Source organism: Pseudonaja textilis, chromosome 3 (genome assembly GCF_049901715.1).
Source record: "Pseudonaja textilis isolate UNSWEBS1 chromosome 3, rPseTex1.2, whole genome shotgun sequence".
Classification (NCBI taxonomy): domain Eukaryota; kingdom Metazoa; phylum Chordata; class Lepidosauria; order Squamata; family Elapidae; genus Pseudonaja; species Pseudonaja textilis.
In genome coordinates, this window is record NC_141992.1 from 174,979,628 (window position 1) to 175,051,125 (window position 71,498).

The window sequence follows — 71,498 nt, forward strand, 5'->3', positions numbered from 1 at the left end:
ACAACTGAAGCTCAGTTTTATTCCAAGCACATTCACATCTCCTTCGGTACATTCTCCTTTGAAACAAATGTGAATTTAAATATGCATATTTAATATTGTATCCTTTGACACAGGCACACACATATTGGTACATGTAAATGCAAGTGTAAAACTGGGTTTGTTAATTCTCAAGCACCTGAACCACTGTAGCATACAGTGAGCAAATACAAACCAGAGGCTAATTTCCTTCCATTTACTAGAAGAAAGCAGCATGAGAAGTGAAGCATCTTAGACTTCTGCAGTTTATTAAACCCAGTTACCCACCTAAGTCATCAAGCACTATCTCCATTGTAAATATCAACATGAAATTTATTTAGATAAAAGTCTCCTGCTGAACTCAGAAACATATCTATTTGATTTTGCTCATAGTATTATTGAGGTGGCTTGCCATTACCTTTCTATTTCAGAGTCTCAGCCCATATGGAGAAATCCAATCTAAACTGCAACAACCATATCCAAACTGCTCACAAACTAAATCTGATGGTGGATCACCACCTGTAGAATCTTCAAGCTTTTAGGAATGTTTTAATTATTTTTCTTTTGTAAGTTGCCTAGAGTCACTGAGAGTGACTACCAAATTCTCAAAATTAGTATTCTCAACCTTGGGAACTTTAGGCATGTAGACTTCAACTCCCAGAATTCCCCAGTCAGCCATGCTTGACATTGAAGTCTACATGCCTTAAAAGTTTGAAGTTTACATGCCTTAAAAGTTAAAAGAATTGAAGTCTACATGCCTTAAAAGTTCCCAAGGTTGAGAAAGACTGCTCTAAATAAAATAAAATACACCATGGGTTATTGACTATAGGTATTCTTTACAATTGCCCAACAGTAAGCCTTAAATCATAGCTAACAAAGCTGAGTGGTAATCAGCCAACCTCACAACATGGTATAAACCATGTTTATACTTATGCCTGTTATCTAATACTTGCTTGACAAATAAATAAAGAAAAATAAAGAAAAAAAATATCCCGACAGATCAGGTCTCTGTACTCATACTCAACACTTTTCCAATCTACCTCGGGATCACCGTGCGCAAAAAGCGCAAGTTACGCTCTTTGCCGAACGAGAAGGAAGGAGGCCCATGACGAAACACATCGTTCGGTGCTCCTATTCTGATTGGTCAGAATCGAGCAACGGAGGCGGACCAAAAGCTACCGCGGCTGTCTATTCCCCTATCGGAGGCTCGGAAGGTTCGCAGGGGTGCGGGCGGGGGGGAGGAGGAGGGATGGTGTCGTCCATTTTAGTTGATTGTAGGCAGGGCACCCGCAGGTGGTGGCCCTCATCTGCGAGAGGATCGAGGTGCAGAAAAGGTGAGGGGGGAAGTGACTTTTCTCAACTGTTTTGTATGGGTGAGTAGGCGAACTAGATGCATAACAAGGCAGTTGCTTTCACATAAACAAAGAGAACCAGGAGCAATCACGGTCTTCAGGTGGGGCAGGCCGTGGCTCTGAAAAGACGGGGCATTTCGTGTATTTCAGTGCATGTTTTTCACACTTGGCCAGGTTAGGTCCAGGTGTTTGGACTTCAACTCCCAGAATTCCCATGCCTGGCTTTTTCTTTTGATGCAACCGTGAACAAGATCCAATTAAACACATAAGAGTAAATTTAAGCATTTCAGCACTCCGGAAGACGGAATTGATACGCTGTGTTCAAATGATAGAAAAATTCAATAACATAAATTATACAGAGATATATAAAAGTGATTGTAACATACATAACATAAATATTAAAGCGAGTGCAGATATGACCTTTTCCTATTTAGTCTAGGCTATTCCTAAAACAGATTCCCTTTTTGATTCAATTGTTACTTGGAAATGCCCCCTTTTCCTCAAAATTCCACTTAAGGAGGAGAATATTGGTAGTTCTCTCTCTTCTGCACCTTGGCACATCTTATTTTCTTCTGAAATTCTGCTTCCAGGCTCACAAAATAGCCTTATTTTTGGTTGGGTCAAATCTGGGTTTTGCTTAAGAGAAAATATATATTGGGTATTCTATAGCTGAAGTGTCTGGCAAAGAAAACTGGCAAAGTATTTGAAATAAAATCAATCCCATTTTACACAAAACTGAAAGGAATAGAGCGTAATATTGCAAATATATTTGGAGAATGAGAAAATGGAATATCTGATTTTGGAAAAATGATGGATCCAGATTTTAAGAAATGTAAAATACACTTCTAATCATTTAGGGAAGGTCAGTTTAATAAGGCATCAGGTTAGAAATTAGAACTCTGAATTCTAATCTCACCTTAGCTATGAAGCCAACAGAGTAACCTTGGACCATACAATCTCAGTCCTTGGAAGAACATAATGGCAAGCCATTTCTGAAAACCTTATTATAAAAATTGCAGGGGCTAATTCGGGCAGTTGCCAGAGTGAACACTGATTCAGCACTCAAACATAAATCTAGGAATGAAGTTAATTCATTATAATTAGTGATTATTGGACTCCTTAAATAATGTTTTTAACAATTGGATATCAGATGCACTGTGTTAATGTTACAGCTTTCTTATGATTTGGTCATGTCCGTGGCCTTTTTTTGGCTTCAAATAATTATATATGTTAACATAACTTGGTGAAACTATAGCAGTTTGTGTATGTGCATGTATGGATTCAAGAGATGTTCTCTGTCAATTTTTAAAAATATCTTTAGTAAAATGAAAATATGGGACAATATGGGCTAGATTTATAATATATGATTAAGCTTGTTTAATATTAATATTACATGGATATTTTTTTTCTTTCAGTTCACTTTAATCACTGTTATGAATTTGTTTTTTGATTGGGTACTGTCTATTCTATTTTTTTCTTGTGTTAATTTTTAACTTTCACCCCCCTCCCCCCCCAAAAAAAAATGGGAAAAAAAGGTTGCCAAAGGAAGCTGCAGTCTTATGAAAGCTGAGCCATGGTTCTATTCATTATGAAAATTCTGACTTGTAAATTTGATGAAAAGTTTCTCTAGATAGGAGATCCCAGTTTGTTATATTTGGACTGTGAAATCAAGTCTAGATGAAAAGACCTGCAATTAAACTTTTAGATCTCATAAAGCAATTGTGTTCTGATATGATCCATGTTGCTTCTAAATCAGGGTGCTGACCCAAAGGATTGTTCAAAGGAATTCAAGAAAGGAAGATGAGCGTAGAAGCTGTTGATCGGGAGGCAGCCACATCGAGCCGACCATGCACCCCCCCACAGACTTCCTGGTTTGAGTTCCTGCTTGAAGAGTCTCTGCTGGAGAAACACCTGAAAAAGGCTTCTCCTGGTAAATAATGCTGTTGTTCAAAGCTAAAACTTTTATTTTCATAAATTATTGCAGAGGATAGAGGAATGTGGTAACATTTTCTATTTTCTAGGATTTTTACTACATTTTGTAGGATTCTTTTATCCAATAATGAAGTAAAAGCAGTAGTAGGTATTTGCTGATTCTTACTTGCACTGCACTTAAATCTTCTTCAAGGTCCACATCACATAATGTATTTGGGTTTTTTATGTGTGCATAAAAATATAGTTGTTTGAATATGACAGTGATATAGCTCTAACAGTAAAACCAGTGGCATCAATGATTTCACTAAGTTTTCTTTTAGACAAAAATTATATCTATATATGTTTCTTTAAAAGTTGCTTGTTTTCTTTTCATTTATTTGCTTCTCCATAGGTGGTATTTTAATATACAATGCATATTTTAATCTTTTTTCTTTTCTTGACAGATCCTTTGCCAGTCCAGCTAATTGTTCAGTTTTTGGAACAGGCTTCCAAACCTTTAGTCAATGAACAGAATCAAGTTCAGCCTCCCCCTGATAATAAGAGAAACCGCATTTTAAAATTACTTGCTCTAAAAGTTGCAGCACATTTGAAATGGAATTTGGATGTATTGGAGAAAAGGTATGTCATAGTAAAAAGTATTAATTTTTATATTGTCTAAATAAGTAGTATTTTGAAGTTTCCATTTTAAAGACACATGAACTGAAAATTCAGTCTCAAGACATATTAATCATTGGTAATCATGATGAATAATCAGGAAACTAAGTTATGATTTAGTTTATACCCCCATAGGAGAACACCTGGGATAGTTATTTGCTATTCTGTTTTCCAGCTTGTAGGTTAGATGCACAATAAAAAATAGCACAAAGACTGCATTGGAACCTTAATGGTTTTTGTTTTGGTGATGTTCTGTAACAAAATTAAGAGCTGATCATGAATCTTCATTTTTTTTTTGTCTTTTAGTTTATCTGTACCTGTATTGAACATGCTATTAAATGAATTGTTGTGCATCAGTAAGGTTCCTCCTGGAACTAAACACATAGATATGGACCTTGCCTCTTTACCTCCAACCACGGCCATGGCTATATTGCTCTACAACAGATGGTAAGATTTTACTTTTCTTGAATACTCTTTACTAGAATTAAAGTGTTAAGGTCAAATAAATCCTGTTCTGCTTATGAGGTTTATAAGTGGTACGTGCACACTAGATGGCTTTTTTTCCTTTTTGATTAGCTGTCACACAAATAAATCAGTAATTCCATTTGCGTATCATTTTTAGCCTGGGAAAAGAATAAGCTGTGGAAAGAATAAGCTAGTTGGTTTCCAATGTCTCTTCCTTTGAAATTGTTTAGAGCTCTCGATTACAGATCCTGATTCATAAAAATGACAATTTAAAAATTCGATAAACTAAAGTGAAGCTCTGTTTTATTTCTCTATGTTCTCAACCAGAAGATTGGAGAATGAGTGAAGTCAATATTTCCAGTGTGCTACATGCAAATCAGCCTTTTGCTGTCATATTTGTACCAGCTTTAATTTTTGAAATAAGCCCCGATAAATAATGCTAATGTCAGAATAATTCACTATTTTGTGCTAAGTTTTGCTTTTTTTAAATAGGGCTATCAGAACCATAGTCAACAGTAGTTTTCCTGTCAGATTGGCAAAACCTGGTCCACCTCAGTTGAATGTGTAAGTCTGTCCATCTGTTTCAGCCTAAACTAAAATCAGGATCCAATTTTCAACTCGGCATGTGAACAAAATATGTATTAAACTTGTTTGATACTCATATCCTTTGAGTTGGCTATCAGATCAATTGAAGTCTTACAGCATATGTTTAAAATATGTATTACAAGATTTTTAGAGGAAAGAGGACACAATCCCTGACTACAATATATTTATATAAAATAATTCTGATTCTCTTAGAACAAATACAAAATTATTGAAAAAGCTTAACCCTTAAATGATTCAGTTTTCAATCTTGAAATGTGGTTTATTACAAAAAATGTAAGGAAGACCTTTTTGTTGCTTATTTATTTATGTATCCATTTGTGGGTTTGAGTCAGTGTTGACCCTTGGTGACTGCCTGGAAAGTCCCTGCAGTTCTCTTGGAAAGATTCTGGAAGTGGTTTGCTTTGCCTCTTCCTAGGACTTGAAAGAGAGTGATCCCAAATCACCTGGCTGCCTTTGTGCCTAAGGTGGGATTACATCTTCTGGTTTCTATCCTGATGCCTTAACAACCACACCAAACTGTAGCTGTTGCATGCTAAACATATAAGGTATACTGGAAATCTAAATAGTGCAATAACTTGATATTGCATTCAATAATAACTTTACGATTGCTTTTGGCTTTTTTGTTTAGTATGAATCAGTTCCAACAAGAAAAGGAAGTCACAGATAACATTTTGAAAGTGGTAAGGGCTTTTTATTAAGTTATCCATGATTAAAAGTTAGTTGATTCAATTACTCAAGAAAAGTGCTAAAGTTAGGACCTTTCTCATATAAAAATGGCATTTGATATCTTTACTGTGATAATTGGAGCATCTTAACTTCTAACTCCAGCTCCATTGGATATGTTGAATTTGTGAAGTTTGTGTGAGAAAATTCTTTCAGGAGGGAATATTTTATATTCTTAGCCTTTTGACTTAAATCATACAATAGGGAAGACTCACATAATAAGTCAGAATAAGGATGTTTTGCAAGGAACTAGATCACAAAATGCTAGTTGCAGAACTGTGCAGTTTATTCCAGCATGTCTGTCTGATTAGTATCGGTAGAGGGGAGAAAATCTATTTTATACACACTCTCCCAAGGGCAAAATAGTGAAAACAACAGGGTACAATCATATGTATCATTCAAATTGCTGTGCAGAAACCTGAATCAAATTAGTGGTGGTAGAAATAATTGCTTACCTTGTGAATTTCAGAGAGATAAAATTATATTTTCTTGCTCATAACACCAAGTTGATCTGTTTATCTTTAAACCATCTTTCATAATGGAAAGATAAATTCTCTTTTAAAAATAATTCATAAATACATCTGTTGCAAGATTAGTAACAGGTGTTCTTCTCTTTGGTAGGACATTGTGGGTGTTGCAGGACAATACTTGATACATAGGAACTGCTTTATAAATATCCGTAAACCAAAATCATTACAAAAAGTAAATCATTATATTTTTCTTTTCATGCAATTACAGGGCGATGATGAGCTTTCTCATTCTGAGCTCAGAGAATATTAAATGGTTATTATTTGGAGATAACTGAGTATGTGAGATATTTGACCTGAGGGATGATTGACATTTGTTAGTGTAAAATTCGATGTAGCTTGAATTAGAGAAGTGCAGCATTTATCTTAAGTAATCAAACAGGTGTTAATAACTAAGCATTTACGTTACTTTGTGTTGTTGCAGCTAAAAGAACAGGCTGCTGATTCCATTCTGGTTTTGGAAGGAGCACTCAAATTAAACAAGGACCTTTACATTCACACTATAAGGACGTTAGATCTGCTAGCTATGGAACCTGGTATGGTTAATGGAGAGACAGAGAGTTCTACAGCCGGATTAAATATTAGCACTGAGGAAATGCAATGCCAGGTAGGTTGATCTTAATGACAGTTTGTGTAACAATGATTTTAAGTTAATGACAGCCTTGGAAAAAGTGAATTATGAGCTGTTCTCGAATTATGCCTATCACTACCCCCACGATCATGTGATTACAAATTAATTTTTATTCATAAATAAAGAGGGCACTTGGCAGCCAGTTTGTATTTACATCCAGTCACCTGAGTAAGATTTGTAACCTTTCCAGCCAGCTTCCAACAATCAAAGTCAGTTGGGGAAGCCAGATTTGTTTAATTTATACTTGATTCGTTTAATAACTGCATGATTCATTTAATGAGCACATGATTCATTTAACAGCCATAGTAAAAATGGTTGTAAAAATGACTCATTTAACAAGCACATTATTTCGCAGTCAAAATTCCAATTGTAACGGTTGTAAAAGTTGTGGACTACCTTTAATTGTGGATTCATAAATGAAATTCATTTTAAAACAATTAATGACCCCATCAGCCATTGTTGACATTCTACATTTGAAGATAGTGTAGCTTTCAAATGTTTTGAAAATGTGAAGAATAGTCACTTTTACAATTGTTGTATTGTTTCAAGACTGATTTATTTGCAAATGTTTGGAAAGAAAGCACATTTTTAACATAGTACATAGAGCAAAGATTTTGTCTCTGCGCATTAAATCATTGCTTTAGAATTTCTTCTGAGGATTCCAACAGGGATTAAAATTTTCTTCTATATTTTTTTGGGGTCTGTTTCAGGTATGCTATGATTTAGGGGCCATCTACTTCCAGCAGGGTTCCACAAACTTTGATTTATATAGGAATGCCAGAGATAAATTTTTTAGAACCAAGGAATTGATTTCAAAGGTGAGTTAACAAGTTTTAAAATAAAGTAGGAAATGAATTTTGTTTTTACTGAAAATGGAAATCCATCTAGAAGCTTCATTGCAAATTTCAAGAAAGTGCCTATAGTTTCACAAGACTGGCTGATCCTCAGATTATTAGAACATTTGTTCAACCTAGTAATCTTGCCATTGTGATTTTGTTTCTTTTTTAAATAGTAGGATATTGTAAGTTGTTATGCACAACAAAGTTATACTATGTTGCAAACCGACCTGATATTTTTTAGAAGAAGAATGGTAAATAAGTACTGATAACAACAACAAAATTGTATAGATTCTTGGAAAATCATCACACCTCTTTCCATAGGAATTTGAGAAACAAGTCTGTATGAAAGGTGTTTGCCTTGAAGCATAAAACATTGGAAGTGTTTGCTACATTTTTACAACTTTGATAACATTGTATTTTCTAGATTGGCTCATCACTTCATTGCATGATAGATGAAAAGAGGCTAGCTGGTTACTGTCAAGCTTGTTGTGTCCTTGCCCCTTCTGACAGTAGTTCACAACCGTCGACTCCCTACAGTCAAATTCATAGCTGCTTAAGATCTGGCAATTATCAGGTAAACTGCCTACAAACAGGCCTTGCTCTTATAGCTGGTTATTCATTTCTCCAAGTCATTCCAAAGTATTATTGAAGGGTTGAGCATAGCTTCTGTTGATTGGTTAACATTAGTTTTTTTTTTTTACCATTGTTACCGATTCAATTTCTGGTCCATCTTGCAAGGAATTTAGAATAGTGGGCCATCCTCACAGGGGTGGGTTTCTACCGGTTCTGTCCAGCTCTGCAGAACCAGTACCTTTGAAGAGCAGCAGACATAGAACCAGTTCTATGTCTGTTGATGTTTTTGCCCACCCGCCCACCTGGACTCTTACCTGACTTTTATTTCCTGCTTTTTCAACTTCAGCTGTAGTACGAGGCACAGCTGCAGTTAAAAAAGCAGGAAAAAAAGTACGTTTTCAAAGGCTACTTCTCTGCACTCAGCATGCTGATGACGATTTACAGGCATGTACACAGCGTGCAGGGAAGCATATCATAAATCACCGAACCTTGTAAATCACTGAACTGGTAGTTAACCCTGTCGGATCCCACCCCTGCATCCTCACAATAAATCTGTGGTGTTTATTAGGCAAAACAACATTGACAGCTCAACACCACCCAGTGAATTGGTGGTATAATTGGTGGTTTGTTTCCACATGAAGCCTCACTCTATGCTGCTTTGCAGTGCTGAAGTTTGAAGCACATACCTTTTGAATTAAAACATGCAAGTAGTGCCTATGTTTGTGTTCTAGGAACTGGTGAAGATTTTCCTTGAAGATAACCGCATGCCCACTTTACCGATTCAGTTCAGACAGTCGGTGTTACGGCAGCTCTCCCAGAAGGCTCAACAAGGGTGAGGCATAAATTGAAGGAGAGAACCACTCTGACCCACATCTATTAATTATTTGTCAAGCCTAGCAGAGTAGATAGATTGCTGAGCAACCTTTGCCTTTGAGTTGTCTGTTGTACGAGCCCAGAGAAAGAAAAATAAGGATAGAAAGGATAGAAAGTTAGGGAGAAGTACAGTTGGGTGGTGTTCGTGTGAACTAGTTTTAATTTTTAAATTTCCGTTTCTTTCCTTTTTTGTTTTTCCTTATCTTAATTTCTTTAGCTTGTTTTTCTTACCCTTTTCTATGGTTTGTGTAATGTTACTTATCCTATGGTATGAAAGGTATTGCATATGTATGTTGCATATGTATAATTAGTTGTTATGCTAGGATATAAAAACAGTACGTGTAAGTTTTCGTGTGCCAATTTGCCTTGGTTTATTTTTTATTTTACACAGAGATGAAGTTCTTGATGAAATCTATTTCAAGGTTTGTGCATGCAACAATGTTTGTGATGTGATGCAGGGTCGGCCAGTTGGCGTCCAGTTTACTCAGATGTTTCTTAGACCTACCAAAGAAAAAATAGACTTTCTCCTAGAGGTAAAAATATACCCAATTTTAGATTTAACTATACACACATACATGCACTTGTATTTCATTATTCGTGTTTAATGTTCCTTTAAAAATCTGAAGACAAGTCTGCTATTTCTTTTAAAGGCATTTTGTAAGGCAGATTTTTGTACATCTCTAACTTGGCATGTTGCCAGTTTATGAGCTAACTCATTTTAAGGTTTTGTTAAGTGGCTTTTTCTATATGCTGCATCTGATTTTGGTTAATTATTAATGAGGATTATCACCGTAATAGATGCGGATGTCTCAAGCAAATTATACTAGTAAACAAACAAAATTCCATCAGATGAAATATGACTGCATAATGTGAAATGAGACCTTTCACTGATTCTTCATATGCAATAAGCATTTTTAAAAATCCTTTCCTATTCTAGGGTCTATATATGTGGCTTTTCTAATTTGTAACTAAAACTAGGTAGAGAAAATGCTTCTTTCATTCAGAAGATAACTATGTAATGTTATTGTTGTAAACAAGGTTTCAAAGAATATACCATGCCAAAAAATGCATACTCTGTTTTTCTAAAGAGTTTACTGGATTTTTCTTGAGATTTAATTGTTCAATATTTAAACTTCTTAGGTGTGTTCAAAATCAATACATGTAGAAAATGCACCAGAATCTTCAAAAAGAAAAATGGCTTATTTTCTAAAGTAAGTGTGCGATAAGAATTTATACTGTGTTAAAAATTGGACAGTAATTTTGTCTTTTACCTTTTTTTGGATGATAAGGTATAGTGAAACAATTCTGGAAGCTGCTGAAGAGAGAACCATATAAGAGAAAATTAGGGTGTTTTGTTTTTGAGAGGGAGAAATATACTTACCTGCAAGCTATTAGTAGCTTATTAAAACTACTTTTCCTACAATCATGCAGCTTTCATTAGCATAATCTGAGGAAGTGATGTGGTTAAATTGGAAGTGTAATTCATTGTAAGACATCTCTGTTAAGAATTCATTGATATATGAATTTCCTAAGTATTACTAACCCAGCAATCTGAAGAAAAAAGTTGTCACTTTTCTTTCCACAAACATTTGCTCTTAATTCTGTGCAGGAATCTGTGTCTGGGTTTGGAAGATCTCCAATTTGTCTTCATGATTTCCTCCCATGAGCTCTTCATAGCTCTATTGAAAGATGATGAACGAAAACTGCTCATTGACCAGATGAGGAAGAAGTCGCTTCGAGTCAATTTAGGCACTAAACTGATAACATCATTTTATGATATTCCAGGTAATTTCTCTCACTTCCCTTAAATTTTTCACAACCTTTTTTTAAGCAGAATAAAATAATATGGTAAGAATATTTCTACTGTAGTCAGCTAATGCAGCTTGTTGAATTGACGTGTTTTCTTAAGTGACACACACATATTTCTGTTGGCTATGGTTAATGTATATGTCTGTACTTCAGAACAATGGAGTTTATAGCTCAGTATGGGATATCAACAAGTCTACAGATTATTTAACTTCTTTTACTGATTAGTAGCAATTCTCTCGTGAGCAGGCACCTGAGAGAAACACCTACATTTATAACGATTGCAACAGTGAGATGCTGCTCGTTTTCTCTGCTATTATCAGGAGGATCAGTATATAAATCAGTGCAATGTTTTGGACTTGGAATGGAGTCATGTAACTTTTTCAAGCTTGCCCCAGCTAAATCCCTAGGAAAGAATGACCTCAACTACATTTGGTTGAAGCAATGGGTTCTTTTACTAGGATTAGTGGTTGCAAATAAAGGAAGGCTAGAATTAAGGTTTCCTGTACAAAGACTACAAAATTTTCCCCTTTGTGGTCCTTCCCCCTTGTGACCAGATCGTTATTGTCCAATAGCATGCCAGTGCGATGTTTTGGGAACCACTCTGATGGGCGTATCCTGCAATGGCTTCTCATTCTTTCCAATGCCAGGTGTCCTTGAGGCAGCTGGATTAATCCAGTTTAACATGTCTGGTTCCTGTCAGTGCCACTCTCTCCCCCGCGTACGTGTATCTCCTGTCTTCTTGTCCTCCTGTACATCTCCTCCTCCTCTTATTTGAAGCACCTCCGAGGCTCCAAGCCCAAAGCAGTTGAGGAGAAGCCCCTGCCTCCCATGATGGTGGTGATAGTGGAGGAAACACTATGAGATAAAGAGGATGCTAGACTTGAGATACTTTAAGGGGAAATTACAATATTTAGTGCAGTGGAAAGGGTATCCCTCAGCTGATGCAGAATGGGCACAATGTCAGTGCAGATAAACTAGTAAGAAGGTTTTATGCAAAATACCCTCAGCGACTCTTTGATTGCTGATGGTGTTTTGCATGGAACCTTCTTACTAGTTTGCCTGCACTGACATTGTGGGCACCTGCCCCCCCGCCCCCCCCGTTACTGCTTTGAACCCCATCCCACCGTTTATGACAGGATGCCAGCAAGATTAGCAGAGAGTAGCAAAGATGGAAGCTCTGATAAACTTGTGCTTTTGCTTAGTTTTCCTCATTATAACTGGATGATGTGTCTTTAGACGGGTCAAATGGAAAAGGCACAGGGAGAGACCAGGGTCCTCTTAAGATAAGAAAGACAACAAGGTTGCTCCAGGTTCTGACAAATTTCTCTAAGACCATTAACAAACCATTAATCCTGTTTTGAGAATCACGATACAACAGTGTAATAAGCATGCTTATATACCCTTACGTACAATTCTGTATATACTCTGAAAAGTCCCATTATCAATTTAATTTAGTTTAGTTACTCAAAAGTGATGTCTTTAGAACACGTGCACACAAAATGCACTCTCTGCCTTCCTCCTGCCTTTTCAGACAGTAAATATTATATTTTATTTAATTGCATAATTACACTAATTTCAGCTGAAATTAATGAAAAGATTAAGCTATCTCATTTCTTAACTTTTGAACAGATTGTGTCCATTCTTACAGTTAATGGTCACTTAGGTATAAATTTCTCAGCAATAAATATATGGTGGGTTTTTTTTCAGCTTTAGCGAGTGTGAATATTGGCCAGTTGGAGCATCAGCTTATTTTATCACTGGATCCTTGGAGAATCCGCCAGATTTTAATTGAGTTACATGGTATGACATCTGAACGCCATTTCTGGACAGTTTCCAATAAGGTAATTTCCTTTATTTAAAGATGAAGAATGTAATGATACATAGTTATAATTATGTAAAAATATAATATATGTATATTTTTTCTAGTGGGAAGTTCCAAAAGTTTATGGCAATGTTATCCTAGGAATTAAAGATAATTTGACTAGTGATTTAGTCTACATCTTGATGGCAAAAGGACTACATTGCAGTACAATTAAGGTGAGAAAGATTGCTTATTGGTATTCTGAAAGGCCACAAAGAAAAATTGCCTTGTTATTGAAATGTCATAATAGTATTTTGACTTATGATTAAGGTATGTAAAAAATCTTATCTTATTACATGGATATACTGACTATGGGGTCTGTATAGTGTGAAAGGTTAAATATATTTTAAAGATTACTTGTTTATTTCTCTTATTTTTCTCATGCCTCATTTCTTAGTTCTGTAGTTGTTGGTTTCAATTTTTAAAATATATCAGCACATGCTAAGAAAGACATATGACTTGTCAGATACCTCTTGAATGCAAGAGAAATTTAGAACTAAATTTCATTGAACTGTAACAAGTAGGTGTATTGTACAAAACTTAGCATGTAAAATGTGACAAGTACCTGTCTTCTGTTATAATATCTCAGCATTACTAATTGTTTGTAAATGTGACAACAACAAAAACCTGTTGCTTTTTGTTACAGGATTTTGTCCATGCCAAGAAACTTTTTGCTGCCTGTCTTGAACTTGTGACTGAGTTTTCTCCAAAGTTGCGCCAAGTGATGCTGAATGAAATGCTACTTCTGGACATTTATACCCATGAAGCAGGAGTTGGACTTTCTGGAGAACGTCCTCCCTCTGACTTGATCAGCAGAGTTCGGGGGTACTTAGAAATGAGGGTGCCTGGTAAGAACCTTCAGGTTAAGTACATAAAGGGAAGAATTTATTTGTTTATATCCCACCTTTATTATTATTATTATTATTTTTATAAATAACTCAAGGCAGCAAGCACAACTTCTATTCCTCACAATAACAACCACCCTGTAAAATGGGTTGGGCTGAGAATGAGTGACTGGCCCAACTGGCTTTCATGGCTAAGACGGGACTAGAGCTCACAGTCTCCTTCTATCAAGCCTGGTGTCTTAACCACTAAACCAAACTGGCTCTATTAAGAGTTATCAATCCTTACAATTTACAATTGTATAATTATCAGTTATAGTTATAGTTCTTCAATTGCATTTTTGTCTGCTGGCCAGTTGTAATGCTACATTAATGCTGATTGATGGTCAGCTATACATAGAATTGTATATTCAAGATTTCCCACTTATGGCTCATGAGCCGCAAACAAATAATTGGTATTACTTCTCTAACCCACATGTTCTGTCTTGGCACTTTCCTCCTCATCCCTATTTTCCACTACATAAACCATAGAGTTCTCTTAAAAGCAAGGAAGTTTTCATAAGCTTGTTAATTGCTTTCAACTTTCAAGGATATAATTTTTGTAAAGAACCATCTGATCAGTTCCTGTTTTAAAATCCATTGTAGATATTCCTCTTCGACAAGTTGTAGCAGAGGAATGTGTTGCCTTTTTGTTAAACTGGCAGGAGAGCGAGTACTTAACTATGCACGTTCCACATTCATTGGTACAGACTAATCCTTATGTGAAGGTAAGGCATAGTTTTGTATTGATTACTTAATTGAGGAATCTTGAACTTGTTTGCTGTATATGTTAAGTTCTAACTTGTTTGCTGTATATGTTAAGGTGTAGTCTACTAGCAGTATTCAGTAGTCCGATCCAAAGTGAGCAGTGGTAGTTCAGATCTAGGCTGTCATTGGTATCTTAAAAGAAGGTGCACTTTTTTCTGTGTGAATTCACAAGTATGTGACTGGAAGTAGTCATCTCATAGACGGAGGGGACTCCGTGCCAGATCAAAAGCACTCTTCTGATCCAAATATTATACATCCTTGTTTTCCCTGAGTGCTTGTTTTTTCTATCTGTACTTATTTCTACCTTACTTGGTAAAATATTTGCATTTGCAAATAACATTTCTCTGTGGCCATTCACAATTGATTTTGTGGTAGGATAGCTTGTACCATATAACATCAAGTATTGGGGACATGGTGGCTCAGCAGTTAAAGATGCTGAGCTTGTCAGCTGGCAGGCAGGGTTCAAGACCTGAGTGCCATGTGACAGAATGAGCTCCCATTACTTGCCCCAGCTCCTGCCCACCTAGCAGTTCAAAAGCATGCAAATGCAAGTAGATAAAGAGGTACCACTTTGGTGAGAAAGTAACTGCTCCATGCGCTTTGATTATAGACATGCTGACCACATGATCAGGGAACCGTCCTTGGACAATCCTGGCTCCTTCCACCAAGAAATGGAAATGAGCACTGCCTCCTAGAGTCAGACATAACAGGACAGGGGAAACCTTTACCTTTATATATATAGTAAGAATCTTGCCTGGTCCAAAATCTGAATTATTTTAGTTTTATAAGAATAATAATACAATAGTCCAAAATTAGCGAAATCAGAGAACTCTATCATTAATTCTGAATAGTTGAGATGCGTTGGGAGCTTTAGACTATTTGTTTAATATCAGAAGCTCCCTATTCAGGCGCTTAACTGCATTTGAACTTCTGAATTTCAGAAATATCTGCACTATGATGAGCATGGTGTTTCTGGACAATTATCTGGACCTATGTATTCTTTTGAAGTATCCTGCATATTTCTGGCTAATGATTTGAGTATTAACTTGGATAATACTAAGTTCCAATAGGGATAGATTGCTGGAACAAATAAGATTAATGCATTCAAAGACTTTCTTCTTTTTTGCTTAGTTAGGCCAGCTTTTGGCTGCCACAAGTCAAGATCTTCCTGGACCAAAAGAAGGCAGGTGGGCAGCTACAGACCTTTGGGAGATTGTTGTACAAATCTGCAGTGTATCCCACCAACACAAAAGAGGGAATGATGGCAGAGTGAGTTTAATAAAGCAGAGAGAATCGACATTAGGCATTATGTACAGGTAAACTGCTATAATTTTCTTACATCCCTAAATGTTGTAATCGTGATATTATTCTATATCTAATAGCAATAGCACTTAGATGTCATGCCTCTCTTGGAGTCTGACTCTGAGGGAGAGGAGGAACAGCTGACAGGGAGTGGGAGTGGGAGGGGCTCCAGAGGTTGTGGAGGAAACTGGGGAAGGGCACAGGCTGGCTGGGCATTCAGAGGAAGACCCAGGCCCATCCCCTCTTCATCCTAGGGCACGTAGGGAGGAGCGGATAAGGGAGAAACGTGAATGGCGTGGTCTACAGGGGAGGAAAGGGACCTGATCCCCTTCACAGGCTGCAGTTGTGAGGACTGGTTAAAAGGACAAACTACGCATGGCCTAGTGCTGGAAGCAAAGCATGAATTCTAGTCTGTCAGTTCTTTTCTGAGTTCTGGCAAGTCCTTCCCAGTGTATGTATTTTGAGATCTGTGGACGTCTTCAAGCCCTTATCCTGCCTTGCCTCATTAATTGCTTCAGTGTCGTTTGTTTTGTTTTCCTATTTATAATTTATATGTATTTTGAGTTTGAATGGAATTTCTTCCTTTTCACAACTGTTCGTGGGGGAGTTTTTTCTCCAGTCAACGATAATTGGACCTTGGAGGACAAGTTGAAGGAATTAAAGGGACTTCACCTATTTTTGTGACTTTGTTGCTTTTGTATCCCACCCTGGGTCATCACATTAGATTTATATACCGCTTCACAGTGCTTTACAGCCCTCTCTATAGAGTCAGCATATTGCCCCCAACAACAATCTGGGTCCTCATAGAAAGATCTTGCTTGTAGTTAAATTTTCTAAGAATATCTAATTTACTTCTAATTAAGCTTTTATTTTAAGAATAAAATAAAAGTAGCTTCCTAAAATTGTTGAGGCTAAGTTCTATGCAATATTACAAAATAAATACATGGCTTGTACCATATTTACATAATATTTAATGATCTTGTTTGTACATTGTAAACAGAATAATTCCAGCAACAGTGGAATTTTTTCACAAATAGCAAACTCAGGTGATGAGCACTAAAAAGATTCGAGCCAAAACAAGGTAGCTGATAAGACAGGTAGATAGGCATATTCTGGAGAATTTTTCTGAAGTACAAACATATGTAAAAACGATAAAGGCACGGTGAAATAAATGCTCTGCCAGGAATGGTGGTTGCTTTTGGAAGAGAAAATTTAGGTTGAAGATAAGGGCATGAACTACCATTAAGAACGTCCTCATCACAAAGTGCGGAGATACTTCAATATTTTGGTATGTTTTATGCATATTGTCAGGGCTTGCCATTTCTCCTTACTATTTGAGTATGCTTTGTTTTTGCTGCTCCTTGAGGGTCCAAATATTGATCAGATCTGTATTAAAATCTCTTACATTGTTTCACTCTTCTAGAAAAAAAAGTTATAAACCTAATCTAATAATAAGTCAGTACATTAAACAAACATTTTCTCTTTAGGGATGAGTTATTATCGTTCATCAAAAAATTGCGGGTGAGTTTGGAGTTAAAGATTATAAATGTGTGAAAGCAGGGGTGTCAAACTGGATTTCTTCAAGGGCCAGTTCACCATTGTAGTTTTCCGCGGACTGACTGGAGGAGGGGGGAAGATGGGACGGATGCCTCCTGCAGCACCCAGCCGGCCAAAACAGGGCGCGGGGAAGGCACCTCCTGCACCCCATTTTGATGTGGCCAGATGTGGCCCATGGGCCTTGAGTTTATGTTAAAGCATAAAAGCCTGTTTCTACTGAACAGGGATCCCTGCTGGGTATAGTCAGACTACACTAACTATAAGTTAGTGGTGACTACACTGATGCGACCAAAACTTTGCCTGTTTCCTATGTGTGTCACCATAACATCATGTCTATTTTTGGGGTTATATCCCATGAACACCCTATTGCTAATAAGGACGCTAAACAAAAATATTCCAATTAAGAAAGTGATTTTCATACTACACTTGTCAGAAACATTTTTTGACATATTAACAACGGGAATAAGTTGTCCTATTGCTGAGTGGCAGGACTGGGATATAAGTCTGATTTCATCAATTATATGGCCTTCTAAAGCAGGGGTCGCCAACCTTTTGGACCTCAGGGACCACCAAATTCATAATTTTAAATCCCGGGGACCATAGACCCTGGGAAAATCCCAAAGAAGGTCTGCAGGAAAATTCCCCACCCCATTTTCCTACCTATCGATCATTCTTTATTTGGGATCGCAGGATACCGTCTCCAGCTCTGTTCTCAAGGGAAGAGAGAGAGAGAGAGAGAATTTTGGCTTCATGCAAAGTAAGCAGCAGAAGTCTTTCTTTCTCTCCCCCAAATTCTGCCAGAAATGAGTCTTTGCTGGCGCAGCCTCTTGGAGTGGGATGCCTTGCAAGGTCCCAAAGACTCATTTCTGGTGGAGTTTGGGGGAGAGAAAGAAAGACTTTTGCTGTTTCCCTTGTGTGCAGACAAAAGCAGAAGAAGAAAAAAGCGGAAAGAAGCAGCCCAGTGGCCAGGTGAGGCACATGAGCTGAGTGGGGCAAGTCCCACCCCCGCCCTTTCCCCCCCTCACTACTTCGTGTTGTTTGCAATGCAAGTGGCACAAGCCTTGTGGCCATGTGGGCAGCATAGCCTTGTGTTTCTGCGCAGCCTGGATTAATTGCTTTGGGGGTGACATTTCTCTGAGGACCACCAGTGGTCCCCGGCCCACTGGTTGGCGACCACTGTTCTAAAGGACATCATTTTCATTGTTCATGAGTTAATACAAAATATTTTAAAATATGGTTACTGTAACTTGTCTTCAGATTTGAGAAATGTGAAAATTGATTTAAAACAATTTCTATAAAAAGGACCCCAGCAAATTGTACGCAGTATTGTATCCAAGATAGAGAATTATTTGGGAGCAAATTAAGGTAGTTAATACTAGACCTGTAGTCTAGTGGGGCATGAAGATAAACCACTGTAAACCTAAATCAATATAGGTAGTCCTCATTTAACAACAGTAATTGGGACTGGCAACTCATATGACTTACAGTGCAGTTTGGGTTATTGTTGTTAAGTGCATCTCGCCCTATTGTTAGGACAACATCATGTGATCACCATTTGCAACCCCCTATTTGCTGCCCCACTGACTTTGTAAGAAGCTGGCAACAAAGGTCCCAAAAGATAATCACAGGAGCTGGTTGTCTTATTCGGCACCGACATAACTTCAAATGGTCACTGAACATGTTGTTAAATGAGGGCTATCTGCATGGCAAAAATTTGCCTAGAAAATCTAAACTTCATGGGAAAAGGCTGTTATTTTATATAAGCTCATGTTTTCTCAATGTTTTAATAGGAACCTGTGGTTTTGACAACAATATTATCCTTGTTTGTCAAGCTTCATAACAATCATGTAAGTGCAGTATTCTCTTTTATCATAAATCATCCTCTGTGCTTTTTGAATTCTCTTACTTGTTTTATCTTGACTGTATGTGTGTCTATATAATATTTTTCCTTTTTTTTTTAGGAATTAATTGTGAATAATGTCACAGCAGAGTATATTTCCATTTGGCCATCATCTTTTCCTAAGTAAGGAATTTTGTTTGTCCAACTCTATTTATAAATACAACGAAATGTATTTTTGTTTCTTCAGATCTTTACAGGTTATTTCTTCACTCAGAGCCCCATGTAAAGCTCCCTTGGTCATTTCAGATTAACAGAGAAACTTTTTCTATCTCAATGGGGCTGTCATAAAGAAGTACATTTAGAGTGCAATCATTTCCATAACCAATAGAAAACAGAAAAGGAAGTTTATGTATGTAGCAGTGAAGGGGCCAATTTTTGTCTAGAACTCTGTCCTTTAAGTGTAACATTACTAAACAGGGCATGGAGGAGTACATAGAATTATTTAAATATTTTTATTAAAACAGATTTTAACCACATCATAGTTTTAAATATAATTCCTAATAATTATGTTTTCTAATTTCAGCTTTCAGTCATCAATAGATTTTGAAGCAGTAGCTGTCACTGTCAAAGAACTAGTCAGCTATGCACTCACTATAAATTCAAACAATCATTTCTGGTTGATCACTCAGGCAGATATTTATTTTGGTAAGTAGAGTTAAACCTGTTTCTGTCCATTTTTATATACCGCAGCTGTATCACTACCCGCTTCAAACCCCTCTGACCCATACATGAAGCGAACGGACACCCACCATGAAGATGTGGCCCGACCACAAATGCGAAGCCAAACAACAGGATCACAGCTCACCAGCTCAAATCCCCCAGCAACTAAGACTAACCTGAGCACAACCAAGCCCTCATCTGAACAGAACACACCCCCAGCCAATCAGAACACAGCCAAGTCCCCACCCAGTCAAGCCGCACTCCCACTGGCAGTTGAAAGAAAAAACAGCTGCAAGCTCACATTACTCCAAGAAGCACAAAGCCGAAGACACAAGCCTGAAGATGAAGAATGAAATTTAGTCGAAACGTCGCCAAAATACTTCCAATTTTACGCGGGAGAAAACCCGAATAACCAAAGATCCATATGTGTGTGTGTGTGTGTGTGTGTATGTATATACACACACACACACACACATGCTGTTATATTTATATAGGATTGGGCCAATCTAATGTCTGGGAGAGGTGATGTTCCAAAGGGAAGGTGCCACAACATTTTGGTGCAAGGACAGTATCACTTTGAGGCCAAGGCTGAAAACTTTATTTCTTTTTCTCTTGTCAGGATATTTTGCCTTAATTTGTCCATCTTAGTCAAACATTGTTGGTAGTGAGGACAGTGTAGGATTCGAACTAACTTGTAAAATCCGGCCTAATTCACAACAAATGTTAAGCTGTTGTATAATGCATCTTGGGGGTAGCATGATGAGCCATATCATTATGCATAAATTGGGTCATTGTGGATTATTTAACAAATCTGGAAGTTAAAAATCTTTAACTTTGTGTTACATGTGAATATGACCACTAGATGAAATCATTAACTTTTTTTGTCTTCTCCATCTCTAATGTAGCAACTAATCAATACTCTGCTGCACTTCACTACTATCTTCAGGCAGGAGCAGTGTGCTCAGACTTCTTCACTAAGATGGTGCCCCCTGATGTATACACTGATCAGGTGAGTGATGAGTTTAGGTAGCAGTATACAAGGAATATAGACACACACACACACAGGTCTCTGATGATCTGGGCTGCTCTACAATACAAGCTTTGTGTTAAAGTGGACCATTGATCAAAGTTCAGCATTCTAAACATGGGCACTTGAAATTCCTTATTTTATGACCTTTTTATCATCTATCCTACTGCAGTGAACTTAGAATAAAGTGCATTATTTGGAATTGCTCATTCAATGACATTTCCCCATATATATCAAAATTACAGTATGAACACTTCCCCTCCCTCCACCAGAGTTTTTCCTATCTTTATTTCACTTCCAGCCCATCCATTAGACATCCTTAAATCACCTTAGTTTTATTAGTGCTATAATAGCCATTTCACCTTGAGAGCAATCGGCCAGGTTCAGGATGCATCAGATCTGACTTGCTTTGGTGCTTGTTAGTAGCATAATCAGGTGATCGATGGGAGAACAAGAACAGCCCAGTATCCATTGGCTACTTCATGCTGGGGCAGATAGGTCCTTTCCCCTCTAGGGTTAATCTGACCTGCAGAGGTGTTCTAGGAATGTTCTGGAGGTCAGACCTTTCAATGTACACTTGAACGTACTCCAGGCTTTGATTGTTGATATTACATAATAAACCTAGCAAGTATTGATAATTAATTAGAAGGCTTAATATTTAGCAACCTGGCACTGTACAGTGTATCTTTCTGTCATCTTGAGCCTTTTAGTACCAGCAGTATATTAAGCTGTTTTATATTCAGATGTGATACAGAAGATTCTTCAATACTTTTGGCATTCCCAGAAGTTGGGTATCCACAGTAATTCTAACTAGACTAGAAGCCAAGATAATAATGGAACAATTTGTAGCAAGTAGAGTCAATGGAACATTGGTAGATGTGTTTGGTTTCGAAGAGGTTATTTTTGCTTATGCTGTCAATAGTGAAGCAGAAAACAATTGTTAAGCAATATAACTTGTATTCATTGTTTTCCATTTAGGTAGCTGAACCAGGTAAATGGATAAGTTGTAGTTTCTTTAATTTGCATATTTCTCTATAGGTGATTAAACGAATGATAAAATGCTGTTCTCTTCTCAATTGCCATACACAGGTAAGAATATATATCATCTATTAATTGGGAAAATTGTGAAGAGAGAAATACTACCAAAACAGGCCTGTACTGCATTCATCTGGAGTGCAGCATTTATTGTATGAATCATGATGCTATATATTAGCATATCATTATTCTTCCAGGTAGCAATTTTGTGCCAGTTTCTTCGAGAGGTAGATTATAAAACTGCATTTAAAGCACTTCAGGAGCAAAACAGGTAAACCAGATTTTTAGAGTTTCATTTACCAAATAAACACATATAAATGGCATAAAAATAACTGAAACCCTGTTTTTCAGCCATGATGCTATGGATTCTTATTATGACTATATATGGGATATTACTATCTTGGAATACTTGACATGTATCCTTTTATTTTAAAAAGCTGTGTGGGATTGATTTGCAACCAGAATGGCTTTAGTAATTGGCTATTAGTTAAACTGGTAATGGTAATTGAATTTATAAGTGTAGCAGGGAGATAGCACAAAATAAGGAAATCCTTTCTCTATTTAAAAAAAGCTACATTTTAAAAGATTAGGACCTTGACCTTGCTGATTTTGCCAAAGGAAGAATTAGGCTCACAGAGGTGCAAGGAAACTGTTTCTAATAAGAATTTAGATGGCTGTTTCCTGGAATTTCCTAAACGGTGTTTCAGATCTTCATCACAAGCGAGGCGAAACAGACAAGAAACAGATAGCCGTAAGTTCTTACAGTTTCTTATATTGAAAGGAATTTCTAAGATATTGCAGTAGTCTGTGTGTGAAACCATTACATTAAAAAAATCACCCTTTGCCCCCCATTGACAAAATCTGTGAATAAGAACTTACTAACCTAAGTTTTTGTTGATATTTGGACACATAGATTAAAGCTATTGGGCAGACAGAATTGAATTCTAGCAACCCAGAAGAAGTACTTCAACTTGCTGCTCAACGACGAAAAAAGAAGTTTCTTCAAGCAATGGCAAAGCTTTACTTTTAAAAACTTACTTTCCTTTGCAATGTAAGGAGAAGAAAAGTGTCCATTGCAAGATATTTCAACACTTTATTTAACATGAGCATTTTTTATAATACATATTTATAAACATACTGTGGTATTGTCCTATTTATAAAACATAAAATCCCTCATTTTTCACAAGTATACAGAATTAGATTAGCTGTATATTGCATGTGGAAAAATAGATGCAAGTTGTAATGAAGAATGGCCTACTATTCAGAATGTAGCTCTCTTTTGCATTCAAGCTGTCCTTATTGCAATCCAGTCTTTGTTTCTCTTGCATTGTAGTCAGCTAGTTTATAGAATATATAGTAGCACTTCATGAGGAAAGAGGTAGGATATGGCAGCTGTTCACTGAAGATGTTCCAGTTTAAGTGGAAAATTCTTAAACTGCTTCTTTACCTCTAAAAGTAAAGTTTTTCAGTCTTTGTATTCCCTATTCATGCTTTATTATATTAAGGCAATTTGTTACCATTCCTTAGTTACACTAATAAGTGTATGGCAGTAGGCACAGTGGCTTAGTAACCTTAGGTTAAAAAAGTTAATATAAAGGCTTTTATTTTGTGGCTGCACTGATGTGCAAGCTGAAAAGTGACTTACTTTGTTGAGTCCATAGATTCAGATTTCCTCACTCAGGTCAGAATAACGTTTTATCCTATGCAAAACCAGCATACACCAATAGAAAATTGGCGGAACAGTTCTTTTAAATTCACAAATAACTAAATTTGACCAATTCACTTGCATCTGTTAAAAAAAATTAAAAGTTTCTTAAGACAGCTTTAAGTTAAAAATCCATAGTTAATTATGAATTTAGTTAATCAGAAGAAATCCAATTTCTCTAGGTCTCGTTGGGCTTCAAATGTCAAAGATCCAGGCCAGCTGCATGTGAATGTCCTTCAGTTGCATCCTGATAGTCTTCTCAGCCACATCATGTGTGAAAACTCTGTGTTTATTCAGTCTTAACAAAGATCCCAGTCTTTGCACACAGTTTTCACTTTTCAGAGCTCTTTGGAGGAGTTATTATTCCTCCCGTAGATACCGGTGATAGCTGACTGGGTACCGCTACTTCATAGTTAATTTCATCCTATCCAATAAAAAGAACAAATTATTGTGATGAAAGGGGTGTTAGCCTCTTTGTGTCACTTCTTTGGAAAGGTGAAAAAATCACTCTGCAAGATATGTTGGGCCAAAAGGGAGTGAGTGGTCCAAAGTCACTGAGAGCTTCTGCGGCTGAGACTTTAACCTGGGTCTCATTGGATTTTGGCCAGCATTTTCAAAACACCACCACACTGGCTTTCACATATCTCAGAGTTATTATAAGCTGCCTATTGATGATCATTCCTTACAAAAATAATTTCATATCATGGTAGTCAAATTATTAAGTCATCACTTAGGCATTATTAAGTCAGCAGCTAGTTTAAAATTCATAATGCTAGCCAAATCATTGCATGCTTTGTCAGCAGCTGGACCTGAATCTGGAAGTCTCCACAGGTGATCGTATGGTCTTAACATTTTCTGCTGACAACCCTTTTGTTCATGACTAGTTCAACTACTGTTCTTTAGATTTCAGGTACTCCTCACCCCAGTGTTCTAGGCCTTGTCCAGTCCATGGTAGATGATTTTTGCCATCTTAGAACCATAGGAAAATGCATACTACTAGCAAATAACTACATTAGTTAGGAAAGATATAAAGTATTCTAATTCCAAGAAAGTATAAACACAATGGAAGACCAAACACATTTAAAGAGGGAAAATTCATTCTTACCAACATATCCAAATAATTTGTATGGGTTTGTATGTTGTGTCTATCTTCCACTGCAATTTTCTTGAAATTTTTCAATTTCACTGGTATTTTTTTTGCTACTTTGAAAAATGGTTCCATCCACTCAACGCATTCTGCAATATTAGCCCAATCCAATCCTAAAAACAAAGTGAAACGATTTATTGTAGCGACCTGAAATATTTGACATCTGTTATTTACTAATGTCTCAAAGCCTCCTGTTTATTTTTTACTTTGTTAACTTGCAAGGCTGGAAGAAGCTTTTGCATTGCTCTTACACAGAAGCATCTTAGTCACTATAAGTGCAGGTCAGTGTTGCTTCAGAGTCTTTTAGCAACCCACCAATACCTAGCCTGCCAACACATAAAATTTTTTTCTTTATTTCTTTATACTGAGAGCATATGCACCAAAGACAAATTCTTTGTGTGTCCAATCACACTTGGCCAATAAAGAATTCTATTCTAAATTATTGCATATTGATGAGCAGAGCAAGGAGACTATCCAAGAGAACAAAGAGGACCAAAGAATGGAAAATAGATAGCTATATAGCCATATTTTCCTCTCATTCTTTACATTATTTTCTCCATTGAATGTTCAAGACAAAAGAGAGAGAAAACAAAGCAACAGAAGAATAGATATTTTTTAAAAAGAGAGGCACAGAATCTCATTGTATGATTCCCCAATTCATACTAACAATATTTTAATCATGCCTAAAATAGAAATGAAAATTGGCCATGGAAATCATAGAAGAAATCTATTACTTTAATGTGTGGCTGAAAAAGAAGGAAATAGAGGATGAAAATAAGATGGATGAGGCAAGGCCCCAGAAAGCAGGAAGTCTCGGGATGAAAAAAAGTATTGAATTGAAAATTTAGATGCCATTTCTTTAGAACAGAAGTGTCAAACTCACGTCATCATGTAACATTGCAACTTTTTCCCCCTTTGCTAAGCCGGGCATGGGCATGACCAGCATATGACACATCTGGACCACGGGCTGCGAGTTTGACAGCCCTGCTCTAGATGATTATATACCTGCTCACTCTTCAATTAACTGAGAAAACACATACACAATAAGAGGGGGGGATACTATAATTCATCACTTTTATGGTCATGTCATGGATATGCCAAATTTATTAAACATTGTGCCCTTCAATGTCTTATGGCAGTTGCAGACTCACATACATTAACTTCCAAAAATGAAAAGAAAAACACAATTATTCATAGTTTACCATACCTGAAGCCTTCTTTACTACTAGTTCTGAGGTATGATAGCAGAGGGCAGCAGCTGCCAATATCCTATATTGGAAATCCAGAGAATTGACATCTAGAATACAGAGATCTAAAAGCTGTGGAATGACATACATATCATTAGAAAGAACTTTACAAATACAACAATGCATCAACTGTTGCTCAATATAAGCTCAGTATAAAATCTACAGTATCTTTCCCACAATTCTTATATTAGAAAAACTCAGGTGTACTGTTTCATTAGATCTGCATCTGATACATAGCCTATATTTGTGCTGTGGGTCTGCCTCCCAATCAAGCGTTAATTTCTCACGCAAAGCTGATGGCAATTGTCTTTTTATACATTGACGCTGAGCACCAGACAGCAGCTCATTGTCGCTGAGGACTTTCATGCTTCAAAGTCCAGTCAAGTGGCTGTTTTGCTTTCCCGCCTAGAGTAGTTTGCAATTTGATTGGAGGCTTAGATTTTCTATCCACTTATCTATTCTCTTAGTTTTTAGTAGATCTATCTAGATTTAGTTTATTGAATTAAATAAATTATGAATCTGCATTAAGTTGAAACCTACTGTATATGAGTGCTACTTCAAGGTTAAACAGATTTCAGACTATCAGGTCTTCTCTGCTCTTTGATTGAGATCCAGAGACCAAGGTATAAATGTAGAATTAAGGTATTAATATCAGTTGTTCTCCCAGCTTTACATGTCATGCATGCAAAAAAAGAAACCTACCTGTGCTATTTCAATAAATTTGTCCTGAGAATATTGAGGTAGCAGCACTTTGGGAGCATCCTTCACTGCATCCACTTGAAGATAAAGATTCAGCCAGGAGATTACTGTCACTGGGCACAACTCCCACTTAAGAGCCTACAAATATTAAAACATAATGTTTATAGGGCTGTCTATTGCAGTGGTTTAGCTTTCAAATTGTGTGATATCTGCAGCAGATATTGTCCAAGTAAATAAGCTTTCGTTATTTTAGTCTCACAAGGAGCGGAAGAGATAGCATTCTTTATTATGTCATTGATAAATAAGTTTTTATTTTCATATTTGACAGCATGCTAATTTTCAATGTGTAGTGTTAGTGGAAGGGATGACCTTTCAAATCAAAGCATTTTGCATAGATCAACTGTACAACCAGAAATTCTAGAACAACTGATATCTACATGAGACCTCCAAAGTCTCCAGATTCCCCCTGAAATTTACCACAGATTTATAATTGAATATGAGACCATGAGAAAATTATTAAATATATGGGGATTTAACTACAGTATGTTAATTAAATGTATATTCAGTTAAAGCACACAATCAATTGGTTCATTCATTTATTTGTCTGAACCTCAGAGACATTTAGGACCATGACTATTTGAGTAGAATTCTACTCAAAAGCTAAGGGCATCTCTCAGCCTGAAAAAAAATGGTAATTTCTGTCAAGTCCTACTCCGGAAATAATCCATTAAAGGCATCCCATTCTGAACAAGCCAAATAAACGGTCCTGTGATAAGAGTAATGTGAATAATCTCAAAAGCAAAAGTTGTTCCAGCTTCATATACTCCTTTAATATAGCTACCAAGCATGAACAATTCCTAGACCTAACTCTTCTTTATCTCAATAACACAGTTAAATTCTCTTCCATCAACTATTAGGCTGGAAAAAATAACTATGCTTAAAATAACTCATTTTTCTTTTAAAGAGGATGTTTCCCAGCTGATTAGTAATATCCAACTTTAAGACAAGAAGACATAGCATTCATAAAGCAGTATTTAAAAGCAGTTCAGATTAAGACGTTGGTAAATTAATTCCTAGTATATTAGTTCCAGAAAGAAGAGCTCAAATAGTTAGCATCCCAGTTTTGTTACCTTTAGTATAATTAATTCCATCCTTATAATGTCATCTTCACTGCAAGCACCATCAGTAACATAGGCAAACTCCTGCAGTTTAGGAGCATATATCTCCTTTAAAAAAGAAAAAATAGTGTTAAAACAGACTTTGCAGAACTGATTAACATAGTTTTCTAGATCCCTAGACTATAAATATATAGTTTAGTTTTATAGCTTGGAAGCTCAATTCAATTACTGATTTTTTTTAAATTTCCCATAGGAAACATAATTGTCTACATAGATACAATCTATTGTGTAAAATAGCAGTGCTCCTATGCAATACCAGCTGTGTCAGAAATCCATTGGTAATTCTCCTGTCTCTGGTTCAAAACTTTCCTAACCTTGCAAATAAAAAAAAATCAATCTACAAATAACTATCGGCTATGCTAGGATATCTATTCCTAAACTGTACCAGCTTTCCAAATCTCTAGAAATCTCCATTATTTAACTTAAATGAGTGTCCATATACTGAGTAAAATGACATGGCAACATGTTTCACATGCATTATCTTTCCAAATGAAAAAAAAGAAATTAGCAGGACATCTTAAAAGCTGACCATATGTGCTATTTTTAGTGAGTTTAGGTCAAAAATATTCCTACAGTCTATGAAAGGGGAATCATTTGGATATTTTCAGGAAGTTTTCTGAAATACTTTTTCTTTCAGAAAATACTATTTTATCTGATCTCAAACACAGATGGGAACCCCTTAATTCTACCCCAATACTAAGTATAACCAAGTAGCTATAGTAATGTATCGCATGCCTCTACTTACCTCAAGCTTGGAAGCAATGAACAGGGTTGTGATTCCTATAAGCTGAAGCATGGTTTTATTTATGTCCTTCTGAGTCAGCATGAATCTATCAAAAAAGTCTTGGGCCAAATAGAATGTTTCTCTATGAAGTGTGTATACTTCACATACCTGTAATGAAATGCAAAATGTTAAATCGTTAATTTAAAACTGGTGCTTTAACTTAAGGAAAATACACATTTTAAAAGGAAACAAATTAAATGCTTAAGATTCTTGGACACTATGCTATTCCCTCTGTGTTGTTTTACAATCTTATTTCAATACTTACCTCTAGAAGCCAATCCAGTAGGACTGATCTCATATGTGGTTGTAGATTTGAGTGTAGCGATGTGAAATGCTTGCAGTGAGAATATTTGCTTTCTTTTTTGAGAATGTTGAACCAAACATCTCCAGAACTTCCCCAACTAAAATCAAAATAATAAAATTTCAGATAAAAGAAAAAATAAACAGGCAAATTTGCTTTGGTACAAGTATTTGATTCTGAAACTAAATGCTTCTGTTTGGTGAACCCAATTTATTATTTTTAATTTCTAAAACAAAACGTATTTTTACAGTGATTCTGTTAAATGCTGCGAAATTGTCATTTATTGCATTTCCTAGTTTTTCAATATTACATTTATATTTTCAATATGAAAACAAAAAACAGAATAAACAACAGACAGTTCACTTCAGACAAAACTGTAACAGAAGTCTGTTATGTGCAAAAGAAGCAGAAAACAAAAAATAGCATGAACAAGATCAAAACACATATTCTATGCAAAGCTGTAGCTTAGCCTGGACTTTTTAGAATTTATATTCCTAAATTCTATTGTCTGCTTAAAAAATAGGATGTTTATTACACAGCAATCAACCAAAATGAATTCCAAATTTTAAAAATCAGTTAGCTGTTTTATTTACACCTGAAGCCTCAGCGCAAAAATACTCACATTAGTCATGAGCACAAAACAAATTACTTTATGACAATTTCATACTTTAGCAGAGGAGAGGTCACAAGAAGAGATGTTTTATTTGCTGTAAATGAGCTCAGAGCTCCCATTTTCCCTCTAAAAATTGGTGTGTGGTAGAAAACTGTACAACAACCATATTAAGGAAATGCATTTGTTATTTTCAAGTGTTGTTTCTGGAATGAGAGATGTTCAAGTACTACAATCAGGTAGTTTTTTCCTGGCAAATAGTCAATTGGATTCCAAATTGCACTTGTCCATTAAGATTTGAGATTTTAGCACTAGCTCTGAAAATATGTAGAGCACTTAGACTAAAACCAAAACATTTGAAATAGCTGCACTGATGGGTTCTTTATTATGTTCCATATATCACTGAAGCCAAGCTAAGTGTGGCCCTTTATATACCCTCTTTAACAATAGTAAAGCAAGGAACACATTCTGTCTCCCCAGCTCTGCATTGAACCACGTCTGCTAGCTAAAACACTGCTGCTTCCAAGCATGGTTTATCAATCTCTCTGAATTATTAGGGACACTGTCCAAAGGCAGAATGAGATTACTTCAAGCCTATTTAAGGAAACTACTGTATCTAGATAGCACATTTAATGCTTAGGTACAGTTTAACCATAGTTGTGCATGAGGCTTTCTGAAGGGATATCCAATTTTCTCCATTGATATATCAATACATAGCAATATTTTTAATTAGTTTCAGCACATCTAGCTTACCTCAGATCCGGTAAAGGTGATGGATTTATAAAGAGATTTCTAAATCTGTATTTTTTGAATCTGGAGAAGTCTGTGGTTGTACTTTCTTTGTGTGGAGTTTCTATTATTATGCAAGGAGATACACCGCCTGATATTGTGGATGGCCAACAGCTCTAAAAATAAGATAATAATACAGCTCTCAGATACCACTAGTTCTTGACAAACAGTGATGTCTTCATATCACCATTGAAAAACACATTTTTAATATACATTTATGTCATTCATGTGATGTTATCAGCACATACTCATTTTAACTAAGCAATTATATTCTAGGAACTAAAATGCAATGTTTTCTTAGTGAAAAATGGTCTTATAAATAAATTATAACATTAAAAGCATGCCTTCATACATGTTTATTAAAACTAGATTCTGCCAATACAGGAGTGAATAAAATTTTCCCCTTATATTGAATCTACATATACTTTCTGAATTACCACATTCTGAAGAACGGAATCTATATTTCAAAGCAGTATTATGCAGATCAACCATACCTTAATTTCATATTGATATCCCACATTTTCTTCATCTATCTTGGAGTCCTTTGTAAAACAAACAAAAATCATTAATACCTAAGCAGCAATTAACTAATATCCAGTTCTTCAGATTCATCAAGAGCTTCTCAAACAATTGGGACTCAGGACAAAAACAATAAGACTTTGCATGGCTTGGTTTTCAAAATATTTATCAGATTCTGATACCTATTCAACTTTTTTTCATGATTATTAAACATCTGTACATACACTTTCTTTAAAAGAAAATAGAATAATTTATTTATTTTTTACAATCAAGCAAGGTCAATTGCATATATTTAACAGGTAAAGGGGATTCTGTTGTTTGTTATCAAATATTTCCACCAGATGTACGAATACAACTACTGTTATATACTTGAGGTTTCCCTGGCAAGTGTCCCCCGAAAGTAAAATTGGGCAAATGGAAAAGGCAGGTTCAGGCCATAGTTAAGGTGTCAGATTTTATTCAAGAAGGCATGCACTCAAGGTCCCACTCAATCAAATTTCATGTGTGTGTTTGGAACAATCAATCTTCGCAAGCTACCCTGCAGGATTTTGAGGTGGAGCTTAGAACAGATCTCCATCTAAGCTAACGTGATTTCTCAGGAAAAAAATAGGTATATATGCACTAACGAATTGGGCCTTTAGTATTTGTAAATCTATGGCATATGTGTGAGATGCTAATACCACATACATACATACATACATACATACATACATACATACACAAATATGCATATGCACACACAGGGACTTAAGTCAGTTGCATCCAAAGGAGCATGATTCTTTTGTCAGAAGGATGAAAGCAGCATTGCAACATTGTGCTGCAAGCGTTGCCTCATTTTTATATATGCACATCACAGGCAATCCTGTTTTTGTCATTCTTCCCTTACCCTTGGTCTGCCCTACAGATTCCACTGTATTGAATTATTCACTAGTCTTTGCATAAGGCCACCCAGTTCATACATAAGCTTTTTTCTATATATGACTCTTAAAATTCCAACCCACCTGCATAGATTTCCTTTTTCTGTTCTGAAGTGACAATGGAACCTGCAGTTCTTCTGGAGATGTGACCTGGCATGGCAGATGCAGTTTAGCTTGCAAACGGCTACTGCAGAAGGGAAAGATATTTTATTCCATCAGAGACATAGAAGAGTGCACTGCTTTACCTGCATTGTATATTATAAAAGTGATTATTACCTTCGCCTGGACATCTTATTTGAAATTCCAGATTATTTCCCTGCAAATAACAGAAGATTAGAAGTTAATTCAAAGCCACAATTTCGCCACTAAACACTAGCTTGTAAAAATTCCGGCTTTCAGTTACTTATTCTGAAAAAGTGCTTCACTAGTTATGCCCAACTATTTGGAGAACTCGTCTCTATGTGTGCATGTGAGCTGCATACTCCACCAAGACTTGCTACAGTAACATAAAGGTCAACAAAGGACCAATGTACAAATGTGTAGCACATCCAAATACATATTTCTGAAATCTAGGTTCTGAAATTTACAACCAGAACAAAAAGTGCTCCACAGAAAGGCAGGTTCCTGTTCCTCCTGAAAAGCCTGGGCTTGGAAAAGAAAATTCATTGGGCAAATTGCCCAAGCCAATCTTGTTTCATCCTGGAAAAAATCTGCATGCGTGAATCAGGTGAATTGAATTGGGAGACTGGCACACTGTCTCAACCTAAGATAACAGATTTCTCTAAACCAGCATTTCTCAACCATAGCAGCTTGAAGATGTGTGGACTTCAGCTCCCAGAATTATTGGCTGAGGAATTCTGGGAGTTTAAGTCCACATATTTTCAAGCTGCCAAGGTTGAGAAACACTACTCTAACCCCTTAGAAGTAAAGGTTACCTTTCCATTTTTGCAAACATCTAGTCAATTTCAGGTTCCCCTACTTCTGTTTATTGCCTCACAGTAGCCATTTTGTACTATATTTAAAGATCCTCTTGAGGCACCTTCTGTTTCTTTTCTCGAAAGCAACTACAACTACAGTATTATAGCCCTGTACAGTATTTGTTACAATGAAGTGAGAACTTTATAATCCAATATTAAGCGATACAGATACAGAGGATATACTGAAAATCTTAGCAGTTTGAGAACTAGCACAACTGTACCTTCATTAGAGGCCGGTTTTGTACCTGAAACTTTTCTAGGCACAGATACACAGACCGACTACTGTAGAACTCCTAGCCTTTTATTTTATCCATTATTATGGTAGCTCCTTATGACTACAAACAGATACATTGTGGTTTCTCTTGTTGGGGAAACCAAAAACAAAATTTCAATACCCCTCCCTTCTTTCTGCTGGGCGGGAAGGGGCCTGATCCTGTCCTATAGCCTTTTTGAGCTCTTCAAATGCCCCCGTTTCTCCGCTCTTAACAACCCCGCGCCAATTTGCAGAGAGCGGGTAAGTGAAGAAGGCGGCAAGAGCAGCAACGCCTGGTTCTCCGAGCGTCCTCCCAATGTCCACCCGAGTCCCGATTGTCGCCACTCTTAACCCGCTGGCGTGGGGTGCTGAGTCCGGGGGGCGATGCAAGTAAAAGGGAGGAGAAGTGGGGTGCAATAACGCCTTGCTAAATTAACAAGGGGGAGGGGAGGTCACAAGCGGGAACCGGGGATGGGGTGGAAACACCCCTTTAAACAAGAGTCACACAAGAGACCAGGAAACCTTTCCCGCCTTCAGTTACTTCTTCGTGGAGGGAGGGGGGGGGCGCTTCATTGGTCGCACCCCGATTGTCGAAGAGAGACTTTTGACAGAAGGGCTCCAAGGGGACCCTAGGAACCCCGATTCCTCCCCACTCTTTGCATTAAGGTTTCCCTCCAAATGGAGCCAGTCCGGACACCCATGTACCTCCCCCACTCCAGGACGGCACCGATCAAGAGCCGGTCTTTGCACCCCCGGGCAAATACTTAGGGGGGGGGGCGGGATGTGTGTGTGTGGTATTTTGGAGGACAAATGAGCCCCCCCTCCCCAAACTGGCTCTCTCTCCCGCCTTCTGGTGAGAAAGCGCCTTCCACCTCCGCGCATGCCCGGCACCCCATCTGGATTTTGGGGGAGGGGGGGAGTGAAGGGTAAGTGCTGGGGCAGCCCGGGAAATGAACGGGCGGGATCCCCCACCCAACCCCAGTCCACCCTCTTGCAACGCGGGAGGGAGTCCGGGTCTCTCCCTCCAAAAATATCCGGCACTCCCAGCCAAGGCAGGCCGATCGAGCCGGGTCTTGCCTTAGGATATCCCCCCTACGCTGGAGGCTCATGGCTCCCCACTTCGGATAAGGCTAGACACCCCTCTCCACACCCAGCACCCCCCAAACCGGGATTCCCTCCGGGCTGGAAGGTTGGGGGTGGGGGGGTAGAGATATGACACCACCCAGAAGAGCAGCCTTTTTCCATCCGAGGGGCAGGCACCCCTCTCCCGCCACGACACCCTCCGAGCTGACCTCCCCGAGGTCGGATGGGCTGGGGATCCCCGTCCTTTCGCCCTCCCCGCCTCAATTCTCCCTCCAAAATGCAAGTCGGCAAGCTGGCGGGCGGGCATCCCGCCTTCTGGCTTCCTTTCCCCTGGCGAGAAGCCTCGCGCCTCGGCCCCGCTGCCAGTCGATCAGGGTATCCCACCCCCGTGGCCCCCCTAAAGACCCCCCTCAGAATCTTGGGGCGCAGTTCCACCCCCCGAAAGCATCTCCACAGCCGCTCCCCCACTCAGCGCTCCCTCGCGTGCCAGAGGAAAACCGGGGTGGGGTGGGGAACCCAGGCAGGGCAACCGCCCCCACTCCGGCGCCCCCTCGGGCATCCTTCCCCCACCCTCCCCGCCGGAGCCCCCACGCACCGCACCTCAGCTGCTTCAGCCGCGCAGAAACTGAACTGTTCTCAGCTGGCGCCGGCGCCAAGGCTCTATATGGGCCCCGTCTGCGCATGCGCCAGCGCGGCTCCCGGCTCGTCCCTCCTGTCCGCGCCTGCGGTTCCCGGGCTGCGGATTCTCCCGCCCGCCTGCTCCTCCGGGCGCTTCAACCCGCATCCAGGGCCGGGGGTTACCTCCGCGAGAGAAGGCCGATCCCCTTCAGTCCGGCAACGAGAGCCCCGCTTAGTCTGGGGCTGCTGTTCCCCCCTTTGCAGGTGGAGGGAAGGAAGACTTTGAAAGCCACTCCTCAAACCCGGGGCCACGGCGGTGGGCTTTGCCTCCTTTCCTGCACCCGTTCGGCGGGCTTCGCAGGAAGAAGCGCCAGCCGGAGGTGCTGAGCTCCGGGCTGCTTCATTCTCGCTCCACCAACCCGGCGATGGCGCAATAGCGCGGCGTTCAGTCCCTGCCGGCGGCCAAGCGCGTCCTCCCTTCCCCTTCCAGTCCCGCCAAATGTGCTTCGCTGACATCACCGCTTCGAGCGGCTCCCTGCAGGGCTGACCTCCCTCGGCTCGCCAGCGGCGGAGGCGGCGGCGGCGGCGGCGGGGTGAGGATCTGTCTCTCCCTGGAAATAGCCGGTGGGGCGCCGGGTTTGTACCCGGGGAATTAGCCCACAAGGGATAAAACGAAGCCCCTTGTCCAACGCGCTTGCCCGAGGCAAGGCCCGCGCGTCCTCTTCTCAAGGTCTTTCCTCGTTCCCACGTGCGAGATATAACGGGTTTCTCCCCGCCGGTCCCAACCCGCCTTAAGGCCATCAGACGCAGCCGCGTCCCCGGGAGCCCGCGGAACCCGACGCTCCCCGGGTTTGTTTGGCGCTCTGTCGCCGCCCCTGGGCGGAATCAAGCGGCGCGCCCCAGCCAATGAGAAGGGAGGGAATCTCGGCAACGTGGAGTTGTCAGCAGAATGTAAACACAGCCGGTTTGAAGGGTGACTGAGGAAAAGGAAGCGGCGCTCGGCCTCCAGCACGGGGACTGCAGCCATGGCTTCTCTAAACGGGAAGGGAGGGTGTTGCAGTGTTTCTTCGGAAAAAGCATTGCAAAACTTTGTACCTTTGAAGACTGTTGGATTTTCAACTCAACTCATTAAGAAGAGATAAATTCCAAAATTCAAGCCTAAGGTTCCTCTTCTGGAAGAATTCGTCCCTATCAGAAGAAAATTGTCGGGAGGTGCAAAAGGAAACCAAGGCCACTCCACTTCTTCCTTAAAGCCCAATTCCTACTCTGCACTTCTGCTCAGCCAACCCAGAGGGATTAACGGGGTTTGTTCCCAACAAAAGTTTTAGTTTAGTTTACCTTATTGTCATTGCACCTTGTACAACAAAATTAAATAACATCTTCAATGTACATTATGACCAGGGGTGGGATTCTGCCGGTTCTGTTCACTTCTGTAGAACCGGTTGCTCTGAAGAGCAGCAAACAGCAGACATAGAACCGGTTCTATGTCTGCTGCTGTTTTGGGCCACCTGCCCACCCAGGCTCTTACCTGACCTTTATTTCCTGCGTTTTCAACTGCAGCTGCTTTGCGCAACACAGCTGCGGTTGAAAAAGCAGGGAAAAAGGGCTTTTCCAAGCACTGCGCACTTGCACACAGCACTGCTCAGCTGTCCGGGCAGCTCAGCAGGTCGTAAATTGCACTTGCGTGACTCGCGCATGCATGCACGACGCAAAGCAACAGAACCGATAGTTATGGGTCGGATCCCATCCCTGACTATGACTATGACTATGAAATTAAACACAAACACACATCCTTCAATTCAATGTATAAAATGTGAATGATGTATTTATTTTCATAGTCATAATGTATACTGAAGATGGCATTTAATTTCATTGTACGAGGTGCAATGACAATAAAGTAAATTAAACTAAACTTACCTTGGGAACAAGGCCCATTAAACCTCCTGGGTGAACAGAAGTGTAGGAGTTGGGCTTTAAGGAAGAAGTGGAGTGGCCTGATAGGGAAGAATTCCTCCAGAAGAGGAATCTTAGGCTTGAATTTTGGAATTTATCTCTTATTAATGAGTTGACTTAAAAATCCAACAGTCTTAATTTTCCCACACACATACCCTGTTAGAGTGCAACTAACTAGTCAGGGGTCTGCAACCTTAAACACTCAAAGAGCCATTTGGACCCATTTCCCACAGAAAACACCTGGAGCCAATAATTTAACAACCGTTTTGACTGGGTGGGTGTGGCCAACTCCACGTCACTCACTCCCACCCAGTCACTTCCTGCTGTGGAATAGGGATTGAGTCTCCATCCCCCACCATCACCCTTACCTTCTTAGGCCAGGCGAAGAGTGACAGGGAGGGGAGGGGTCAGCCAGTGGTGGGATCAGCCAACGGACCCACAGCAGAGGGCCGAAAGAGCCACTGCAGGTTGCAGACCCCTGAACTAGTCCATTCTGTTCTCCTGGCAGATGCTCCTTGCCCTTCACCCCTTCACTGATGGTGAGCCTTGGTTCTGTCTCTGAGTACCACACTGCTCCAGAACAGTATGAGAAATTGAAGGGAGACAGAATCTCCACTGCCTCAGAGCAGCAGGGAGATGTTTGCTTTCGTGAATAGTGTATAACACGAGGAGGGGTATTCTAGGCTAATAACCATTATAAAACCTAGAATGGATGAGCCATCATATTAATCATCTCGATAAAAACGTGCGTGTGTGTGTGTGTAAAAGATTTAATCTGGATATGACTGAATTGATAGAAAATATAGTCCCTTTTTTGCATAAAGATGAAATGTTTATTGCTTATGTCAGCTGACATAGATGGTGTGAACTCTTTTTAACAGTGGTCCAATAAATCCTTTCGTCAGATAAATATTCAGCTTCAATCTAAAGATATTTGTTTGAGAGATGCCAGATTAACTCTTGGTAAATGGTAATTTTTTTCTTCTGTGCAGTTCTATTTTGCAGATGAGTATCATCTGTGTCTTTCATTTTCCTGTTATTTTTGTACTTTCTAATTGCTGGCAGTTTACTCGCACCCTTGTTCAATATTTTTTTTAGATAGTCAGCTGTCTAACATGATGGCAGCACATCTCCAGTTTCAGTACAATATAAGCATATTATAAGCACAATATAAGCAGATCTGTCAAACTAGTGGTTACATTTACATATTTTTTTAAAAGCTTCAGTTTGAATTTCATGCACATTTTCCTGCAATCTACTCCATTGCAAAAATATGCCTTCCAAAGTCATAATGAAAGCAAAATCCCAAAAGTAAAAGTGATCAAAGCCTGCAATGGCTTGACAAAAAGCACTGGCACATTTAAAGGCTAATTGGTTAACACTCGGGTGGCAAAAGAACTTCAAAGTAGAACTTACATTGCAGAACCAGTTGAAACAGTCAGAAGCTGTTGTCTCCTTGGCAAAGGACAGTGTAGCGTTGGTTGACCTATGTTGCTGGCACTCATCCTTCCAATGCCCAGGCCATTCAGCAGTAAGGACCTTCCAGGAGCTGCTTGGGTCATGCAACTTGTTACCTACAATTCAGCATCATCAGAATCGACTGGCATTTGTTCAGAATAGTGTAAGCAGAGAAATGAGAATACTACCGAAGTATACTACCGAAGGCCAGTCTCTTGGCTTGACCCAGATGCTGAAGAATTCATCTGATTGTATGATGTACATCTGCTTGGTGGTAATGGTGGAAAGTCAACTGAGCTTCTGTGAGCTAGATAAAATGTGAGGAAAGGAAAATAAAGTGCCAAAGGGAAAGGTGGTAAAATGAATACGGTGAAGATCTGAAGAATTCATTGATGGAACTGGCCAACAGATACATTCTCAAGGCAAGGTGGGGCTTGAAACTGGAAGATATCTCCTTCCACTAGAAGCAGTATAAAAAGGTTCTACAAGATTTCAAAGGTTCTTTGAAATCATCAGGAGTCAAAGGAAAATGTATCTTATGCTCAAATTTCAAATATTTTTTTTTTGGGGGGGGGGAACAGGATGACAGTAATATTTTTCTGTTTTTCATAGATAAAATGTCAATTTATGTAGATATACATTGCATTAATGCTATTAGTCAGTGAGAGCAAACACCAGATTTCTATGCAGGTACCTTTGTATTGTTTTGGAGCAGGCAGAGTCTCTAATTTTAAAAAATCTGGGAGCTTTTAAGTAAGTTCATTAATCAGTCAGTTAAGTTAGTGCCACTCTAGTACTTGTTGTCTCTCGGTTCCATCAACTGAGTCTTTTTCAACAGTTGCATTGCATTTTATATTTAACAAAGAGCTTTATCTGAAAGGTCTTCCAGGAAAGGCTGTGCTACTTGAGCCTGTTTTGTGCTACTTGAGCCTCAGTGATCAAGTGATGCTGTAACCAGGGTTTGCACTTGTATGTTATCTCAGAACATCCTTTTGGCAATAGCCCTGTATAAGTTTACATGGCATTGCCATTTTCTAGGCAGCTCTTTCAGAAAACATATCTGCCTTATTTCTGAAAGGATGGCCTGTCCTCCTGCATCTCATCTCCCAAGGCCCCCTTGTAGCAATAGGATAGCTTGCTTACAAAAAGCAGCCCAAGTGCAGAATTGCCAAAACACTGCAATGTTAAAGTCATTGGAAATTTGCCTTGATGGTGAGCATAGAAGCAAGGGAAAAGATTAAACTATTTAGGGTAAATCTTGATTAGCTAGCAGTTCTTGGCAAGCTTGTTCGACCCACAAATGGGTAAACATACCTGTATGCAAAGTTTCTCTGTATTCAAGTAGATACAAAAACAATTTTAATTAAAAATTTACAAATTTGATACACTTGAAACCAGATTCAGAAGGAATGGAAAACAAAAAGACTAAAAATCTCAAGTAGCTGAAGTAAAACTACTGGTTGACTATTGTAGTTCAGTGGTATTTGTCATCATTGATGTCTGTCTTGGACTTTTCTGGCCCTACAAAAATGGCAGAGATGAAACTTTCTCTATGCAAAGAACTGTTCTACAATTACATTTCCCTTACCTATTGCAATTTGTATCAGAATTCTCCTTAGACACAAAGACCACAGTTGGTGGGTATCTTGGGAGATCATTTGGTACCTCACACTTCTCAGTGCAGAACCACTAAAGCAGAGGTGGTGTTCAGCAGGTTCTGACCAGTTCTGGAGAACCGGTAGTGGAAATTTTGAGTAGTTTGGAGAACTGGCAAATACCATCTCTGACTGGAGATTTTACAGTATCCTTCCCCTGCCATGCCCACCAAGCTATGCCACGCCCACAGAACCAATAGTAAAAAAATTTGAATCCCACCACTGCATTAAAGGAGGATTTTTCCATTCTTGTAACTTTATTGAAATCAACAGAAAGCTAGCAAGCGTTAAGAGTTTTGAAATTTGGGCTAAATCTAGAGATTAAAAATGTTTGAAATGTAACAAGTAACTTATGCCTGCTCCATTCCCACACATATTATCCCCACAGCATTCCAGTAAATCTCAATCTCTTTCTCTCTCTCCCTCCCTCTCCCTCTCTCCCTCTCTCTTTCACACACACAAACAAAGAACTGATTAATATAGAGCAAACATTGGATTCTGAAAACTTTTATCAATTGGCCTTTTTATTGACTGTTTCTTCAGAGGACATTATGAAACAAAATACTTAAGTTATATAGTTGGGTTATTATGATTAATTTCCCTTTTTTTTCCTGGAGACCCTTGAAACCTTTTTATTTCACCTGTTAGATTGCTAGCCTACAAAGCAGTGCAGAAAATTAGATGTGAAAATATCTGTGCCTCTATCACAACTGGCAGAGTGTTAATGTGATGAATTCACAGAAGAAAGTGCCCTAGAACAGCAATGTAGACCAGCACTATGGCCCAAAGGAATCCAAACCATGACCAAATGGCACAGTGATGCTGTTGCCCAAAATATAACACACACAAGGAATAGATGGGAGAGAAACTGATCTGAAACAAGGCTTTCATTACAAAATTCCTGGTTTGGCTATTCTTTGAGCGTAATAGAAAGCAACAATTCACATTGTTAATGTGTCCAAATACAGTCAGGCCAATATTTTACCATTAATATATCAATAGAAAACGGCCTATAAAGCAAGCTGAAAAGACACCAATTTCTCCAGGTAAGACTGAGTAATTCATGCAACATGTTAAACTGCCCAATGGATTTGGTTTATAGGATATGCCAAACCAAACTAGTATTGACAAACACACTGGTATCCAACTTTTCTTTAGGCAGCAATCCAAGACATCTTCCTAAGAGGCCAGCAGATACAGGAGAACTTCTGTTAATGTAACATCACATGATAGGCCACAGCCAAAAGTTCCTGGACCAATTATTTGTTGGTGGATTTAGTGGTTTGGATGTGTTTAAGGAAGTGTACAGGGAGGTAAATGCTTCAATTCCATTGTATTGTTCAGCAAAAAACTAGCCACCCAAATTCAGCAGCTAGGCATAAAAGAGACCCCAAATGAGGCATGGTAGACATATGGCTAGAGACTGCTTACTCATAGCCTAGCACAGTACCATAAATTGGGACACAGTGGAAAGTTCCTACTAATCACTCTGGTTTTTTAAATATAGGAATATTATCTTTTTGTTCAAACACATTGAAATATGCAATCACTTGGCAAAACTTTTCTTCTTCATAGGAATAGATCATTGTAAAAATGAATGAGAAATGAGTCCCGTGCATTTTCAAAATGAAAAAAAAATGGAAAAACAATCAAATGAAATCCAATTAATTTCCATTTGTCATTCATTTTCAATTCTCCTACATTAGATTTCTATTCTGGACCACAGTTAATTGCTCACATGAGATACAAGGGAAGAAACAGGCTATACAATTAAACTGAAAACCTATCAAAATTGAGTAACTGGTTGAGTTTGAACAACTTTTTAAATGGTTTGTTAACCCACCCGCCCCTTTTAATCCATCTGAAAAGTGACAGGTCTGATGTCCTGTTTTAACAAGGGCCTGTTTTATAGCATTTTGCGCTCTTTCACCAATACCGGTATATAAAGGCAATATAGTGGGGTTGGTAAATGAATAAATTAATAAGGAGAAACAAAATGGTTAAGTTTTAAATGAATGGAAAATCAAAAAAGTTTAAGCATTAGAATGGTATGAGAAAAATGTCCTTCCTTGCTCACCCACAGCAGTCAAAAAGTTTTTATCAAGCAACATGCCCTTAGTGGGGATCAGAACTGCAGATTATGATGGAGCAGAAAGACAGGCAACATTATGCCCTCCTTATGGGTCAACTCGGACTCCGACAGTCCTTAGCTCCAGCCAACACGATCAAGGGCCAAAAACAACTATGAATCTGAAGTCTAACTCGTTGCTTCTGAAGATGCCCCATTGCTCCTTGCTGTAGGCGAATCAATGAAGGAAACCAACTGACATTAGACAACAGGATTTCATAACATATTGCATTTTTCATTCCAGATCAAGAACTTGGTATAGAAACTATTCAAGCTCTGGTCATTTTGAGATGTTAAGTACTGTAACCTGCATATGGTATCAACAGGACAGCCAAACCTTGCTTACCAATAGTTCTGTCACAGGCACAAGGAAAATGTCTCTGCAAACAAGCTGCCATTGAGAATGCATAGGCTGATATACAGTATTTATCCAAACAGAAAGCCTTTTTTTTGTATCTTCAAATTCAAGTCTAGTGTGTACAAGTCATTGAAAAAGGCACAGTTTTGTTTATAATATGTATAAAAAACAGTTCCAGCAAAGTTATTGAAATTCCATTCAACGTAACACAAGGCCTTCATTTTTACAAGTTATTACATTTGTTTTTTTGTGGAAAAAAATATACAGATATAATATAAAAAGTCATATTCTAGCCACAAAACACACATTGTTTGAAAAGCAACAAATTCTAATACTCTAATAGTTCCAGGCAATAAAACAAGCTATATAAATATACAAGGAAAGAGTCAGGCTTAAAGTTGTATGTCAAAATTCCTTTTACCATAGCATTATTTCCAATATTAAAAACTGACAAGCACGTATTTCTTTTTCCCCATCACTAGCAAGTTTTCCAGTAAAGACAGCAACTGTACCTCTCAATCAGAAGTCCTAACTTCAAATTCTGGCTAAATCAGGAATAGAGAAATAAATGTGGCCTTTATTTTAAAATTCCTAAAAGTAAATAATGAGAATACAATAGTTTGGTGGGGGGGGAGATGAAGACAACTAAGAGTCACTTGCTGATACAGTACATTATTTCACTTAATCAATTTAAGAACCAAGCCAAACTTGAAAGGGGTTCCTGAGGTATTTTTGGGAGGGGGGAAAATACAGTGATGGTGCTGTGAATTTGACAGACGAAAGGTCCTGAGTGACTACTAAAACAAGGAATGCTTTAGCAGTTTTTAGAAACTGAGCAACAGGATTCAGATCACAGGAATTTAATGGAGAAACATCTCTCCTGAATCCTGGAAGCCAAAAACAAACAAAACAAAAAGCTATTGAACTTTGCCATCTGTGGTTTTAAATTGCTTGTAAATTCTTTGGACTCTTCTTTTGGGATATTTGACAATTAGTGTCTATATAAAAACATGAATCTTTTTTTAGAATATCAGGGAACAGTTAGTTAAGCTCAAGCAAGGAATACACAGTTGCACAGTGACAAATTTGGATTGCCTAGGAAACAACAGCCAGAGGATTTTCAGATTTCTACTTTAGCAATTATCATTTCTTTTATAGATTATATTCCCGTAGTGTGTTTTGAAAAGGCAGCTGTGAATTGCAGTTCCTTAAAAAAAAATTATATATATATTTAGAGAGAGAGAGAGAGAGAGAGAGAGAGAGAGAGAGAGAGAGAGAGAGAGAGAGATCATGTTTATAAATCAGTTCAAAATTGGAGGTGCAGCTTTTGGCCTAACCACAATTAATAAAACCTGGAAAAAAAAACATTCTATACCTCACATTTAAACAAAAGAGGATTTTGAAAAATGCAACACCCACACCAGGCAATGATTTAAACAAACCAGGGCAGAAGGTTTATGCATTTAAGCCCTATTAACCTGAACAAGTTTCCAAAACATTTGATTAAATATTATGTTGTAAAATAGTCACCAAGTAACATTGCATTGTTTTGCGTAATTGACTTTAGACAGCACACCAAGAAAAAGCATACTCTCTAGCTTGGCATAACAATAAGAAGGAATGCTTCATTTTATCTAAGTGTGGCTCTTTGCCACACTGATAATCTTTGTGTTTTTGTATTATTTCCTTTGTCTGTGGAGATTAGGTGTAACCTGAAACCAATAAAACTCAACACTGAATCTATAGTCAATCTATAGCCATCTTGGAACTGACTTTAAACTGCAAGTCTCAAACTTGAGATATCTGGCGTAATTTTGGAATTTTCTTACTTCCTCCCTATTCCATTTCTGTAGCTTCTTGCCTGATTGAGAGTCCTAGAAAATGTTGGGTTAAATTTCAAATGGTCTTTAACTATCAGCAAGTAATAGATTTTGGATTTTCCCTCAAAGGATCATTGCCTTTTTTGAAAAGTGCACGCCTGTTCTTCAAAATAGTCTTTCCCAAACTGGATAGTAGGTATATTGGTCTACAATTCCCATCATTTAATTATACAAGAATAGGACGACTGGAACACATACTCAAAACCTGGTTCGCCCTCTTCTTCACTTGTAGGTCTATTACATTCTACAAAGGACCTCTGTTGCACAGGAAACTGATAAACCATACTAAACAAAGATTTTGAAAACTATATAGAAAGATATTAGGTTACACATTTTTCCTCTTCATCTTCCTTCTACTGCTACATAGAAAATCAATTCCATATTAGGAATATAATGCCATTTAGGCCACTGTATTTTGATGGTTGTGTTACTATTTTAAAAGACAATCTACAGTATACACAGATCATTGCAAGTGTATGGGTGACCCTGAGAAATTCTGTAACTACAAGAAGGCTGAAAGATGCCTTGTATCTTGGCTGTAAATACGAATATAAAAAACAAACAAACCCATCCATACCTAATAAAATTTATAAAGTCTGTCACAAGGAGGCAAAGAGGCACAATCACACAAACATTACTACACATACTATATATGTTTACTAGCTACAAACAAAACATTGAAAAGGCATTCTGTGACACTGAAACCAAAGTGGTTTTCAACTGAATTGTAACACTCAAGTGATTGTGTAAAAACAACTCACGAGCATCCTAAGACAGTTCTCACCTTCATTGTCTCACAATAGTTAACAAATATTATTTCTGGGGAGAAAAATGCAAAACACTCTCAGTAATTATACTGACGCTGGCAAGGCTGGTGAACAAAAAATCCGCTGCTCTTGAGTTGCCGTGTGTAGGGATCCCTGGTGAGATTTTGGCGACGGAGATAGTTTCTGTTCAAGGATTGTCTTTCGCTGAACTCTTTTATCCACTGGGAAGGACGAAAACTCTTGGTACTTTGTTCAAGAAAAGTTGAATGAGCAGCAAGTGCAGCAATGTAGCATTGGACGTGTTGGCCCATTTTGCTTTGGGCTTCAGATCTAAAATTCCAAGCACAAGGATGGAACTGATAGCACTGGCTATAGAGCAAGGACTCAGGCACATGGCAGAGTTTTTTCATAGGTAACCACAATAACACATGAAACAATGAACCGTAAACTAGTCAATCACATTCCAAGCGAATATGTCAGCCCAACTAATGCACAGGTAGTCCTTGACTTCTGACCATAAAGGAGCCGTCGTGGCTCATCACTTGTGATAGTCATAAATTGGATTGCCCACATGACCAACCTGATTTTATGACTTTTTTTTGCAGCAGTTGTTAAGCAAACTAAGGGTTTGCTATGGCCTGGTTTTGCTGAAAACCAAAAGTAAGTGCCATATTTGACAAAACCATCATAAAACATAGTCACATGACTACAGAACATTGCAACAAACAGCTATAAATGTAAGCTTGTTGCTGAGTGCCCAAAGTGCAGTAATGTAATCGGACCAGGGGAAGGGGTTGGCCATCAAAACTTTGATCCCAGTTTTAAGTAGCCCCAGGAAGGTCCATCATAACTTAGAATGGTTGCTAAGTTAGCGGCTGTAAGTCAAGGACTAGTAGTTACTTGATGGCTCACAGGGCAAGCACGTGCAGTTAACCTGGGTTAATACTGTAAGTCCTCTTTAATTTAACCAAGGCCCCAAGTCTGTGCAAATCCAACCTAGTTGGATTTTCATTGATCGCTGAAATGCAGTGAACAGCACCTTCCCCAAAGTGATACGAAAGTACTGTACTTCTTTCCTCAAAGGAATTTGAGGAAAGCCTTTGGTTGCATGGTCAACTGCCCATTTTCTGTAGGAGAAAGGGAGTGGAAGGTTGAGGTGATTAACAGGGCTTCAAGTAAAAGGCAATTCCTTCTTCTCTATTGAGGAGCTCTTGATTCACCTGTCCTGCATTGGGGGAAGGGATCATATCTTTTATCCAATTACTGCCCCTTCACTTTCCCTCTTCTTTCTCCTCCCAATGTTAACTTGTGTAGCTGTCTGCCGTCTACCCTGCTGAGAAATATGAATTTCACTTAATGCGCGTAAAACCATTTTGCAACAGAAGCAGTCCTGATGACAAAAAGGTATTGGCGAAGTTTGTGAATGAGCATTGACAAGGCACAAGAAAATCAAGTTACTGTACAATAATACAGTTACTGAATGATGCACAGAGCAAAAATTTTCACATTTCAGGTCGATGCTAGTAAGATTACGATAGCACTGACTGAGAAAGGGGTCTTGGAATCCTGATGAGTAACCTACATGAAAATACCATCCTAATATAAGGACGCTGTCAAAAATGTGAGTATCATACTTCAAAATATTAAGAATATCTCTGGTCCTCAAAAAGGAAACTGTAAAGTTGTGGGAGGAGCAGAACCGCCTAAGAGGCTAACAGAGATGACAAGCTCCTGAACAAGAGAGACTATGGCATCTGGAATGTTTCAGCTTAAAAAGATAGAAATGGAGTAAAATGGTAAAAATAAATGAAATCAAGCATATTATGGAAAATGTGGCTACAGGATAGATTTTCTCTATGGGTATTTAATGGCACCAATGCAGAAAGAACAAAACTATTAAAAGGAATTAGTTCCTTACAGTTTAACTATGGAGTAAATTGCCATCAGATCTGGCAACAATGACCAATTTAGATCTGTTGAAAAGAGGATTCTGCAAAACATGAATAATCCAGCATATTGTCTCTTGAATCATTAGCTGCACAACTTACAACCTAACGGCTAGAAGAGGGGAGAGGTCAATTATGTTTATATGCTATTAATAATTTTCTTGAATATAGATCATTGGCTACTATATTATATATTAGTTTTGAACTAAGTCCTTAGCCTGATTCAGGAAGGTTATTTTGTCCATTCACTCCTTTTTCAGATCTGAATGTATTTACATTTGCTACTTTTATTAATACTGCACCTGTGGATTATCTTAATAAAGGCAGCTGGACTTTCTTAGTTTTTTTCTTGAAAGTGTTTTAGTTCTCATCCAAGAAGCTTCTTCAGTTCTTGGATGAGAAGCAAAATGTTTTCAATAAAAAACTAAGAAAGTCCAGTTGCCTTTTGAAAAGCACCTTTGAACAATCATGACCTGGATGATTGAGAATCTCCGCAGTCGTGGAAAAGAAGCAATAATATGGAGCAAAAATGGACATCTCACCTTAATTTCAGTGCACTATACTGAGGTTTCACCTCCAGTGTTCATATCAAAAAGGTGCTTTATTTTCCTTTCAAAGGGCAGCTGGACTGTCTTTGTTTTTTCCTTGAAGACTCATCCAAGAAGCTTCATTGGTTCTGGAAGACGATGAAGTTTCTTGGATGAGAAGCAAAACATCTTCAAGGAAAAAGCAAAGAAAATCCAGTTACCTTTTGAAAGAAAGAGAAAAGCACATTTGAGACAACCATGACCTGGAAGACTAAGAATCTCCGTAGACACCTCCAATACTTATATTTATGCCCTTTTCTGAGTGAATGATGGAAGACTAAAACTGAAGTGTCACTGGACCATATCTTATGGGCCATATCTTAATAGGGGACTCTCCTTCAGCTCCTGATATTTTCTCATCTATCTGTCTCAGTGCTTTTCTTGCTCGCTTTTGTTATCTGGTTACAAGCAAGCAATAACAAAGGCATGGATACCATACAAAGAAGCTCAGAGAAGAGGACAAATGATGGACAGTGATGGAGAGGCAGAGTGGGGGGAGCAAGCATTCTGTTCATAGCATCATTCACACCACTCATAATAATTTTCCATGCTGTCTTAATGAAATTTTCCCAATTTTTTCACTTGGTTACTGGCACCCCTACATTTTTCCTGAATCAAATAGAGAACATACCTATGATTGCTTTCATCGTGGGACTCTACTTCCTCCTCTTCCTCTTCCTCCTCCTGTTCTTCCTTTTCATCACAACTGTTCTTGTTGAGGTTGTGACAGGTATTATGGATTGCGTATACAGACATGCTGGGATGTTCAATAAGCAGATTTTCCAGTGGGCTGGTTTCTACTTTGAGAGTGGTTAAACCACCTGCTGTAAAACATGGAGGGGGAGTGATGAACCAGCTTTCTTCCATGGAGCACGAGTCTAATTGGATGAAGCAGGATTCACTGGCATCTGCCAAGCAGTCCAAGGAATCAGACAGACAAGAGAAGATGGGTGAGTGGTCATCAGGAGGTTGTTTGCAGATGTTATCCACTTCCTCCTCCTCTTCTTCATCAACAGTAGAAAAGTTTGAACAGGAATCTATCAGGAATTACAACAGAGGGCCTAGTTATGGAAGGTTAATTTATAGCCACAACATATACATTGGTTACAGAATTTATATATAGCCTTGCAACATCAAAAATAATTAAACAGTTGTTAAGTATTATATATAATACATTCCAACAAATTAAAAATAATACCCAGAGAGTAAACTGGCAATTAATACCTATATTCATGATGGCACGCAGAGCCATTTGTGCTGGCATGTGAGCTGCAGGCAAACTTACCTCACTGCACATGCCTGTACCTCATCGCTGATTTTTTTTCTGTTGGTTTGAGGCCTTTTTCGGCCTCCCAAAAAGTCACTTTTTGTCACTTCCTGTAATACCGGAAGTGACAAAACGGGCCTATAATTCAGCCCGAGAAGCCTTGCAGAGGCTTTTTCCAAGCCTCTGGGAGGCCGGAAAAGGCCTCAAACCAGCCAAAAAATCAGCCGTGAGGTGCAGTGCTGGTAAGGGGGTGGGGATTGTGCGCACATGCGCAGGGGGCATGGGGAGGGGTGCGTGCATTGCATTCTGGGTGCTGGTACGAGTACAGGCGTGCTGGTGCGCTCAGAATTTTTGGCACAGGAGCCCAAAAAGGTTTGCTACCACTAACCTATATCTTACATTTTATATGTGTATATGTAGAGAGAGAAAAACAGGAATTGCAGTAATTTAGTTTCAATGCTTATAGGAATGAAAATTTCATTTCCTGTAGTTGAGGAAGGTATATGAGTATTATCCCCTACTATGGATAAGAAGAATTTTCACACCAATGTAAACATTTGAACCAAAAGCATGCAGTAGCTATCTCCAAGCTGGGTGTCCCTCTATCCTTATCAACTTCAGCCAACATGAGCTCTAGGATTGCTTTGGCCTAGCTGCCTATCAATCTGCTACCAAGTTGGAGAAAGCAGCCCTTGAAAATTTATCCTTTTGTTCAATAACAACTGAGCAAACTGGAACAGGGACAAGAAAGAATGAGGAATGGCCAATTTTCTGCTATAATCAATTGTTGAAGCACAATGAAATTGTGCTAGTTCTGAAAAGGTGGGATAAACAGCTTGAAGTTATATTGTTTTCTTCCTCACATCATTCATGTTTAGCCTGATATACTGCCTGAATATAAAGAACTTTTTGGTTTAAAATCTCTCATTTAGACAACTCTTGTTTCAAAGACATCTTACCGATAAAGTCTACTAGAATCCACTCTTCTTCTTCTTCTTTCTCACTGAACTCTGGTTCTTGGCTGGGCAAATTACTGAGTTCTCCCACAAACATATTATTCAGCCTCTGGAACATCACTAAGATGTTTTGTTTGTGTCCACAAAATGAGGTACCACTCCACAACGTACCAACCAAAGTTTAAGGGTGCAGGTAGAAGATTAAAGTGCATAAAAACTTTATCAGCTGAGGCACTGGATGCAGAGAGGCATGGTTTGTAAACAGTTGCTACAAAAACCTGCAGAGAAGACAAAAAGAAAGCATAAGTTTAATGCTCTAAAACACATCATGCACCTGCATTCAATTAAACCTACTTGAGCATACCTGACTGCTCTATGCTTACCTCATTGAGGTTATGTATGTATATGTAACCATATATAACTGGCACACACACATGTGAGTATTCTTGACTTATCTGAAAATGGCAAATCTCACTCTAGTTTTAATACACCACTGCCCATGATAGTGTTGTATATGTTGTGTTTACCATGGCATGATATAACCAGGCAAGCCGGCTGAAGAATTCTGAGTTAAAACCAGGATACCAGTTCAGAAGCTGCCACGGACTCAACAAAGTTCCCTGGATCTGTTTTTGGAGTTCTCATAAAATTAAAAACCAGAGAAGTCTGCCACCTCTGGTGCTACGGGACTTCCACAGGACACTATAGAAAAGGAGACCTCTCCTTTTGCCATCAGCAACATATTTACATTGTCAAATATCTCCTTTCCTATATTGGCTGCCTTGCATATTGTGTTCCCCAATCTGGCTGCCTTCAAATATGCACCAGTCATTTCCCAGAATTCTCAGCAGTAGCCACCCTGGCTGAGGAATCTGGATCTGGGAAATCCATTCATCTAAAACACCCAGGTTGGTCACAACTATGCTAAGCATAATGAGAACTGTTTGGTATTGGCTTAGTCCAGACACTATTCCATGGATTGCATTCATTTTAAAGATTTTCATGAATGCTGTGAAATTTCAGCACCAAAAATTATTAACTTTTAAGCAATATGGTTTGTTATTTTATTTCTTCCCCTAAACATCCCCTCTAAAAGAAAAAAAAAGCAAAAATAAAAAGAGAAAATAATCAACAATCTTCCACTGATAGCTTAAAAGGCTGTATGGACCAAGCCAATTGTGATTTATTAAACAAGTCAACATTAAGGTATTACTGGTTAACACAATGTGAAGATACTCCTCATCTCCATTTCTTCTGACCTTCCAAAACAAAATTTTGTGTTTCGGAATCTATTTCAAATCCTCAAACTTCATGTTTTTTTCCTCTTTGATCATTTCTTTAAATATGCTGCAGGAATATTTAAAGCTCCCTTTGTTTTTTCAGAACACACTGTTGCTTCCAGCAGAGGGCACTGCATTGAAAAAGATTTAAATTCTAGCATTCTCATCCAGAGACCATTAACCCTGATCTTTCAGGTTTTTTGTCTTGCATATTTGCAGCAGGGTAAAGCAATACAGAGCTGCAGTAGGTTTAGTTATTGGATTTAGAACTCGTCAAAACAGTAAATCAAGCATACTACATGGGGTTTACCATAGAAAGATTATTTAAAGTAGTTATTTACATTGGAGAAAATATAAGTGTAAATCTCCTCATATAGCTATAATCAATCCAATCCACTCTTCTCTTCTCTTGTCCTGAATACAAAAGTAATGTTCCAAAGCAATTCTTTTCTTCCAGCCAAGCATCACCGCTGATTAAAATCTGAGAAATTCATGCTCATGGAAGTCTAAGATTGCATCAGAATACATCAATTGGATTTAGCCGTGCCCGCAGTGAAAATAAACAAATAGAACAGTTGCCCAATATTGGAGGCGTCTGTACAAAAATACTTTTGAAACATAAAGGGTTGGAGGTGGGTGGGAAAACGATTCTCTTCTCTCCAAAGAATCAAAATGATCTGTTGTACTATTTCATAAGAACACATTCGCTTACGACAATCCAAGACGCACTAAGCTTATTGCTGCTCATTCTTTAAATTGGACTAGTACCTCTCTCTCTCCCCTCCCCAAGTGTGTCTGTGTATGTGTGTGTGTGTGTACTTTTGTCTTTCTCAACTACCAACTCCAGGAAGTGCTGTACTAAGATTCTTTTCTAAAGAAACAATGGAAAAAGTTCCTAAAACCTTACATAAGGAGGAGGCCCATCTAAAGCATGGTTAGTCATTTGAAATAATTTTATGGACTCATGCTTTTCATTCAAGACAGTAAATGTTATTGGTTAAAGCATAATTTCAAAGGTCATTCCAACAATAGAGATTTCCCCCACCCACCCTTATTCCATGGATAAAAACAAAATAAAGAGAGCAGGAAATGTACTCATCTATTTAAAAAAAATGGAGAAGTTTCCAATGTCTACCTACCCATAAATCTCTCAAAAACAACCCTCTGGATCAGACCCCAAGCCATCCTAGTTCAACATTTTGTTTCTCACAATAGCCGGCAAGTTGCCTTTAGGTGCTCATAAATTTAAAAAGGCTCAGAACAGTTTTCAAATTCAGTCTGCAGCCAGGGAGAGCGGGGTTTCAATAAGAGAACAGTTTGTAGCTCAGTGCTGAAAACTCCGGAGTCCTTGGTGTTTCCTGGGCTGGGTTGTTTTCTTGCAAATGCTTCATTACTCAATTAGCTAACTTCCTCAGAGCACTGATGATGTTAGCAAGCTGGGTAATGAAAGTCCTCAAGAAAACAACCAACTCCAGAGAGCATCAGGATTCCACAAAATGGGGTTTGTAGTACTGAATACATGGGAATGATAGCCTGTCTGTGCGTTCATTTTAGGAATTTATTCTTTACGGGGGGTTTCCACACACACACCAGAACTGTCCCTGCTCAGATAAACACACACACACACGCACACACACAGATACACACAAAGGTGGTCCTCGACTCATCCCCAGAATTGAGCCCAACGTTTTTGTTGCTAAGTGAAATATTGGTTAAGTGAATTTTGCCCCATTTTACAACCTTTTGTGCCACAGCTGCTAAGTGAATCCCTGCAGTTGTTAAGTCACAGGGTTGTTCAGTGGACTTCCCCATTGGCTTTGCTTGTGAGAAGGTTGCCAAAAGGGGGATCAACATGACCCCAGGACAGTGCAAGGACCATACATATGAGTCAGTTGGCAAGCATCCTAATTTTTGACTCTGGGGATATTCTGCAAACGTCCCCATAGTGTGAAAAATGGCCATAAATCAGTTTTTTCAGTGCGATTGTAACTTTGGTCACTAAATGAACCCTCATAAGTTGAGGATGTGTGTGTGTGTGTACACACACACACAAGCAAGTGGGTCGCATTTCCCTGGGGAAAAAAGGGGGGGACGGGCATCCGATGTGTTTTGTTCAATTTGTTTTGTTCACCAGCTAACTCCTCCCTGGCAGCGGCGCCTGCCAGGCTGCTCCTGGGAGGGTTAGTCACACCTGAGCGCCAAGAAAGCGCCCCGAAGTAGTTAAGGAAGAAAGAAAAAGCTGAAGAAAAGAAAAGGCCACTTCTCGCTTCGGTTTAAACAAAACAGGATATGCAAAGGAAGAGGGCAAGCCGAAACTTCTCCAGCCCCTTGGGCGGGACCGAGCGCTTCCCGCTCCTCCTCTCCCATCTCACCAGGAGGCGGCGAAACGCGAAAGCAACTCCCGCGGCAGGTTGCAAAGTAGGCAGAGAAAGTGAAGAATGAGAAGCTATGAAATGAGAGGATCGAGGCCCGCCGACGCGAGGCAGAACCCCGGCGCGTTGCCCGGCTTTGGGCGGGGGAGAAGGACTTGAGGCGCGTTACTCCGAGGATCGCAATAGGCGGGTTGCGTAAAGGAGCATCTCTAAAGCTGGGGCATTTCTGGGTATTCGTCCCGGAGCCCTCGTTGAATGGATGGTGATGTCCGCTTCGATTTCTCGAAGAGAGAGAGAGAGAAAAGGAAGTCCTTTCCCGGCCGCTAGTCGTGGCGTGAAACCACGGTTTTCTCCCCCTTCGGTTATTATTTCAAAGTTTTATAGCCGCAGCCAACCATTCCGCAATCCCAAGCAAAATGCCAACTCCTAACCTGAGCCTGGATAGCAAAGGCCGGTCCACATTTGGGGAGGAGTAGGATCTAGCGCTGGGCAAACTAAACGCAGAGTAGAAGCCCGTTGGAGTCTCTCTCCCAGTGAATCTGCGCACGTTGCTTAACGGCAAGTCTCCCCCCCCCCCCGCCTTCACACCAATAAATCTCGATCTCATTCCGAGGTTTAACTCCGCGTAGCCCCCTCCCCTCCATTGAAAATGCCACTTGAGACCACATACAGTCAAAGACTTTAGTAAAGCTTAACACTTTAGTAAAACCAGGTAGGAACTTTCCTCCCTCCTTCAAATCCCTTCGCCTTCTTCCGGGCAGCCCCCCACGGAAATCAGCGGGGCGATCAGAGGTCGGTCGAATAGCGGGGCTGCATTGGAACAGTCGCGTCTCTCCGGATGTGCGCTGACCGACCGAGCGTCTTCCTTCCCCGCGAGGAACCGCGAGCAAGGACGCGCGGGGTCGGGTAGCCGAGCTCCGAGAGATCGACGCCACAAGTGGTTGCGCCGAGCCGCGCTTGCTAACGCTCGTTCGAGCCAAAGCGAAGCCGCCCAGGGGGCTTTCTCGGGACGCGGCTCTTGATGGAAAAGCCGGGAAAGGGGGAAGAGGGATGCCAAGAGGAACTACTTTTATCGCGGCGTTACTTCTTCGCCTCGCCACCGGTCCGCTTGTTTACAGCTTTGCAGAAAGGGAAGGTCGGGGGGCGGGGGGGGGAGAGAGATTGACTCCTTCCTTATCCACGGAAGGATGGAAGTCGAGCAGCCCGCCCCACCTAAAGGCGCGGCGGCGGCGGCGATGATGAGAATCCCCCCCCCCTCGCGCCCCCGGGTCGGATCTTTAAATCGGCTCCGGATGCGTCCAGGAGGAAACATGCCCGGGCGGATCGCGCTCCAAGCGCAGCGCGCATCGCGGGGAAGTCGTTTTGGCCACCCATCCAGCCGCCCACTCACCCCCGGTGCCCAGCGCTGCCACGCCGGCATCACTCACCGTCCTGCGAACGTCGGGGCAGGGAGAAGCTGGACGGCGGCTACTGAGGTAGGTTGGCAGGGCGGCGGTCCCCTCAGTCCCTTCAAGGCTCCCTGTTGCGTCGGCCCGTCTCGGCTCCCGGCGGAGTCTTTTGTTGTTATAGAATCCAGCGAACAGCTGATCGGCAGGGGCCGTCCCTGGCCCCGCCCCGCCCCGGCCCCCCCACTTTCCCATCCCATCCTGGGCCGAGTGTGTATGTATCTCTCTCTGCGTGTGAGAAAGCGGGGAGGGGGGGGGATGAGGGACGGACAAGCGGCTTCGGCTGCGCACCAATGTGAGCCTGGGCGGTGTTAGGGGCCGCGCCGAGACAGGCTGTCACTAACGCACGTGATCTGGCCCTTCGCTTGCGGAATCGAAGCAAGTTCCGAGAGGTTGCAAGCCCGAACAACAAAAGGAGTTGAGGACGAAGTATAGTAGGGAGAAGTTGTGGGAGGGAGAAGGAAGAGGACAATTTGGGAGGAGGGGAATGGGGAGAGGGGGGAGGTGGGGACAAAGGGATGAAAGGTGGCGGAAAAGAAGAAGCGACGGCCGGGTGGAAAAATACAGAAGAAAGGGAAGAGAAAAAAGGACCGAGTGATAGGCTGGAAATGTTCCAGCTGTTCTGAGGTTGAGTAAACATCTGGGCACGGAGGAGCCTTTTTCAATGTAATTCTTAAGCCTTTTTCAATGTAATTCTTATCTCCTCGATTCTCAGGCTCTCCCACACACAAGGACCTTTATCTCTCCAGTTCTCACATATCTCTGAGCTTAGCCCTCAGATGGGAATCAGGAAATGCTGCTCTTGGTCTAAGAAGGTGCCAGTCTCTTTCAGAGTGGCCAGTTCCCACCCGTACTTAGGTCTCCATTCATCACAAGTCCATACACTGTTTTTATAGTTGCCTGGGCATATTCCTTGCTTATGTATATATCACATGTTTCTCAACCTCAGCAACTTTTAAAATGTGCGGACTTCAATTCCCAGAACAACAGCCAGCTTTTAAGATACCGTAATTATGGACTTCAACTCCCAGAATCTTCCAACCAGCATGCTTACTAGGGAATTCTGGGAGTTGGTCTACACATAAAGTGCTGAAAAACACTGATTTAAATCGCTAATCTTCTGTGTAAACTGGTTTTAAAGAGTTTGAAAGCAAACTCTAGGAAATAAAATATTGAATGACCAGATATTATACTCGCATTGAATAACTTCACTGATTTGCAGTCTTAAGTACAATTCAGAGGTGTACGGTACTCTGATTCATATACAAAAAATAATTTCTAAATACTAAATATGCATGTCAGCAATGTATCTTCATTATATGGTAAGCTATAATAGAGATTGATTGTGACTTACTATGGACAAGGGAAACAGCATAGAATTACAGTACGGTATATTGTGCCTTCCTTGTTAAGCTATATTAACAAGCCATTTTAGACGTGCTAAGCAAAGTATAACCACAACTTCAGTCCAAAACAGCCAACTTTTGCTGACCTTTGCAGCAAAGGATATATATGGACAGGACTAAAAAAATGTCAAGATGGCCACAACAGTGCCATCAAAATATTGGCTCTTTTTATATTCATTTCACATGTGACATACATAAAAGAGGAACACAACTTCTATTCTGGACTCTTGGTTGAGTTTTTATTGGGGACTTTTTTAACCTGCTCCCCTGCCCTCAAATAGAGGTACCTGCCTTACTATGAACTTATGAACCCTAGTTCGCAGGCTGATTATGTCAAGCAACTAGCATGTATTCCCCCACAAATATAAAACAAAAGTGGAATTTGAATCAAGCTGTCCACATACGTCAAATCACAATTGAGAACATCTGTTAGTTTAACCAAGGTGGAGAATAGTTATATTCGTAATGCAGACATATATTTGCACCAATGACTCTTGAGGAGATAGACATGGTTCTAGGTGCTATCAGTTGAGCCACTTTTTTTCCTGAACCCAGGGCCCTCCAAGATTGTGAAAATGCCCTGGGAGATGAGCTACATTTGGGTTCATTCTGTAGCGACAGGCCCTTTGAAGAAGGGGGTGGTGATGGTGCAACTTCTCCTAAAGAGACTGTCCTTGGGCCCATGGTTTTTGATAACTATCATCCTGTCTCCAAGCTTCCATTTTTAGGGAAGGTTGTTGAGCAGGTGGACTGAGACACCCTAGAGAAACAGATTTTCTGTACCCATTTCAGTTAGTTTCACAGTGGATTTAATACAGAGACAGTCTTGATCATGCTAGATTATCTGTGGTGAGGCAGAAAGAGTGGATGCTCCTTCCTTAATCTCTCACCAGCTTTCATTCCATCAACTACAATATCTTTCTGCATTGGCTTCAGTGGCTTTTACAGTGATTCTCTTCCATCATCCAGCGTTATCCTGTCCATGGTTACTGGTAGAATATCTTCAACTACGTGGTCCATAGCCGCTCAGTCTTCTGGGATTGAATCGGAGATGGTTGCTCTTCATCAAAACCTGCAGAGCCTCCAGGCATTAGGAAAGGACCACAGCAGCCTCTCTTGGCCTGCTTGGGGTCGAAATATAAGTATCGTCATCATACTGTTGATCCCGAAGTCCAAACTGGCAAATGATCTCAGACCAGCAGTTTCACGTAGGAGGGGAAAGACAATTGAGTCTATGGTACTCCACAAAGGAGAGGCCTAGTCACATCACAACTTGATTACTACTGTATACTCTACATGGATTGTCCTTGAAGACCACCTGGAATCTTCAACTGAGCACAACAGTGGTCAGGTGACATCCATGCTTGGTGAGTGTTAGGGATACACCCTAGCAGAATCTGCATGGCAGTCAGGCAGGCAGGCAAAAATATGTGAGATAAACGTTTTTGTAGCTTACACTCAGTAAAGCAGATACACAGTGCTAATTAAATAGTTTATTCCAGTAAGAGTTATAGCATAGTCAAACAGTCCATATATCATTCACTAGTTCAGTCCATCCAGGGATTATTCAGTTGCAAATTCCAGTGTTGAAAAAGAGAGGTCAGTAAACTTACAAATATCAGTCCAGTAATATATCTCCTTGCAGTAGAGATATGAAGAAGTCAAAAACTCCTCTCTTCCTTCAGCAACTCAGCAGTAGGGGAAACATGCAGTTAACAAACCATCAATCCATGCAATCCAGTAATTGTCAGCAATCAATCAGGTTCTCTTGCTCCCTCTTATGGTGGTTTCACACCACACCCAAAATTACATGCTTTGCAGTTTTAAAGTGACACACACTTAAACTTACAATCATAGTTTATATATATTATTTTACCCAAACTACGTTAGGTAACCTATGTTATTCCTAACATTCTCCCCTTTTGGGTAATATAATAATATATATATCTATTTACAACCTTAACCCATAGTCATCACAACTCTCTTTGTGTTTCACTGCACCTTGGGCCTTTGTGAATTGATCAGCAATATTTTGTTCAGTCATACAATATTCCAATCTTATTAAACCATCCTTTACAGATTGCCTTACATTCAGATATCTAAGATCTGTATGCTTAGATCTCGTTTTTACAGCAATATTTGTAGCCATCTGTATGGCTGCTTGATTGTCCTCATACACAACAATGGAATCATTAACAGTTAATCCCATATCCAACAACAACTGTTTATACAGAATTAAATCAGTACATAATAAAGATAGACATGAAAATTCTGCTTCCATTGTAGATATACTTATGTGTTGCTGTCTAATTGACCTCCAACCAATCAATGCTTTTCCTAATAGTATAGCCATTCCTGAAGTTGATTTCCTAGTGTTTATATCTGTTGCAAAACTTGCATCAGCATATGCACTTAAAATCAAATCATCTTTTGGCTCCAAATACAATGCATAGTGCATTGTCCTTTTAAGATATCTTAAGATACGTTTTGCCGCTTGCCAGTGTCGTTCAGCGGGTTCAGCGTTGAATTGAGCCAATTGATTAACGCTATAGGCAATATCTGGCCTTGACCAATTACTAATGTACGATAGACTGCCAATTAGCGACTGATAGATAGTCTTATCGAATTTTGAACTCTGAGCATCAGTGCGGCAAAATTCCTGACTCATTGGAGTTTTTGCTGGTTTACAAAGTTCCATCTTATATGTTTTTAGTAATTGATAAATCTTATCCTCTTGAGATATCTTATAGCCACCATTGGTTTTATTTATTGTCAATCCGAGATACTGTTTTATCTCTCCTAATTGCTTTAATTTTATCCTCTTACCTAATAATGATATTATTTCAGTAGCTTCATTATTAGTTTTTGTAATTAAAGCAATATCATCTGTAAACAACAATAATAATGACACTATTGCATTTGTCTCTCTTTTAAATAAACATGGATCAGCTAAACCTGCTTTAAACCCTATATTGTTTAACTCCTTAACAATATATTGGTTCCATTCGTAACCAGATTGTTTCAATCCATAGAGACTCTTTTTAAGTTTCCAACAGTCATTATTAGTTTTATCATCCTTAATCCCTACAGGTTTCTTTAGGTATATAGTGTGCTGCAATGGCGCATGCAGATAGGCAGTTTCTACATCTAAATGATTTATGATATAGTTTTTCTTAGCTGCCCACACTAAAGCTACTCTCAAGGTTGTTGCTTTTAGACTCGGTGCAAACACTTCATCATAATCACATGCAGTTTGATTAAATCCTTGAGCTACCAACCTAGCCTTATGGGTAACAGTCCCATTTTTACCTGTTTTTAATTTAAATATCCATTTGCATCCAATGGACTTTTCACCTGGAGGTAATTTAGCATTCTCATAGACTCCCATCTGTTTTAATGAATTCAATTCCTTTTGCATTGCTGTATGCCAGTTCTCTTGATCCTTTGCAGGATACATTTTTAGTTCTTCCACAGTAGTTGGAATTTTACTAACCTGGCAAACTACACTTGCTTGGTACCTATCAGGTGGTCTCCTTTCACGTGTTGACCTTCTAGGTAGTACAGGGCTTACAGGTGGACTTTTATCTATCACCTGTTCCTGGTTATCTATTTCTTCCTGTTTACTTATTTCTTCCTGTTTTGGTCCTATTTGCTCTTCCTTTACTTCCTCTTTAATTGGACTTTTCTTATTACTGATATGGTGGTTTGGTCTTTTGTAGGTTTCTATAATTACATCTTTATTCGAATCTTGCTCCAGTTTTTCCCATCCTACATGTTCCAGGAATTGTGCACTAGCACTACAGTAAATTTTAGTTGTCCCCTCTTCCCAGAACCTGTTAGATTCGTAACCTACAAAAAATAATCTTTTAGCCCTATGCTGTCCCTTATGTCTCAGTTGTGTAGGAATATGCACCCATGCTGGTGCTCCAAATGTGTGCATGTAGCTTAGGTCAGTTTTTCTACCATGCCACCGTGTGAATGGTAATTCACCTGTTGTTGAGTTAACAACATTATTCAATATATGATTACCACACATTATTGCTTCTCCCCACAAATTTTCAGGTAATCCTGAATCCGACAACATAGTACGAGCCATTGCCTGTAGTGTTTGGCCTCGTCTTTCTATAAAGGAATTATGTTGTGGCCTATATGGTGCAGACTTTTTATGTTCTACACCTGCCATCTTCAGTCTAATTTGGAATTTATTATTTATAAATTCCGTACCATTATCAGTTACAAGAGTTACTAATTTCCTTTTAGTTTTTCTTTCTGCAAACTTCAACCAATTAAAGAAATTCTGATATGTTTCCGTTTTACTCTTCATTAAATAACAGAAACCATATCTAGAATAATGATCCATTATACTTAATATATAACGAGCACCTCCCACACTTGGTTTTTTAGGACCTATAATATCAGCAAATACGACCTCTAGAGGCTCTTTAGTTTTAAATCCATTAACTCTATTTGCTGGTATTACCTTGCTTTTTTCTTGACTGCAAGCATTGCAGTGCAAATACTTACTGCAAGGCTTCAGTTTTATACCTTTAGATAGTTCAACCGTTTGCTTGAGCATTTTAAAATTTATATGCCCTAAACGTCTGTGTAACAAATATATGCATTCATCATGAGGGTTAACGTTATTATACACTGTGTTAGCCACCTCTAATTGATTATCATTTAACACATACAATTCACCTTTTAAAGTTGCAGTCACTTTTTTACCTTCCTTTTCTATTATGCAGTTTTCTCCCCTAAAGGTAACTACATAACCTAGTTTAATCAAAACTCTAACCGAAAGCAAATTAAACTTAAGTTGTGGTACATATAACATTTTTACATTTTCTTGTATGCAAGAACAATATGCAGTACCTTCAGCTTTTGCTTTAAGTTTCCAGCCATTAGCTAATGATATCTGCTGTGAACTCGTGGACATCTTAATAAATCTTTTCTTATCTTTTGTTATGCAGTGCGATGCTCCACTATCTACAACCCAAAAATTATTATTGTTCACAGTTTCGTTGCTATGCATGGCTAGCTCTAAGCATTTTTTATCCTTTTGATGCCTTTTTGCATTCTGGCTGACATTTTGGCGTTTTGCTTTCTTGCAGAATCTAGCCAAATGTCCTTTTCTTCCACAATTAAAACATTTTCTAATTGTGTAGGCTGACGAAGATAATTCCTCTTCTTGTGGTTGTTCCCTTCTGAGTTGATCCCTTTCAAGCCTTCTCCTGGCTTCTTCAATTAATCTGCCAGTAATGTCAGTTAATGTGAGGTTATCTTTTGGCAGAACTTCCAGTGAAGTTACATAGTCGTCATAGCTCTCATCTAATGAAGACAAAATTATATAAACCTGATGTAGTTCAGTGAAGATAAGCTCTTTTTCATGCAGCTCCTGAAAAATCCTCTTCATAGTGTTTATATGAGTCAACATGTCTCCATTCTTTTGAAGATGTGTTCTGAACAGCTTCCGTGTAAGATTTATATGTGCTCCTACACTGTCTCGAACATAAATCTTCTTTAAATTCTCCCAGCACTTAGCAGCTGTTTCTTCTCCACGAATATGGACAAGCTGCTGGTCACAGAGTGTCAGTCCTATTATACAGAGAGCTTGCTCATTCTTCAGTTTATATTCTTGTATTTTCTGGGCATCATCTTCATCCTCTGAATCCCAAGCATCTACCTCTGGTGGGTTTTGAATTATACTCCACAAACCTTCTCTGCGTAGAAGTAGGCTGCATTTCATAGACCATGAAACATAGTTTGTTCCATCCAGTTTGGATATTAGAGACAAACTTGGTAAATTGACTTGTGCCATCTTTCTCTGGATATTAAACTATAATTAATAAAACACAGCTGTCTGTTTACAGTATTGTGTAACTACACTAACTCTCACTTTATATAAGCCTGTTATATCCTGGTTAGTCTGACTGTGCAGCTGGGCCCATAACCAGTGTTAGGGATACACCCTAGCAGAATCTGCATGGCAGGCAGGCAGGCAGGCAAAAATATGTGAGATAAACGTTTTTGTAGCTTACACTCAGTAAAGCAGATACACAGTGCTAATTAAATAGTTTATTCCAGTAAGAGTTATAGCATAGTCAAACAGTCCATATATCATTCACTAGTTCAGTCCGTCCAGGGATTATTCAGTTGCAAATTCCAGTGTTGAAAAAGAGAGGTCAGTAAACTTACAAATATCAGTCCAGTAATATATATCCTTGCAGTAGAGATATGAAGAAGTCAAAAACTCCTCTCTTCCTTCAGCAACTCAGCAGTAGGGGAAACATGCAGTTAACAAACCATCAATCCATGCAATCCAGTAATTGTCAGCAATCAATCAGGTTCTCTTGCTCCCTCTTATGGTGGTTTCACACCACACCCAAAATTACATGCTTTGCAGTTTTAAAGTGACACACACTTAAACTTACAATCATAGTTTATATATATTATTTTACCCAAACTACGTTAGGTAACCTATGTTATTCCTAACAGTGAGCTGCACTGATTATCAGTGTGCTTCTGGTGTGGCTCGTGCTGATCATGGCTTATAAAGCCCTACATGCCATAGGGCCTGCTTACTGAGGAGCCATCTGTCTCCTGTGATACCAGACCTACCAGTTTGATCTGACAGGTTGGCATGTTCCAGATTTGTTTGAACAAATGATGCATCCATCCAGACCTTAGTGCCCTCTGAAATAAGGGTCCTCCAGAGAATCAGATGATAACATTCCAGTAGGCCTTAAAGATTTGGTTCTTCCAGATTTTAGGCTAAGAGTACTAAAGCCCCTTGTAGTGTGACTATATGTCCCTCTTAGCTGGATTCATCATTGTATTTATTGTTTATTTTATCTGAATTTCAAATTGTTTTTTATGAGCTGGCGAAAGTCAAATGTATCCAGGTTGAATACAGTACAATACATAATCCTTTTAACTAAAGAACCCCCAACTGTTAATGAACATCTCTTTAAGTATACATAATTTATGCTACCATTGGAGGCCCATTTATATCACAACATTGTTTCTTTAAGACTTGGGTACTCAAGAAAGGTCTCTTTGATATGATCATCTTAATCACAGACTTTCTTTCTGAGATAGATAAGATTGCCTCTTCTTGTTCTCTTTCAATAGCTAGTTGGAGTTATGAACATGTTAGCAACCTCTGATTAGATCATATAACTTCACTCTGACATTTGACTGCATGTTTTTTAATCCTCTGTTCCTTGATTTTATATTAAGCTTTAATTGATCTCTGTAGGTAGAGGACATAATTTATGTTAAATGATTTCATGCAAGTTTAATAAGTTTATTAGTGCAAATGTAGGGAGGCTTGTAAATCTGTATGTGAAAATTATAATGCTTTTGTTTTATGCTGTCCTTCTGCTTATGCACAAACACCAGCAGGGGCTGTTAGTCCTTGAAAGAATAATTGCAGCTCGATGTGCCCTGACTTTCAGTGGCCTTTGTCCTGTTTCTATATCATTTGGAACACAGCTGTGCAGTGCTAAGAAGGTTTTTTAAAAACACAACTGAATACTACAGTGTCCTTGAGATATTATATTTATCTACACAGAAGCCCACAGAGTAGAAGGTGTGAGGCAAGCTTAGCATTAGAAGTTTGAATTGCAACTGGAATGTAATATCTATCATCGAACAGAAGAAATGCAGAAGTACAGAAAAGTTGGCTTCTCACTTTAGGACAATGGTAGGTTGACCAGAAGAGAGAATTGGTGAAAGAACAAGCCAAGATGCCTAAAGCCTGCTTGGTTGTAGTACATTTTCATTTGTAATAATTGATTTTATAATTACTGTTTTTATATATTTGTTATTTTTATTGATTGTGGTACAGTGCCCAGAGTCCCTTCTGTGAAATGGCCAGCCATATAAATGTAATAAAGACAGCAATTTAGATTTGTCCCAATGTATTTCAAGGGAATTTTGCTTTCGATTATCAGTAAAGGCTTAGAAGGTATTTGAGTCTCAGTCTTGAATATTATATTATCAGCATACAGCATCAACAACCAAGGAAAGGGAAGCGGCCTTTGATGCAGTTTAGAAATGATGGCAGATCATTAAGATAGATATTAAATAGCATTGAGGTGAAAATGCAGCCTTGACACGCATCCTTATTCATAGGGATAAAGTTTCTACGATCACCATCATTACAACATCTTATTTGCAATTAACTATTTTTGTACAGAGTGTAATCTCTTTGTGCAGAGATTATTAGAAGGACTAATCTCTTGTCAATAGTATTTTGTTGAGCTTTTGCCAAACTTTGGGTTTAGGGGAAGTCAAATATAACCCTCGGGCCCATAAATGTAGGAGTTCCTCTACTGGGGGACTGGAATATTTTTCTGCAATGTGAGATTGCCAGACAGAGATCCAGAGTAGAGTGTCATTTCCTGAAGTGGGCTTGGGTTTCTGTGACTAATGATCCTTTTTTCCAGAAATGATGTTAATTTATTATTTAGAAATCTGGACACAGCTTCCTATATTAAAGAATACATTTAAAGTCTATAGCCATGATGGCGAACCTATGGCACACATGCCACAGGTGGCACACAGAGCCATTTGTGCCAGCACGTGAGCTGCAGGCCAACTTACCTCACTGGTCATGCGCATGCCTCACAGCTGGTTTTCTGCTGGCTTGAGGCCTTTTTTGGCCTCCCAGAGGCTTGAAAATGTGATGAAACGGGCCTATTCGGCCTGCAGAGGCTTGTTTCAAGCTTCTAGGAGGCTGAAAAAGGCCTCAAACCAGCTGAAAATCAGCTGTGAGGCGCAGTACAGGTAAGGGGGGCGGGATCGTGCACACATGTGCAGGGAGTGTGGGGGGGGCTCATTGATTTATGGGTGCTGGCACGCGAGCACCAGTGCGCACACAATTTTTGGCACAGGAGCCCAAAAAGGTTAGGCACCACTGGTCTATAGTTTGCAGTGTTCAATGTAGACCCTTTTCTGTAGATTGGGCATATTATACTCAGTTCCAGCTGGAGGCAGTTCTGTATCCTTAAGTTGGTAACAATTGTAAATAGCATGGCAAGTCAAAATATTCATAGATCAGATTTTGCCTGGTAAAATCAAGGGAAATTATAGAGGAGTTTTCTTAGTGTAAAATGTTGAACAAAGAAACAGATATTAGTTTCAGTTACAAGAATTCAAAGGAGAGAATTTATAGTATTATAAGCTTTGTGGTTGGTATCAAAAGTCTAAAAAAAAAAAGAGTAAAATACTCTTGCAAACAACTATTGGAATATTGCAGTTCACAGTAGGAATGGTTATTCAAAGAGGCATCAAGTAATTAATACCAGGTTTCATTTTTTGATATTTTCAATGTTATCAAATTTTTATAAACATTTTTAAATAGAAAACAACTAAGTGGAAGATTAGGAGGCATGTATAAATGATATGAAATATAGGTTTTTCTTAACTGCCTTCCAAAAAAGAGACAAGCTTGTATGGTTTATTGCCTATACACTTCATTTTCATGTTTGTCGGTGGATTATAAATATTAGATCCTTCAAGCCATACACTTTTAATTAGAAAAGAGGGTTTATCATAACCATTATGAGAATTTCCATTCTCAGTTCTTATAATTTAAGGGGATTAAAATGGGTCAGCATAAGTTCATCCAGACCTGGCATCCATTTAAGTTTGACTACATTTTGTCAGTGCTAGCTGCATTACCAAGATAAATCCATTTAGTTATTGTTAGAGCATATCTAGGATTTAAAAGATATGTTCGTAGAGGCTAATGTATGTCAGTTAAAAAAACTGAACTAAAGTTCTGACAGTTTTGGATATCAGGCAGTTATTTAGAGCAAGGGTCTTCAAGCTTGGCAAATTTAAGACTTGTGGACTTCAACTCCCAGAATTCCTGACCTAACGTGACTGGGGGAGGAATTCTGGGAGTTGAAGTCCACAAGTCTTAAAGCTGTCAAGTTTGGAAGACCCCTGATCTAGAGCCTCTTGAACTTATAGGTGATTGCAGAGTTACTGTACCCTGTACTGTACCACTGCATCAGCCACGCTGATGCAGTGATTAGAGTGCAGTACTGCAGGCTACTTCTGCTGGCTGCCTGCAGTTTGGCATTTCAAATCTCACCAGGCTCAAGGCTGACTCAGCCTTCCATCCTTCCAAGTTGGGTAAAATGAGGACCCAAATTGTTGGGGATAATATGCTGACTCTGTAAATCGCTTAGAGATGGCTGTAAAGCACTGTAAAGCTGTATATAAATGCTAAGCCAATAAGAAAGAAAGAAAAGAAAGAGAGGGAGAGAAAGAAAGAAACAGAAAGAAGACAGACAGACAGATAGATAAAACTTAAAATCAAGACTAGAATAGAATAGAATAGAATACTTTATTGGCCAAGTGTGATTGGACACACAAGGAATTTGTCTTGGTGTAAATACTTAGTATGCATAAAAGAAAAGATACATTGGTTAGGAATCAAGAATCATAACGTACAACACTTAATGATCATCATAGGGTACAATCAACAATCAAATCACACTAGAAAACAGTCAATATAAATCGTAAGGATACAAGTGATAAAGTTACAGTCCTACAATCACAAGTGGGAGGGGATGAGTGATAAGGAGTGATGAGAAGATTAACAGTAGTAGTAGTGCAGACTTTGTAGTAGTTGAACAGTGTTGAGGGAATTATTTGTTTAGCAGAGTGATGGCTTTCGGGGAAAAAACTGTTCTTGTGTCTAGTTGTTCTGGTGTGCAGTACTCTATAGCGTCGTTTTGAGGGTAGGAGTTGAAACAGTTTATGTCTGGGTTGTGAGGGGTCTGTAAAGTTATTTAATTTATGCAGATGTAATTTATGTGCTAGAGAGATTGGGCCAACAACCCAAAAAATCATGCAATGGTCTTGAGAGTGACCAAGAATAACCTTCAGTGTAAGAAAAAGATGTTACTCTGCCCTCTGTCAAAACAATGCACTATGAGTGAAAAGCTTTCTCTGTTGGTGCTTTCCTTACTCCATTCTTTCAATTTAAATGGAATAGGCATGACCTACTTAGCCTCATCTCCCGTTCTTGTGTCCTTATGCATAAATTTCACACCTACACTGGCATATAAGGAACCCTAAATCTCTCAAAGGACAGCATGTCCTGTATGAGCACACATTGTTACAGAGAAGGACCAATCCAGTACTTTGTAATTCAAAAATTCCCTTGCTATGGCAGAACATTGTCAGCTATAGCAATCTCACAAATCTGGTCAATGTGCAAAGAGATAAGGAGACGTGCTGCTGAAAGCATCTTTTGGGGGTGATTTACAACTGACCTCAATTCTTTCAGGAAGTTGCATTTTTCTCTCCATATGGGTGTCTGCAGTGGCTCTCATGGTTGAATTCTGATTTTAATGAACAAGGCATATTGTTAATAGGATTGCTGGCAAATCCTGTCTTGTTAACATTTCTCCTATTTGTTGAGATCAAGCCATTCAGTATAGTTTGGTTAGATAAAAGCTCAATCAAGTTGAGCCAACTCCTAACGTTCACGTAAACTCATCAATGGAGCCCTTTCAGTGGCTGTATCTAATTTTTTTCACAACTGCTTTCTTTCAGGATTTTTAAAATTTCTATTTCTTGCCTCAGGTCTAGATTAGAATACCCTGGTAGACTCCATTCTACGTTCTCACTTGACTTGATCCTGCTTGTACTCAGGTTGCAACAGGTTAGTATTAGAGCCAGAGACAAAAATTCATACAATGTCTCTTTGTTGATAGAATAACAATAACAACAAAAGAACAGCTTCACCCAATGACAATTTAGTATCCATTTAGTACATCTTTCTTGAATAATTGCTTGAGGCTATTGTAATAATCCTGCTAAAGAACTACTGAAAGTTAAAAAAAATCCTCTCCTAGGAAAATGAAGTATTTTAGGATATACTAAAAAGGCACAATATTTCCCCTAAAAGAGAAGTAGAAACTCAGCTCCCCTGCCTTTGGTAAAAGGCCATTAAGGCCTGGGCTAGTCTACTCTACATAACAAAGGGCTACTCCTTCAGGCAGACCCATAATAGGAATCCCAAAGCCCTTTCATTACATCATCGTCCAGCAAGGCTCAACCAAGTCTGGGACTCAGGACAGCCTAGAGAGCTGCCCTTGCATGGCCCCATGGGAGTCTGACAACCAATCAGAATACAAGCTCAAATTCAAATCCCAACAGAGGGCATAAAACCCAGGGACTTTCAGCATCTGTTCCCTTTTTCACCCAGAAGCTTCCAGGCATGTGATCCTGTCCACCATTAAACCATCTTTCCAAGCAGTCACTATGTTTCCAGTGTCTTTTTCCCCACTTGGAACTGAACCCAGAAGGATATTTCTTCTAACAAAAGCATTAAAAGGCTCATCCAGATATTTTTCAAAAACAGCAAGGTCATTGCTATAGATATATACACTTGAGTTACTCCTCACTATTTTGCATTGTCCATAATCACAGTGTTTCAGACACCAGGTATAACATAGCAGAGTTGTGACGAAAGAATGGAATAGTTAACACCTGCTTTGTCTTCACTTTGATTTGATTCTGATCTGCATCCAGAGAGACTCTTGAAAATACCAAATTTGCAGCATGAAAATAAGCTTTGCTTCACGGGATTTATAGAGACCTTGATTGCAACCCTCTGTAAACATAAATCTTACCCTCTTCCCTGATTATCATGATTGTTTTGCTAAATAAGCCTTGTTAAGAATGTTAGTCTGAGACAAACTGAGGAAGAGATTTCTTCAAGAAGAGAAGGAAAAATTAAAGCAACCTTTCCCTCCCTCCGTTTAATCCAGAAAAATCTGAAATCTCTAATGCCCAGACCAGACCTAGCAATGCCATTTTGTACTATTAAAACAGTTTGATTAGAATAAAGCTAAGAGACTTTACACTCACCAGCTATTTTAAATTTAAACTCCCACTAGCTCGGGCCAGCATGGCCAATGCAAAGAATTGTAGAAATTGTCATATTTTATTATTACTGATTTATAGTGGTCTTTCCCAATCAGGGGCCCTCCAGCTGCACTGAACAATAGAAGGTTTGCTGACTGCTTGCTATAGCTGAATGTTGTGCATTGGGGAGGACTGAGTTAAATAAAGTACAGTATTTATGGAATGCATAAATGTTGAAAATCAAACCAATTGCTACTGACAGCTACTTAATTGATTCAGGCTCTTACATTGGTAGGGAAAATGTGAATTGCTAAGCCTAATAACAGCAAAAACAAATTCTTCCCCTTTTTATTAGATATTGAAACATTTCAGATCAAAGCAGAATTTCAAGGAGAAAGCCAGGAAGGATGCTTAGGAGTGCATAGTAGGTGCTGTTGTTTACTTGTCTCCCAAGTGCTTGATAAGCTGGTGGTAAATCAGCACTCCTGTTGACTAACAAGAGGCCCGTTTCCCAGGCTTCAATCATTTCCCTGGCTATCTTTGTACCTGCATAGCCAACAATCTTAGTAGCTGCAAAATTGAATGTGTGTCCTCGCCCATTGCAATGTGAACTACCAATGAATACAGGTAGTCCTTGACTTAACAACCATTTTTAGTGGCTATTTGAAGTTACAACAGCACTGAAAAAAGTGCCTTCTGTTTACTTTTCACACCTATGACCATTGCAGCATCCCTATGGTCACATATTGAAAATTCAGGCTAAGCTTAGCAACCGGCATTTTTGGTTGCATTGTCCTGGGGTCATTTGAAACCTTCCCAGATGACATTTGATAAGTAAAGTCAATGAGGGAAGTCAGATTAGAATAGAATAGAATAGAATAGAATAGAATAGAATAGAATAGAATAGAATAGAATAGAATTCTTTATTGGCCAAATATGATTGAACACACAAGGAATTTGTCTTGGTGCAAATGCTCTCAGTATACATAAAAGAAAAAGAAACTGCATTGGTTCGCTTGACAATTATGGGACAAAACTCTCAGAACTGCCTTGCTGGGTAACAAAAATTTTGGACTCAATTGTGATTGTAAGTTGAGGACTACCTGTAAAACCAACCAAAGATCTAATACAAATAATTTAGTATGTTTAGTATAATTTAGCTACAGAAGCCAGAATTCCCAGCTAGCATATAGTTCATGGATGGCAACAGAATTCTTTCCTCTGACAGAAGAGAACAGATTATCTAGTAAACTCTGACTCCCCTCTATTTCAGCTATGTTTTATTTCACCAGCACCCAGGTCACAGCTCTTTCCATTTAAGGAGAAGCAAACTCTCCTTCCACCACCACCACCCCATAATCCTAATAAAAACATATTTGTGTTGCTATGGTGTAAAGCTGTGAAAATACCCATTTCCCAATTTTCCAGTGAAACAAGGCTGTGAAAATACAGCTTACCCATAGATCAGTTATGCACAATGTGTGTCAGTAGGTATGGCTAACACAAAATCCGTGTTTAAAAAAAAAACTAAATGAGATGGAAAACAACTAAAGATGGAACATCATCAGCTTCACTTGCAAAGAAAAATATTAGGATAGCTGACAAGCTCTATATGCTATATGAAGAAATGTTTGTCACTTTGGGGCTATGCTAAGTGAAAACTCTCTAGATTAAACATGCTGAGAAAATACTATTTCTTAATTAACCCTCCCCCCCTTTTTTTACTCATTTCTACCAGCAACCTCCTCAAACTTTGGAGCTGATAATTCCAAGATGGAGGGAGGGAAGGAGACATGTTGCTGATTATGTCATAAAATGGCTTCTGTAGTAGGCATGTCTAGTTTTGTCCTTGACCTCTCTTGTCTTTCTGGGCAATTTTTTTTTATCTCCATACCTTCTTCCAAACTATCTCTATTCTCTTCTAGAGCAAGGTTATCTAAGCCCTCTTGCCAAACTTTCAGAATGCTCTTTACTATCCCATATTACCCGCCTCTGTTTTGGGGGTGGGGGCACATTTTCAAAGAAAAACTACCGTTTAATTTTTTTTCAGGGCCCTATGAGCAGAGGAAGTCCTTCTCTTACCACCATTTGTTTAATGACCATTCAAAGTTATGAAAGTGCTGGAAAAAGGTTATTTACAACCAGTCCTTGCAGCCATCATAAGTTCCCCGTGGTCACATGACCAGAATTTGGGCCTATGGCAACTAGCATGTATTTGCAATGGTTTCAGTGTCCCAGAGTCACATGATTGCCATGCAGGACCTTCCCAGGGAGCTTCTAGCAAACAAAGTCAGTGGAGAAAATTGGATTCACTCAACAACCCTGATGG

At 39.1% G+C, this 71,498-nt stretch overlaps 3 protein-coding genes across 6 annotated transcripts; 1 reads left to right on the top strand and 2 right to left on the bottom strand.

The window, feature by feature from the left end:
• The first annotated feature begins 1,227 nt into the window (after positions 1-1,227).
• INTS8 (integrator complex subunit 8) lies at positions 1,228-23,125 on the top strand. Of its 2 annotated transcripts, XM_026705952.2 has the most exons (28): positions 1,228-1,349; positions 3,124-3,297; positions 3,743-3,917; positions 4,260-4,400; positions 4,911-4,982; positions 5,653-5,704; positions 6,699-6,881; positions 7,616-7,723; positions 8,169-8,318; positions 9,049-9,149; positions 9,582-9,723; positions 10,331-10,401; positions 10,800-10,975; positions 12,707-12,840; positions 12,926-13,036; positions 13,507-13,708; positions 14,348-14,469; positions 15,641-15,825; positions 17,299-17,332; positions 19,159-19,215; positions 19,330-19,391; positions 19,792-19,913; positions 20,834-20,937; positions 21,994-22,044; positions 22,188-22,261; positions 22,342-22,406; positions 22,698-22,741; positions 22,904-23,125. In XM_026705952.2, the coding sequence occupies exons 2-28, from the start codon at positions 3,168-3,170 to the stop codon at positions 23,018-23,020; spliced, it is 2,985 nt and encodes a 994-aa protein (XP_026561737.1). In that variant the 5' UTR covers positions 1,228-1,349; positions 3,124-3,167; the 3' UTR covers positions 23,021-23,125. The 2 variants fall into 2 exon arrangements, with proteins under 2 accessions (XP_026561737.1, XP_087787648.1); XM_087931522.1 differs by lacking the exon at positions 22,904-23,125 and having other exon boundaries at positions 22,609-22,741.
• Positions 23,064-35,675, bottom strand: CCNE2 (cyclin E2). Of its 2 annotated transcripts, none has more exons than XM_026705956.2 (12): positions 35,001-35,675; positions 32,163-32,202; positions 31,971-32,073; positions 30,945-30,992; positions 30,415-30,566; positions 29,016-29,151; positions 28,712-28,858; positions 27,919-28,014; positions 26,792-26,926; positions 26,050-26,161; positions 24,801-24,955; positions 23,064-24,119 (listed from the first exon to the last, which is right to left on the bottom strand). In XM_026705956.2, the coding sequence occupies exons 2-12, from the start codon at positions 32,174-32,176 to the stop codon at positions 24,027-24,029; spliced, it is 1,191 nt and encodes a 396-aa protein (XP_026561741.1). In that variant the 5' UTR covers positions 32,177-32,202; positions 35,001-35,675; the 3' UTR covers positions 23,064-24,026. The 2 variants fall into 2 exon arrangements, with proteins under 2 accessions (XP_026561741.1, XP_087787649.1); XM_087931523.1 differs by having other exon boundaries at positions 34,800-35,281.
• Positions 35,676-44,305: 8,630 nt separating this feature from the next.
• Positions 44,306-55,172, bottom strand: TP53INP1 (tumor protein p53 inducible nuclear protein 1). Of its 2 annotated transcripts, none has more exons than XM_026705949.2 (4): positions 54,852-55,172; positions 49,776-50,050; positions 48,181-48,586; positions 44,306-45,346 (listed from the first exon to the last, which is right to left on the bottom strand). In XM_026705949.2, exons 2-4 carry the CDS (start codon positions 49,888-49,890, stop codon positions 45,094-45,096), a joined length of 774 nt encoding a protein of 257 aa, XP_026561734.1. In that variant the 5' UTR covers positions 49,891-50,050; positions 54,852-55,172; the 3' UTR covers positions 44,306-45,093. The 2 variants fall into 2 exon arrangements, with proteins under 2 accessions (XP_026561734.1, XP_087787650.1); XM_087931524.1 differs by lacking the exon at positions 54,852-55,172 and adding an exon at positions 51,394-51,483.
• Between the last annotated feature and the right edge of the window lie 16,326 nt (positions 55,173-71,498).

What these genes read in the sequence shown, in the direction of transcription:
- INTS8 (XM_026705952.2), top strand. Translation starts at nt 3,168, where the DNA reads ATGAGCGTAGAAGCTGTTGATCGGGAGGCAGCCACATCGAGCCGACCA. An exon ending in CCAAGGAATTGATTTCAAAG is followed by an intron (nt 7,724 to 8,168) that starts GTGAGTTAACAA and finishes TGTATTTTCTAG; the next exon opens with ATTGGCTCATCACTTCATTG. An exon ending in TACATTGCAGTACAATTAAG is followed by an intron (nt 13,037 to 13,506) that starts GTGAGAAAGATT and finishes TTTTTGTTACAG; the next exon opens with GATTTTGTCCATGCCAAGAA.
- CCNE2 (XM_026705956.2), bottom strand. An exon ending in TCATTGCTTCCAAGCTTGAG is followed by an intron (nt 28,015 to 28,711) that starts GTAAGTAGAGGC and finishes TCTTTTTTAAAG; the next exon opens with GAGATATATGCTCCTAAACT. An exon ending in AGTAGTAAAGAAGGCTTCAG is followed by an intron (nt 24,956 to 26,049) that starts GTATGGTAAACT and finishes CTTTGTTTTTAG; the next exon opens with GATTGGATTGGGCTAATATT.
- TP53INP1 (XM_026705949.2), bottom strand. Translation starts at nt 49,890, where the DNA reads ATGTTCCAGAGGCTGAATAATATGTTTGTGGGAGAACTCAGTAATTTG. An exon ending in GATTCTAGTAGACTTTATCG is followed by an intron (nt 48,587 to 49,775) that starts GTAAGATGTCTT and finishes AATTCCTGATAG; the next exon opens with ATTCCTGTTCAAACTTTTCT. An exon ending in CACGATGAAAGCAATCATAG is followed by an intron (nt 45,347 to 48,180) that starts GTATGTTCTCTA and finishes TTGGAATTTTAG; the next exon opens with ATCTGAAGCCCAAAGCAAAA.